The sequence below is a fragment of the Rana temporaria genome, chromosome 12 (assembly GCF_905171775.1).
Source record: "Rana temporaria chromosome 12, aRanTem1.1, whole genome shotgun sequence".
Classification (NCBI taxonomy): domain Eukaryota; kingdom Metazoa; phylum Chordata; class Amphibia; order Anura; family Ranidae; genus Rana; species Rana temporaria.
In genome coordinates this window covers 34460432-34524095 of record NC_053500.1, presented here as the reverse complement: position 1 = coordinate 34524095, position 63664 = coordinate 34460432, and the positions used below count along the sequence as shown (strand labels likewise).

The following is a 63664-nucleotide window of genomic DNA, read 5'->3' as shown; positions in this document are numbered from 1 at the left end:
GACTTTTCTTAGCCATCCTTGGAGGTCACTAGCTACTACTTTCCATATTAGGGACTTTATTCCAGTTGAGGGATTCCTGTTACTGCTAAGCTTTACACTTCAATGGGGGTGCTTTCACCCTGAAGTCTGGGTGCAGAATTAGAGTCCTAATTGTCAAGCTCATGGTTACTGGAGTATCCCTATGCTAACCTCAACCTATCCAAGTTCTACAAAAACGTACAGCCTGTTCTCTGACTCGAGTGATTGGGAAATTTAGGCACCTGGCTGCTGTGTGCCTATCAGGGAATGGAACCTGAGACTACTTTGGTCAGTGCGCTACACATAAATATGGCTTAAGGAGACTCTGGCTAGTAAAGAGGCTATGTTCTGCCACAAAGTAAATCCTAATACCGTATTTATCGGCGTATACGTGCACTTTCGTGGGTGCGCGATATACGCTGATACCCGCTTCCCACCAGGCCCGGATTAACTCCCTTTGCCGCCCCAAGGCCGGGTCCTTCAATGCCACCCCCGCCTACGCAGTACAGGGGGGACATTATCCGCCGGGGGACTTTTTCGGCAGGACATTGAGAAGCAGGGGGGGTGCTGCTGCCGAAAATGACATTGAGAACCGGGGGGGATGTTGCTGACAAAAATGACATTGATCATTGGGGGGTGCTGCTGCCGATAATGACATTGAGAACCATCTCACCTCCTCTTCCCTCTGTTTTCTCTCCTCTCACCATCCGTGACATGACAGGGGGGGACTCCCGAAATAAAAGTGTCCTCTCCTCTCAGCTGCAGTGCCGCCCCTGCACCCACTGCCGCCCCGAGGCCTGGCCGTGTTAGCCTTGTCTGGAATCCGGCCCTGCTTCCCGCGCCGTGTTTGAATGCCTGCGCCGACATATACCGAGCGCAGTACACTCGGATACATTCGGCCAGGCTCGGCTTTGCTCGTAGTCACGCTCTGTGACGTTTATGCGTGAGAAGCCGAGCCTGGCCGAATATACCCGAGTGTACTGCGCTCGGTATACGTCGGCGGAGGCTTCAAACTGAGCGCGGGAAGCGGGGATTCGACATGAAGACAGCGCGAGAGAAGACGGGAGGACACCACCGATGCTGCAGACAGACCGGACGAGGCCGCTGATGGACGCCGGGCAAGACACCAAAACTATAAGTAGTAAAATGTAATAATTTTTTTTTACAGGATTTTTAGGGTCAAAATTAGGGGTGCGCGCTATACGCCAGAGCGCGCAATACCCCGATAAATACGGTAAATATAGTTTTATTTCAGAAATGCTGCCTGTATGGGCATCCCTAGGTTCTCAGATACTGTAACATTTCACACTCACAAAGATTGTTTGGCTGTACTTCTCCCCCGTTGATCACAAGAGTGCAGTTAGTTTTGCATCCTGGTTTCAGCAGAGAGCGGGCTGAAATCTGCTGTCTGCTAACATCACAAAGTCCGTCCAGACTCAGGCTTCGACACAACCATGGAGTCGGGATCCACCCACATGCCTGGACCAGCACTGACTCAGCCCCTCCCGCCCCGTCCACAGCCCAGCGCTCCAGTAAGCGAGGAGGGGGCAGAGCAGAGAGCTGCTGATTGACAGTCAGCAGCTCTCTGCTCACGGAGCTGTGAGAACCGAGTAATCTGCGGTGTTCGACCGCTCAGTTCCCAGTTTTAAAGGCTCCGGGGGACTGATGCAGCAGGGTTTGACAAATTTGCTTGGAATCTAGGAGCCAGCTAAAAAAGTTAGGAGCCAGAAAACGCGCCCCGTCCTGACGAGCTTGCGCGCAGAAGCGAACACATACGTGAGCAGCGCCCGCATATGTAAACGGTGTTCAAACCACACATGTGAGGTATCGCCGTGATCGTTAGAGCGAGAGCAATAATTCTAGCCCTAGACCTCCTCTGTAACTCAAAACATGCAACCTGTAGATTTTTTTAAACGTTGCTTATGAAGATTTTAAAGGGTAAAAGTTTGTCGGCATTCCACGAGCGGACGCAATTTTGAAGCGTGACGTGTTGGGTATGAATTTAATCGGCGTAACATTATCTTTCATAATATAAAAAAAAAATGGGGATAACTTTACTGTTGTCTTATTTTTTAATTAAAAAAAGTGTATTTTTTTCCCAAAAAAGTGCGCTTGTAAGACCAGCTGGACAAATACGGCGTGACAGAAAGTATTACAACGATCGCCATTTTATTCTCTAGGGTGTTAGGATAAAAAATATATATGTTTGGGGGTTCTAATTAGAGGGAAAAAGATGGCAGTGAAAATAGTGAAAAATAACATTAGAATTGCTGTTTAACTTGTAATGCTTAACTTGTAATACCAACGGCCACCACCAGATTGCGCCAGCTTACACAACTGGTGGTAATAACTTGTAATACCAACGGCTCACCACCAGATGGCGCCAGCTCACACAAAAAACACAACATTTTTTTTTTTTTGCCCCCCTTCCAAGCCAAGTCGCCAGGACCCTATTTCTAGTCGCCATGGCGACCTGGCGACCGGTATTTGTCGAGCCCTGTGATGCAGCATCGAACTGATGCTGCATCCACCTAGGTAAGTATGAATCTAAAAAAAAACAAAAAAAACACATACTTCTCTTTTAAATACTACAACAATTCCATGTAAATATGTCAAGCTGAGATTTTATTTGGTCCATCAACCGCGAAGCTGAACATTCCATTTAACACAAAAACACATCCTTTATCCTAACTCAGTTCTGTGGGTTAAGATAGGGTGGGGAGCAGAGGAAGATATTTCGGGATCCCTGAATATTAGAAAAGGCCTGCAGATTATTTCCTGCATCCATCCAAAGTTGGGTTATCCCTTCTTGGTGGATTTATACTTTTTTCACCTCTTATTATTCCACGTGGCATCTTCTGCTTCTCGAAGGAATTCCCAGTCTCTGATTTCTTGATGCGCCTTGGACTTCTATGCCTTCTACAGGAAAAACCTGCCATTACCTCTGTATCCCCTTCCACTAACTTATTTTTATTACTTCATATACCGTATGTATCGGCGTATACCGCGCACTTTTTTGCCCTGAAAATCAGGGCAAAATCGTGGGAGCGCGGTATACGCCGATACCCGCTTTCCCGCGCCGAGTTTGAATACTGCGCCGACATATACCGAGCGCAGTACACTCGTGTATTGTCGGGCAGTCTCGGGTCCTCTCGCGCTGACGTCCTGGACGTACAGGACGTCAGCGCGAGAGTTGCCGAGCCTGCCGACGATACACGAGTGTACTGCGCTCTGTATATGTCGGCGCAGTATTCAAACTCGGCGCGGGAAACGAGCGGGGAGGACACGAGGACGCCACAGAAGGACGCCGGACCCGACGAAGAGGACACCCGAAGCCGCAGACGGACGCCGGACCCGACGAGACCGCCGATGGACGCCGCGCAAGACACCAAAACTGTAAGTACAAAAAAACTTTTTTCCACAGGAATTCGGGGCAACTTTAGGGGTGCGCGCTATACGCGGGAGCACGCTATACCCCGATAAATACGGTAGCCACTTCCTATAACTCCTCCCACTGCTTCCTACCTATAAATCCTCTTCCTATCCCGCCATAGCTCTCAGTGGTCTCCTAGTATGGCGATTCCATTCAGTGCTTCAATATATGCTTTAGGTCTCTTGATGTCTTCTCCATGTCTGATGATAATTGTACGCAGTCTACGTCATAGCATTTCTCCACAGCTTTTCTCATTTCTTCAAATAACAACTCTAGATCTCCTCCCGATACTTCATATCACACGTCTATAGCTTCTTGTATTAAATCCTATAGCCTCTCCTCGCAGTCCTCCAACTCATCTGTGAATACGCATAAATGTCCGCCGCGTGCCTTCCGTTTCAGCTTTGATGTTCCCAGGTAGGGGGCGAAGGGTTACTCTCAACCACACTGCTGTACGAGGGCGGGCTGACCATACTGGGAGGGTACAGGTAAGGCTTGGCAGTCACCTGTAGGATAAAACAATGTGGAATATAGTTATACAAGTTTCTCAGTGGGGTGGATTCAGGTACGATTTGCGCCCTCTTACGGAGGCGCAGCGTACCGTTTTAACGCTGCGCCTCCGTAATTTACCTGCGCTACGCTTCATTCATGAAGCAGTTGCTACGTAATTTGTGCGGGCGCTCCTTAAAAATGGCCGGCGTAAGCGCGCGTAATTTAAATGATCCCATAGGGGGCGTGGATCATTTAAATTAGGCGCGTTCCCGCGCCGAACGCAGTGCGCATGCTCCGTCGCAAGGACGTCATTTGCTTTAACGTGAACGTAAATGGCGTCCAGCGCCATTCACGATTCACATACGCAAACAACGTAATTTTCAAACATCGCGACGCGGGAACGACGGGTATACTTAGCATTGGCTGCCCCCGCTAATAGCAGGAGCAGCCTTACGCGGATCCCGACGAACGCAAACAACGTAAAATGCGTACGTAGGGCGCGCGTACGGTTGTGAATCGGCGTTAGTATGCAATTTGCATACTCTACGCTGACCACTACGGGAACGCCACCTAGCGGCCATCGTAAGAATGCAGCCTACGATACGACGGCATAAGAGCCTTATGCCAGTCATATCTTAGGCTGCAGTCGGCGTAACGAGCTTTCTGAATACAGATAAGTCGTTACGCCGTCGCAACTAAGCAATTGCGCTGCGTAACTATGGTTACGCAGACGCAATTGCTTACTGAATCCACCCCAGTGTCTTCTAAATGTTAGATAAACTGGGCCGGATTCAGATAGGAGATACGATGGCGTGTCTCCTGATACGCCGTCGTATCTCTGAGTGCGGTCGGTCGTATCTATGCGCCTGATTCAGAGAAACAGTTACGCATAAATATCCCTAAGATCCGACAGGTGTAAGTGTCTTACACCATCGTATCTTAGGCTGCATTTTCAGGCTGGCCGCTAGGTGGCGCTTCCGTATGTTTACGTGAGGAATATGCTAATTAGGTAGATACGGCGATTCAGAAACGTATGTTCAGGCAACGTAGCTAATGTTAAGTATGGCCGTAGTTCCCGCGCCGAGTTTTGAAATTTTACGTCGTTTGCGTAAGTCGTTCGCGAATAGGGCTGTACGTCATTTACGTTCACGTCAAATCCAATACGTCCTTGCGGCGTACTTTAGAGCAATGCACACTGGGATATTTTACGGATGGCGCATGCACCTTTAAAAAAAAAACTTAAAAACCGCAGGGTCAAGTAAAATTTAAATACAACACGCCCCCAACATCCCCATTTGAATTAGGCGGCCTTACGCCGCAACACATACGTTACGCCGCCGTAACTAAGGGCGCAAGTTCTTTCTGAATACAGAACTTGTGCCCAAAGTTACAGCGGCGTAACGTATCTCCGATACGTTACGCCGGAAGAAAGATATGCTCATCTTTCTGAATCCGGCCCACTGTTTCTAAATATCTCTGGAGAAACCAAAATGTAGCAAGTCAAAGGTGTCTACAACTCTCCTACACTTATGAGTTTTCCAGGATTGGGCTTTGCTGTCTCTGGGGTCACTGACAGTACTGCTACAGGTGAAAGCTGGTATTGCAGCATATACAGTGCATCAGGAAAGTGTTCACAACACTTGACTTTCCACATTTTGTTATGTTACAGCAGGGGTCTCCATACTTTTCAAGCAAAGGGCCAGTTTACGGTCTTTCAGACTTTAGGGGGGCCGGATTCTGACCAGTCATGGTAGAAAATGCCCAAGGGCCGAGCATCAGTGAGAATAAACATGGCCCCAGTGTTGGTGGGCAGTAGGAGGAATAGTGCTCCATCATTGCTATTAGTCTAAGAAATGTTGTCCCATTGTTGGTGCCATTGGGAGGAATAGTGGCTCATATCGTTGGGAGCAATACTGCCCCAAGGGCCGGATGAAGGCTAGCAAAGGGCTGCATCCAGCCCTCGGGTCGCAGTTTGGAGACCCCTGTGCTACAGCCTTATTCCAAAATGGATTAAATTCATTATTTTCCTTAAAATTCTACAAACAATACCCCATAATGACAACTAGGTTTGTCCCGATACCGATACTAGTATCGGTATCGGGACCGATTCCGAGTATTTGCGGGAGTACTCGTACTCCCGCAAATACCCCCGCTACCGAAATAGAATACTCCCCCGCCGCCGCATCCCCGCTTGGATAATACGGGCGGGGAACATTACAGCATTCATTTGAATAGCTGTAGTCTTTCCCGCCCCGCCGCGTATAGACACTCCCCCTTGCTCGGGTGAACTGTCCAATCCCGAGCAAGGGGGAGTGTCTATACGCAGCGCGGCGCGAATCATTACAGCTATTCAAAGCTGTAATGTTCCCCGCCCGTATTAACCAGTCGGCGGCAGCGGGGATGCGGCGCGATGCAGGTAAGGGGGACATGGCTGCATATGGGGAGACATTGCTGCATATGGGGAGACATTGCTGCATATGGGGGACATGGCTGGATATGGGGGAGACATTGCTGCATATGGGGAGACATTGCTGCATATGGGGGACATGGCTGGATATGGGGAGACATTGCTGCATATGGGGGACATGGCTGGATATGGGGGGAGACATGGCTGCATATGGGGGACATGGCTGGATATGGGGAGACATTGCTGCATATGGGGGACATGGCTGGATATGGGGGAGACATGGCTGCATGGGGGGGGGACATGGTTGGATATGGGGAGACATGGCTGCATATGGGGACACATTGCTGCATATGGGGGACATGGCTGGATATGGGGGGGACATGCCTGCATATGGGGGGGACATGGCTGGATATGGAGGGAGACATGGCTGGATATGGGGGGACATGGCTGCATATGGGGGGACATGGCTGCATGTGGGGGGATATGGCTGCATCTGTGGGGGGACATGGCTGCATATGTGGGGGGACATGGCTGCATTTGGGGACACATTTAAAAAAAAGTATCGGTATCGGCGAGTACTTGAAAAAAAGTATCGGTACTCCTACTCAGTCCTAAAAAAGTGGTATCGGGACAAGCCTAATGACAACGCAAAAAAAGTTTGTTTAAAATATTTTCCGTGTTTATAAGTATTCACAGCGTTTGCTCAATACTTTGGTGAAGCACCTTTGGCACCAATTACAGCCTCAAGTTTTTTTGAGATCGATGCTACAAGCTTGGCACACCGATTTTTGGGCATATTGTCCCATTCTTCTTTGCAGGACCTCTCAAGCTCCATCAGGCTAGCTGGGGAGAGTCAGTGCACAGCAATTTTCAGATCTCTCCCGGGAGGTTGAATCAGATTCAAGTCTGAGCTCTGGCTGGGCCACTCAAGGACATTCACAGAGTTGCCTTGGCTGTGTGCTTAGGGTCGTTGTCCTGTTGGAAGATGAACCCTCGCCCCAGTCTGGGGTCCAGAGCACTCTGAAGCAGGTTTTCATTAAGGATGTCTCTGTACATTGCTGCATTCATCTTTCCCTCAATCCTGACTAGTCTCCCAGTTCCTGCCGCTAAAAAAACATCCCCACAGCATGATGCTGCCACCACCATGCTTCACTGTAGGGATGGTATTAACCAAGTGATGAGCGTTGCCTGGTTTCCTCCAGACATGACGCTTGTCATTTGGGCCAAAGAGTCTTTGTTTCATCAGACCAGAGGATATTGTTTCTCATGGTCTGAGAATCCTTCTGGTGGCTTTTGGCAAACTCCAGGTGGGCTGTCATTAGACATGTGCACAGCAAAAAATGTTGTTTATTTCTGTTTATGGCTGGGTTCACACTACTACACTACTTTCATCCTACTTTGCTCTGCTACATTGGTCCTACATTTATCCTACATTGGTCCTACATCCATCCTACTTTCATGAACAGGATACTACTTTGGTCCGACTTCAATGATATTCAATGGGCCTGAAGTAGGATCAATGTAGGACCAAAAGTAGTACAGGGAGCATTTTCAAAGTCAGACCGACTTGTGTAGGACGCTACAAGACGCTCTCATAGGGAAACATTGAACACAGAGCAAAGTAGGATGAAAGTAGTGTAGTAGTGTGAACCCAGCCTATTTCTGTTTCGTTTCTGTTCGTTTATCGTGATTCGTAACGAGTCGTAATTTCGTAAGACGTTAGTTATCGTATTCGTACTCTTTAGTATTTTCGTAACACTTTATTTTCCGTTTCCGTTTTTTTCTGTTAGTTTATTTTTCGTTGAATCGAGATTAGTATTTTCGTTATATTTTGTATTCTGCCGCGTTCGTATTTTTAAAATGATTTTATTCGTTCCTTCGTTTTTACGTTGGTTTAATTTTCGTTGTTTTGCTATTCGTATTTACATTATATTTTCCATCATGCCGTGTTCGTATTTTCGTAAGAAATATATTTTCGTTGCTTTATGATCATTCGTATTTTCGTGACTAATTTCCTTTGATTGTAAAAACGTACTTTTGTAGATTTTATTGCATTCGTAATTCTGTTAGAATACATTTTACGTTTATTCGACACACTACTCGTCGTCATTTTGTAATTCGTACTTTACTGTGATTGACTTGACTGTCTTAGTTAGCACACACACCCTGTCTAGAATGAAGTCTGACGTAGAAGAAAAATAAAATATGTCAGATATTACAAATACCAATCTAGAAATTAGATGCACTGAAGTCTAACACAGAAAAAGACACAAGGGGCCAGATTCACGTACAATTGCGCCGGGGAAACGTAAGCCATTTAAGTTACACCGCTGTAAGTTTTCAGGTTTAGTGCTCGATCCACAAAGCACTTACCTGGAAACTTGCGGCGGTGTATCGTAAATGCGTCCGGCGCAAGGCGGGCCAAATAAAATGGGGCGAGTACCATTTAAATTAGGCGCGCTCCCGCGCCGGACGTACTGCGCATGCTCCCGTCGCAAATTTCCCGACGTGCTTTGCGCGAAATTACGACGCGCCGACGTTTTGTGAATCGCGACATGAAAAAAGATTTACGCCGGGAAAAATAAAAGATTTAAAAAAAATTCAAAAGCGACGCGGGAAAGACGGGCATACTTTAACACGGTGGAGTACTTTTACACCATGTTAAAGATGCCCTATCTTTGCGACGGAAATCTAACACTCGCGACGACGTAACGACGGGAAAAAGCTTCGTGGATCGCCGTAACTCCTAATTTGCATACCTGACGCTGGTTTACGACGCAAACTCCCCCCAGCGGCGGCCGCGGTACTGCATCCTAAGATCCGACAGTGTAAAACTGTTACACCTGTCGGATCTTAGGGATATCTATGCGTAACTGATTCTATGAATCAGTCGCATAGATAGAAACAGGGATACGACGGCGTATCAGGAGAAACGCCGTCGTATCCCTTTTGTGAATCTGGCCCACGGAGCCAGGAGGTAATGAGAAAGAAGCTCATTGGGGGAAGGAACAACAAACCTCTTCAGAGGAAAGGGACAGCGCTCAGTGGCTATTGGTCAATGTCCAGAAATATTTCAGTACTAACGAAAGCTAATTTACATTATTTCGTATTTTCGTTGTTTTCATTTCCGTTTTCCGAAGATTCGTAATTTATTTTTCGTTAGTTTTGATTTTCGTTTTTTATTCTTTGTTCGGCATTTCGGTTGTTTTCTTTTCGGTCTCCGAATATTAGTAACTTTGCATTTTCGTTCATTTTGTTTTTCGTAATTTTTTTTTTTTTTGGGGTTCGGTATTTTCGTTGTTTCTATGTTTTCGTTTCTTTCTTCTTTCGTATCTTCGTTGTTTTCCATATTCGTTATTTTGAAAATATCGTTATTCGTTATTAATTGCGCTAAACCGTTCGTTCATTCGTATGTTAACAAATCAACTAAAATAACGCAAATTTACGGAAATCGTATTCGTAACGAAAAAAATTGCACATGTCTAGCTGTCATGTGCCTTTTACTGAGGAGTGGCTTCTGTCTGGCAACTCTACCATACAGAACTGATTGGTGGAGAGCTGCAGAGATGGTTGTTTTTCTGGAAGGTTCCTCTCTCCACAGAGAAACACTGAAGCTCTGTCAGAGTGACCATCGGGTTCTTGGTCACCTCCCTGACTAAGGCCCATCTCCCCTGATCGCTTAGGCCCCGTACACACGAGAGGATCTATCCGCTGGAATTTATCCGCGGATCAGTTTCAGCGGATAGATCCGCTGGTGTGTACGACCCAGCGGATATTTATCCGCGGATTTTTTTCGGGCCGATGGATTTCCAGCAGATAAAAATTTCTTAGCATGCTAAGAAATCTATCCGCTGGAATCCAGTCCAGCGGATCGATCCGCTGGTCTGTACAGACTCACCGGATCAATCCGTCCGATTCCCTCCCTCGCATGCGTCGTAATGATGCGACGCATGCGTGGAAGTCCTTATATTACAGCGTCGCGCACGTCGCCACGTCATCATCGCGTCGACGGCGCGACACGTCACCGCGGAGGGAATTCCGCGCGGATTTTGATCTGATGGTTAGTACAACCATCAGATCAAAATCCGCCAGAGGAGAGTTTTTCTGTACCCTTCCCCAGATCCGTGCCTCGATACAATCCTGTCTCAGAGGTCTATAGACAATTCCTTGGACTTCATGGCTTGGTTTGTAAAATGCACGCTTAATTGTGGGACCTTAGACAGGTGTGTGCCTTTCCAAATCACGTCCAATCAACTGACCATACCACATGTGGACTCCAATCAAGTTGTAGATAAAGCCCAGGTTCACACTGGGTACGATTTGGTACGATTTGAGATGCGATTTCACATGTCAAATCGCATCTCAAATCGGCAGCATTTGCCGGCAATTGTCGGCAATGGCACTGTCCTAATCGGTGCGACGCCGCATCTGCGGCGCTGCACCGATTTCAAATAGTAGTTCCTGTACTACTTTTTGCGATTTCGGGCCGCGATTTACATTGAACCCTGCACAGATGTCTCTTAAATTGCGTCCGAAATCGCGGCGAAATCGCAATTTTACCGCGATTTTGAATTTGCAGCAGTGTGAACCTAGCCAAATCTCAAGGATGATCAGTGGAAACAGGATGTACCTGATGGGTTATTGTTTGTAGAATTTTTAAGAAAATAATTAATTTAATCCATTTTGGAATAAGGCTGTAATATAAAAAAATGTGGAAAAAGTGAAGCGCTGTGAATACTTTCCAGATGCACTGTAATTTCATATATATATGTCTCGTCCTTCAGAGATGGTAAAGAATGACACTTTTCAGCACAAACCTGTTCTGTGAATTATGTTCCTGTTTAGATTTCCAGCTGAGCCAAAAGCTCAGACCATTGTGATATGATCTGATCATGCTTGCCATCCAACACTTTCACCAGCATAGCCACTGATAACATCTAAGTTACAGACGGCATTGAAAAGGAATGTTTACCGGCTATCATACAGTAGGTTACTGCATTTGCTTGTCTGCCCAACTAAGTGGATTTCCACCAGGCCGGACTGGCCTACCGGGAAAATTCCCGGTAGGCCGCCTGCTGTCAGTCAAATTAATGAGCGGCGGGCCGCGGCCACCATCGCGGCCACACTTTGCAATTATTCAGGGGTGGACGCCTGCCCTATGCCTAGCTGCAGTCACTGCAGTGTCATGTATAATGTCAGTAAAAAGCACCGGCGGGTTGCGGCTGCCATGCACGCCGCCGCACTTTCCTTCCCATCTAACCCGCTGTGTGGACTGGAGCGATCATGTGCCTGAGGGAGGGGAGGAGCCGAGCAGGAGAACCGAACGTCAGATCTCTTCAACTTACCTCACTGTATGGTGGTGGTGCGCCCATTTCTATAAGAGGAGTCTCCCTTGGTGACAAGGATGGTTCAGATCGAGATCGGAAGCGACAAACATTGTTGCAGATCCCACAAAGGCACAGCACTGAGAACACAATCAGCATACAGATAAACAGGGGCCTGCAAAACAAGAATGTATATATTTCTATATGTAGTTATACAAAAAGTATTTGCCAAAATCCATCCTTTCATTATAACCTAAGAAAGGGCAAACAGTTGTGGAATAGATGGTTCTGAATATCTGATTCAGACTTTATCCCCAAAGGGGCGATCTCATCATCACGGTTTATTAACCACTTCCTTACTGGGCACTTAAACCCCCCCTCCTGCCCGGACCAATTTTCCGATTTCAGCGCTGACGCGCCTTGAATGACAATTGCGCGGTCATACAACACTGTACCCAAATGACATTTTTTTTTTTCACACAGATAGAGCTTTCTTTTGGTCGTATTTAATCACTGCTGGGGTTTTTATTTTTTGCTAAACAAACAAAAAAAACATGGAAATCTTGAAAAAAAAAAAAAAACATGTTTCATAGTTTGTTATAACATTTTGCAAACAGGTAATTTTTCTCCTTCATTGATATGTGCTGATGAGGCAGCACTGGTGGGCACTGATAGGCGGCACTGATGGGGACAGATAAGGTGTCACTGATGGGGACAGATAAGGCAGCACTGACAGGGGCACTGATAAGGCGGCACTGAGGGGGGCACTGATAAGGCGGCACTGATTGGGGCACTGATAAAGCGGCACTGACGGGGGCACTGGTAGGTGACACGGATGAGCACTGGTAGTTGACAGTGATGGGTGGCACTGGTAGGTGACACTGATGGGTGGCACTGTGGGCGCTGATGGGTGGCACTGTTGGGTGGCACTGTGGGCACTGAAAGGCAGCACTGTTGTGCACTGGCAGTTGGTACAGATGAGCAGGGGCTGCTCTCCTTGATCGGGACCGATGTCCCTCTAACAGCCGCCGGTGATCGGCTTTTTTTTCTCCTCACACTATCAGCGTGAGGAGAAAAAATAGCCGATTACCGGCTCTGTTTACATCACATGATCAGCTGTCATTGGCTGACAGCTGATCACGTGGTAAGGGGTCGGGATCAACCCCTTACTCCAATCTGTGATCCAGCGAGTCTCATAGACTCTCATTACTCTCCAGGCCCTGGCTACTACTGGGTGGGGAATGGAGGAAGATCACTCCACCAGGCAAGGCAAGGAGATAAGCAGGTAGGCGGCTGGACTTGAGCCAAGGCAGAAGAACATGTGAGCGGAGCTGAATAGGCATGTACCAGAAACTGAAGAAATATTCCCTCCACCCCGACCAGCATATGATCTTTAGAAAAGGGCACAGATAATGGAAAAAAATACACCCCCCTAAGCTAGTAGGAGCGGCAGTGCGGGTGTGTAATTCTGTTTTTTTTTTTTTTGATTCTGCACTGACTGTCTTTGAAATTGCCCCAACCCCTGTTTAAATCCAATCCGGGGCCAAAACTGGGGACAGACTTGATCCGGGGACAGTGTCCTCAATCCAGGGACTGTCCCCGGAAACCGGGGATGTCTGGTCACCCTAGGTACAGTAAGTGGCACATAATGGGCTACTATGCGATGCATAGTAGTCCATTATGCTTTATCTTTACAGGAAAATAAAGAGGAAGTAAAACCCACCAGGGTTTACTTCCTCTTTAACGTCACACTAAAACTCTCATTATCTTTTTTATTGCCGTTTCCCTGATGGGTATTTGACCTTACATCCTGTCTGGGTGACAGCACCGCCACCGAGACAGGAAGTGATAGGAAATCCCTTCCGGGAGGTCTTGAACAGCAATAAAATCTAACCAAGGTTCTAACCCTTACCCACTCTATGCAAAACTAAAACATAAAAAGTTTTGTTTCAAATTACCTTTTAACACTTTAAAATCATTCTAGACTAAGCTGCACAGCCATCATTATGAAACAACTGAAAACAGCTCAGTGACTTCCTTGTCTCATGTAATAATACTTAGACTGGTTGTATGAGAATGACATAATTGTGTCGCTCTATTACTCCGGCAGAATGCTGTCTGTCAGCACACATATCTTTAATAATTACAGACAAGACAGCACGTGGTCATGTAGAGGCTTTGATGAGTGAGAGAACACTCATGGTTCAAACTGTATTTGATAATGTCTCATTTGGGACAATTATTTTATAAAACATTATAAAGTATAAAATACCTGATACTAAGCAACAGAATTATATAAGGAACGGTAAAAGACAGCGGGGTCCGCTTATTAATTAGGGCCCCCTTCCTTAATCTTAATCCACTGCACCAAAAAAATAAAAAATAGACGGTGGAAAATAAACTTACCTCTCTTTTTTGACATCTCCAACATTGCAATGAGAGCCCAGGGAATGCCAAGTACCGTACATCTTGTAAGATTATAGTACGGTACATCTTCCCATGAGATTTTGGGTACTTAGCATTTTCTGGGATCACATCAGAAGGATGGTGACATTACCCTCGCTTAGGTGTCATGAGCGGAAGGGATAAGTATATTAACTCATTTTATTGGTGCTCACATGGCAGCATACTAACAATAGATCTCTGGCCTTGTCCCTACCTACAGGACCAGTTTAAATCTTTAAGGCCAGTTTTTCAGGTGGACGCATCCCTATGAACTTCTATCAGTTCCTCGGTCCTCTCCAGTCGGCAAAAAAAAAAGTGAATCAGTTTTCTTCCATTTAGGTGGATCGAATCGAAGGGTAGCCGGGTGTACATGGACAGTGGATAGGGTGACCACATTTCTGAACTGCCATTTAGGGACACCACCTAGCGCGCCCTCGGCCCCCGGGCAAGCACTCGTGCCAGCCAAAAAAATATGATTTTTGATACTTTTTTAAAAAAAAATTGGAAAAACAAAAGCAAACAGTGGTCACCAGTTTAGACGGGTGGTATACCAACTTTACAAATATATTTTTTATTGCCCCCACTTGTCAGCTAAGGCCGGGTACACACGGGCAAACATGTACGATGAAACCGGTCCGTCGGACCGTTTTCACCGTACATGTCTGCCCGGGGACTTCTGTACGATGGCTGTACTAACCATCGTACAGAAGTCCGCGCGTAAACAATACGCGGGGCGTGTCCGCGCCGTCGCCGCGACGATGACGCGGCGACGTGGGCGGGCCTGCCTTTTAAATGCTTCCACGCATGCGTCGAAGTCATTCGACGCATGCGAGGGACGGCGGGCGCTCGGACATGTACGGTAGGTCTGTACTGACGACCATACATGTCCGAGCGGGCAGGATTCCAGCGGACGGTTTTAAAACAAGTCCAGGAATATTTGCCCGCTGGGAAAAGGCCCGGCGGGCAAATTTGCTGAAATTCTGCCCGCTCGCACCTACACATGACCGAACCTACAGCATACATGTTTGGTCGTGTGTACGGGGCCTAACAGTGGAGTGCATTCCTTCAACTGTCCATAGAGCAGAGTCGGCTCTGTCCATGTCTGCTCTGCAGAAACAGCAGACACAGATGTGTCATCCACCTTCTCTGCTCCAATCAGCAAAAGATCTTTGAATGGATTACTGATTGGAACAAAATCAGCACTGAATTGCCCTGTGTGAAAGTGGCCTATAAGAGAGAGCCAGAGGATCCTCCTTAGGCCCCGTACACACGACCGAACATGTCTGCTGAAACTGGTCCGCGGACCAGTTTTAGCAGACATGTTCGGTCGTCTGTACACCCGAGCGGACAGGATTCCAGCGTACATTTGCCTGCCGGGCCTTTTTTCCAGCGGTCAAATATTTCCAAACTTGCTTAGAAACAGCCTGCTGGAAACCTGCCCGCTCGGACATGTTCGGTCGTCTGTACAGACCTACCGTACATGTCCGAGCGCCCGCCATCCTTCGCATGCGTCGAATGACTTCGACGCATGCGTGGAAGCATTGACCTTCATGCGTCGCGCACGTCGCCGCGTCATCGTCGCGGCGACGGCGTGGACACGTCACCGCGCTGTCTGTCCGCGCGGATTGTCTCTCATTTCTGTCTGATGGTGTGTACAACCATCAGACAGAAATCTCCGACCCGACATGTCCGATGAAAACGGTCCGGCGGACCGTTTTCAGCGGACTGTCCGGTCGTGTGTACAAGGCCTTGGAGGCTCTCCGCAGAGCGGCAAACTGGTCATCGCAACACACCTTCCTCAGAAATTAAATTGTAAATCCTGGTGATCAGACTTCAGAAGTCAGTCCCTGGCTTCTTTTATGTCTTGGATACTCCAACAATGGGATCTCCCAGCCATAATTCCTTAACCTATCCCTGTCCATCGTGGATCTAGGTGTTCCTGCCCATTTTCTAGCAAAAAAAAAATGTTTTTAACTTGTTAACACAGAGTCCGAAAAAGAGGCTCGGTCCTTAAGTGGTTAAAGTTTTTTCTTGAGAGAGAGCGCGGTTCAAACTAATTAATTTTTAATTGATTTTTCGTTCATTTATCCTTATCTACAACGAGCTGTTCTCATTGTCACTATTATTGATTATTTTTGCCATTTGCGCAGGTTTGAGGGGGGGGGGGGGGTTGTTAAACTCCCATACACACACCTTTATACAGTATAGACTTTAGGTAACCTCTGACCCCATCCTAATACCTTAGGATTAGATCAAATAAGCACAGCTAAATAAAGGAATATGTATAAATCTTTTATAGGTAAGCCTGCACTGTTTAATAATTTAAGGCTGTGTATTCAGACTCTTACATAGGCCCTATCATATCTGGCTCTCATTAAAGTAACCTTAGGAGCACACCTATAGAACCGCCTACCTAATTCCATTGTCAGTGAGGACATCACTTTGACAAATACAGCCGCTGCTGACTTTTAATATCAGGACACTTGCCTGTCCAGGGCGCCCGCCATGTCCTCATCTGAAACCGATCTGTCCCTTGGCTCCCGGGTATAGCCGCCGACATCTTCAGTAAGGGAATCAGGAAGTGAAGCCTTGAGGCTTAACAGCCTGGTTCCATACTGCACATGCGCGAGTCGCGCTGCGTGTCCTCACTGGTCCCTGCTGTCTTCTGGGACCTGTGTGTCTCCCAGAAGACAGCTGGGGGGGTGGAGGAGGGGCCGGACATGGCGTAAATTGCTGTGCAATCTCTATCGCCGGAAGTGGGAGCAAATACCTGCATTATACATGTATCTGCGCCCCCTGAAAGGTGCCAAATGTGACATCGGAGGGGGGGGCGGGGAACCGGACAAGTGGACGTGCCATTTTTGTGTGGAACTTAGCTTTAAAGTGCTGGTAAAGAAAAAACAATAAAAAATAAATAAAAATAACATGTTATACTTATATAGGTGGATTCAAATAGACCGCCGCATCTTTGCGGCGGCGTAGCGTATCGTATTTAGACTACGCCGCTGTAAGTTAGCTAGGCAAGTACTGTATTCACAAAGTACTTGCCTGCTAAGTTACGGCGGCGTAGCGTGAATAGGCCGGCGTAAGCGCGCCGAATTTAAATGAGGATGTGGGGGGCGTGTTTTATGTTGATTAACTGTGACCCAACGTGATTGACGTTTTTTAAGAACGGCGCATGCGCCGTCCGTGTACATATCCCAGTGTGCATTGCGGCAAAGTGCGCCGCAAGGACGTATTGGTTTCAACGTGGATGTAAATTACGTCCAGTCCTATTCACGGATGACTTATGCAAACGACGTAAAATTTTCAAATTTCAACGCGGGAACGACGGCCATACTTAACATTGGCTACGCCACCTAGGGAGCATGTTTATCTTTAGGCGGCGTATCTCTTACGGTAACGGCGTATCTTTACTGCGACGGGCGGACGTACGTTCGTGAATTGGCGTATCTAGTGATTTACATATTCTATGCCGAACACAATGGAAGCGCCACCTAGCGGCCAGCCTAAATATTGCACCCTAAGATACGACGGCGCAGGCTGTCGTATCTTAGATAGGTTTAAGTGTATCTCAGTTTGAGAATACACTTAAACTTAGGTCGGCGCAGATTCCGAGTTAGGTCGGCGTATCTACTGATACGCCGGCCTAACTCTCTGTGAATCCACCTAATAGAATTGCACAGAGCAGCCCCGATCCTCTTCATCTCGGGTCCCCCGCAGGCCCTCCTGGCTTCTCCTATCTTGCTGATACCCCCAATAGGAAGGCGGGCTCGCTTCTGAGATGCGCTGCTGTGTCCATTGACACACTGTCCCACGTCACTGGAGTTGATTACCTGCTTAACGACCGGCTCACGCATATATACGTCTAAACAATGGCTCCCGTGGACAGAAAGACGTTTAACCTCTTGACCACCGCCCCATGTCAAAAAGACGTCCTCCTTTTTAAAGTTGAATATCTCGATAACGGCAGCAGCTGCTGCCACAACCGAGATATTCATCTTTGCAGGGGGCGGTGGTGTACACGATAACGGCGGTCTCCGCGGCGGATTCGCCGCGAGATCGCCGTTATCGGTGGCGGGAGAGGGCCCCTCCCGCCGCTCTCCCGCGCTCTCCGCCGCTTACCGGAGCCGTCGGTAGCGGCGGAGGGGATCCGATGTGTCCGGCAGCTGAGCGGGGACGGGACTGAAGGAGAAATCTCCTTCACCCGTCCTCATAGCTCTGCTGGGCGGAAGTGACGTCAAAACGTCAGTCCCGCCCAGCCTCTTAAAGAAACATTTTTTTTTTTGTCATTTGAAAAAATGACATTTTTTTTTTTTTATTTTTTTTTTTGCATTTAAGTCTAATTATGAGATCTGAGGTCTTTTTGACCCCAGATCTCATATTTAAGAGGACCTGTCATGCTTTTTTCTATTACAAGGGATGTTTACATTCCTTGTAATAGGAATAAAAGTGATCAATTTTTTTTATTTTATTTTTTTCAGTGTAAAAAATTATAAAACTAAATAAAAATAAATAAGAAAACCAAAAAAAAATTTTTTAAAGCGCCCCGTCCCGACGAGCTCGCGCGCAGAAGTAAACGCATACGCGAGTAGCGCCCGCATATGAAAACGGTATTCAAACCACACAAGTGAGGTATCGCCGCGATCGTTAGAGCGAGAGCAATAATTCTAGCCCTAGACCTACTCTGCAACTCAAAAAATGCAACCTGTAGAATTTTTTAAACGTCGCCTATCGAGATTTTTAAGGGTAAAAGTTTGACGCCATGCCACGAGCGGGCGCAATTTTTAAGCGTGACATGTTGGGTATCATTTTACTCGGCGTAACATTATCTTTCACAATATATAAAAAAATTGGGCAAAATGTATTGTTGTCTTATTTTTTAATTCAAAAAAGTGATTTTTATCCAAAAAAAGTGCGCTTGTAAGACCGCTGCGCAAATACGGTGTGACAAAAAGTATTGCAATGACTGCCATTTTATTCCCTAGGATGTCTGCTAAAAAAAAATATATAATGTTTGGGGGTTCTGATAAATTTTCTAGCAAAAAAATTGTGATTTTCACATGAAGGAGAGAAGTGCCAGAATTTACCTGGTGGGCAAGTGGATAAAAACGTCCCCTTTAAGACGCGGCATTGTGGGCGCCCACCGCAAGCTCCGTGAGTCCGACTGCGGCTCCCGCAGACTTGATGTCCACAGGGATACCTGCAATCGTCTCACGGAGAGGAAGAATGGGAAATGCTGATGTAAACAAGCATTTTGCCATTTCTTTCTAGTGACGGGACACTGATCTAAGCTCCCTGTAATCGGGAGTGGTGATCAGTGTCATGTCACACACAGCCCATATCCCCTACAGTTAGAATCACTCCCTAGGTCACACTTAACCCCCTCAGCGCTCCCTAGTGGTTAACCCCTTCACTACCAGTGTAATTTTTACAGTAAGCAGTGCACTTTTATAGCTCTGGTCGCTGTATCAATGACAATGGTCCCAAAATGGCGTCAAAAGTGTCCGATGTGTCCGCCATAGTGTTGCAGTCACGATTAAAATCGCTGATCGCCGCCATTACTAGTAAAAAAAAAAAAATATTAATAAAAATGCTATAAAACTATCCTTTATTTTGTAACTTTTGCACAAACTAATCATCGATAAACGCTTATTGCGTTTTTTTTTTTTACCAAAAATATGTAGAAGAATACTTATCGGCCTAAACTGAGGAAAATTTTTTTTTTTATATATTTTTGGGGGATATTTATTATAGCAAAAAGTAAAAAAAAATTGCTTTTTTTTTTTCAAAATTGTCGCTCTATTTTTGTTTATAGCGCAAAAAAATAAAAACCACAGAGGTGACCAAATACCACCAAAAGAAAGCTCTATTTGTGAGAAAAAAATGACGTAAATCTTGTTTGAGAGCCACGTCGCACGACAGCGCAATTGTCAGTTAAAACGACGCAGTGTCAAATTGCAAAAAGTGGCCTGGTCTTTGGCCAGCTAAATGGTCCGGGGCTGAAGTGGCAATGGCTCCCGCTGCTATCAATCTGCCCAGGGAGGAGGGACAAAGCCAGGAGAGCTGCAGCTCCCATGCACAGCGCTGGATCGTAATGGGGCTCAGTTAAGGGCTTTAAAGTGGATGTAAACCTGAAAAAAAAATGTTTAATTAAGGCTTGCACCTTGTACAGTATAGGATTTCATGTCATCTTTGCCCAGTCTTGCTACGAACAGTTAATCCAGCTCTTATCATTTTTTCAGTAAGATAAAAACTGACACAGAGAAATACAGTAGGAGTCAGTTCTTCCCCCTTGCTGTGAGTGACAGGTGATTTACATATATCATTCAGGAGCCTGAGAGAGATATTCTGTGTACTTCAGATCCCCTCCTCCTTTCTTCTCCAGCTTTCCCAGGATTGGCTGCTCTACACATGCTGAAGTCATGTGGTGACTTTTCTGGGTTTCGACTGGATGTTAGTGATCATAGCAGAAGTTCAGTGTAAGAAATACATAGGAGAAAATGCATGTTGACAAGGGGAGTTTAGAGGAGGGCAGGAAGTCTGACATCACGACTTCACCCACGAGCTCCGGACAACAGACCCACCCACAGATTCTGCATTTTTTGGGGTCTCAAAACAGACAGAGGGGATACATTTGACAGGTAAGGATATATGCAGGAGGTCATGCTACACTGTGCCCAAACAGAATTGTTATCATTTTGTTCCCACAAATAGAGCTTTCTTTTGGTGGTATTTGATCACCTCTGCAGTTTTTATTTTTTGCTAAACAAATGAAAATTTAGATTTTTTTTGTCTTGTGTTTCTGTTATAAAATGTTGTAAATAAGTACGTTTTCTCCTTCACTGACGGACACTGATAAAGCGGCACTGACGGACACTGATAAAGCGGCACCGATGAGGTGGCACCAATGAGGTGGCACTAGGCTGACCACATTTCCAAACTACCATTCAGGGACACCCCCCTTCCCAAAAATCAGCTTGTGCTGTAATGAATCACTGCACAGTCTTTGGACACAAGAGGCGGGATTTATGATTTCTCCAATCACAAGCAGGGGGCGGGGACTGTGCTCCTCCAGGCATCCCCGGCCAGGACAAGTAATGTCAGTGAGTAAAGTGGTGACATGGCAGCCTTTTTTGGGGCCATCAGATCGAACCAGGGGGTGGCTGTCAGTTTTATTCCGGGACACTGTATTGTCCTGGCATAAAGATACCCGGGACAGACCTGCAAAATGCGGGACTGTTCCGGGCAATCCGGGACACGTGGTCACCCTAGGTGGCACTGACAATGGGCACTGATAGGCGGCACTGGTAGGCGGTATTGATGGGTGGCACTGATATGCAGCACTGATGGGCATTGATAGGCAGCACTGATGGGCACTCATGGGTGGCACTGGTGGGCACTGATAGGCGACACTGGGCACTAAAAGGCTGCACTGATGGGTACTTATGAGTGGCACTGCTGGGCACTGATAGGCGGCACTGCTGGGCACTGATACGTGGCACTGATGGGCACTGATATGCATCACTGACAGATGGCACTGATAGGCATCCTTTCTGGCACTGGCAGGCATTTTGGGTGTGCACTGATTGGCAGCTGCCTGGACATTGATTGGCAGCTGCTGGGCACAGATTGGCATTTCTCTGGTGGTCTAGGTGGCATACCTGGTGGTCCAGTGGGGTGGCCATCCCTGGTGGTCCATTCCAGCATCCTGGTGGCCCTGGGCGGGCATCCGAGGGGGGGCTGCGCTCATAAACAATCAGCACAGACCCCCCCATCAGGAGAGCAGCCAATCCACTCTCCTCTACTCACGTCTGTCAGACGCAAGTGAGGAAAAGCCGATCAACGACTCTTCCTGTTTACATTGTGATCAGCCGTGATTGGACACGGCTGATCACCTGCAACCTGGGCTTCCATAACTCCTCAGCAGTGCCACATTCTGATCGCCTCTATGCCACACCACATTGATGCAGCAATTCATGCAAAGGGAGCCCCGCAGGGCCGCTGATAGGCCAGTACAACTGGCCCTGTTGTACCAGGCCCGGCCAGCAGGGGGGCCCGGGCAACCTGAACAGAAAACGAATGACCGAACATACTCTAGGAAGGGGCCAGGGACGGAGACAGGGGTGGGGCTGAAGGAGGGACCAGGGGTGGAGCAAAAGGTGGCCCCGTCAGTTAGGCTGTATAGGGCCCCATGATTTCTATCAGCGGCCCTGGAGCCCCGACCAAGTATTGAGTGTGTACTATACTGTACATTGACATACTTTTAAGTAAGAAAACATTTCTGTATTAAAAATCATTTTTTTTTAAATGGGTCTTATGTAATATTCAAAATTTCTGAGATACTGGCCCAGATTCAAGAAGCAATTGCGCCTGTGTAACCATAGGTTACACGGCGCAATTGCTTACTTGCTCCGGCGTAGCGAATGCTCCTGATTCAGGAACATCGCTACGCCGACTGCAGCCTAAAATCTGCGTGGCATAAGGCTCTTATGCCACGCAGATTTTAGGCTGCATTCTAGCGATGACCGCTAGGGGGCGCTCCCATTGTGATCTGTGTATAGTATGCAAATTGCATACTAACACCGATTCACAACGTTGCGCGAGCCCTGCGTACGCAAATTACGTAGTTTGCGTACGTCGGGTTTCGCGTAACGTTACACATCCTAATAGCAGGCGCAGCCAATGCTATAGGATACCCACGTTCCCGCGTCGCGAGATTTAAAATCTACGTTGTTTGCGTAAGTGATTCGTGAATGGCGCTGGACGCCATTCACGTTCACTTTGAAGCAAATGACGTCCTTGCGACGTCATTTGCCGCAATGCACGTCGGGAAAGTTTCCCGACGGAGCATGCGCTCTACGATCGCGCGGGAATGCGCCTAATTTAAATGATTCCCGCCCCCTACGGGATCATTTAAATTGCGTGCTCTTGTGCCAGGCATTTTGCCGGCGCACCCGCGCAATTTACGGAGCTTCCTCTCCGTGAATCAAGGGCAGCGGAGCAAATTTGCGGGGGCGCAGGGCAAAAACGTTGCCCTGCGCCTCCGTAAATTATGCGCAATTCTACCTGAATCCGGGCCAGTGTCATTTATCGTAATTTCAGTGTTATTTTCCCTCTTCGCTCACTAACGTCACTGGCCTGGGTCTGCAGACTTTCTTTTGCATAAACACCATTGTGCTGGTGGGTAATTAATCCTCCGGAGAATTTTACGCCGTGTCAGATGTTTACCCAGAATTGTGACTTCCCAGCAATAGAGTCAGATCTGGCAGAGACGACAACCACTTCTATTCTTGGAGATCTTGGCTCCTGTTAGCGAGACACGTGTTGCAGAATCTGGGCGGGGTCAGGCGATTTCTTCGGTAAATGCAAATATTTTAGAGGAATCCTGTCCATAGAGACTTATGTACGCTGCCAAATTTAGGCAAGTAAGGACTAAGGACTTTTTTTTACTGAGCTGCAAACTTGTTACTCCTTGCCACTGGCTAAAGTACTGATGTCACAGCATTTAACCACTTAACCCCCGGACCATATTGCTGGTCAAAGACCAGAGCACTTTTTGCGATTCGGCACTGCGTCGCTTTAACTGACAATTGCACTGTCGTGCGACGTGGCTCCCAAACAAAATTGGCGTCCTTTTTTTCCCACAAATAGAGCTTTCTTTTGGTGGTATTTGATCAACTCTGCTTTTTTTTTGTTTTTGCGCTATAAACAAAAATAGAGCGACAATTTTGAAAAAAAAATAATATTTTTTACTTTTTGCTATAATAAATATCCCCCAAAAATATATATAAAAAAACAATTTTTTTCCTCAGTTTAGGCCGATACGTATTCTTCTACATATTTTTCGTAAAAAAAAAATCGCAATAAACGTTTATTGATTGGTTTGCCAAAAGTTATAGGGCCAGATTCTCAAAAAAGCGCCTATCTATAGGCGGGCGTAGCGTATCTCAGATACACTACGCCGCCGTAACTTAGTGAGGCAGGTTCCGTATTCTCAAAGAACTTGCGGCCAAAGTTACGGCAGCGTAGTGTAACTGTGACGGCGTAAGCCCGCGTAATTCAAAGTAGGCTAGTGTGAGCGTGTTTTACGTTAATGTATCGTGACCCGACGACCCAACGTGAACGTATCCCAGTGCGCATGCTCAAAATTACGCCGCAAATAGTCAATGCTTTCGACGTGAACGTAAATTACGTCCAGCCCCATTCACGGACGACTTACGCAAACGACGTAAAACACGACACTGTTGGTACGTTTCCAACGTCCATACCTAACATGACTTACCCCTGCTTTATGAGGGGTAACTTTACGCCGGCGTATGTCTTTCGGCGTATCTAGCTCATTAGCATATTTGACGTGGAAATCTACGGAAGCGCCACCTAGCGGCCAGCGTAAATATGCAACTAAGATACGACGGCGTAAGAGACTTACGCCGCTCATATCTTAGCCGAATTTATGCGTAACTGATTCTAAGAATCAGCCGCATAGATACGACGGCTCTCATTCAGACTTACGACGGCGTACATGGCGCTACGCCGTCGTAAGTCCTTTGAGAATCTGGGCCATAGCGTTTACAAAATAGGGGGTAGTTTTATGGCATTTTTATTAATATTTTTTTTTTACTAGTAATGGTGGTAATCAGCGATTTTTATCAGTACTGCGACATTATGGCGGACACTTCAGACACTTTTGACACATTTTTGGGACCATTGGCATTTTTATAGCGATCAGTGCTATAAAAATGCATTGGATTACTATAAAAATGCCACTGGCAGGGAAGGGGTTAACACTAGGGGGCGGGGAAGGGGTCAAGTATGTTCCCTGGGTGTGTTCTAACTGTAGGGGGGGGTGGCCTCACTAGGGGAAATGACTGATCGCTGTTCATACATTGTATGAACAGACGGTCAGGCATTTCTCCCCCTGACAGGACCGGGAGCTGTGTGTTTACACACACAGCTTCTGGTCCTCGCTCTGTAACAAGCGATCTCGGGTGCCCGGCGGTGATCACGCGCGTCGGGATCAGGGACGAGCGGGGGGCCCCTAGTGGCCACTTCGCGAGGCGACGTAGAGCTACGGGATCTCGCGCAGGGGGAGAAATGCCTGACTATAACTGCGGCGGCTGGTCGGCAAGTAGTTAACATACCAGCCAGGCAGGGCCGGCCCTATGATGGGACCAGGTGGTACCATGGGTACCAGGCAGCACTTTTAGGGGGGCAGCATACTGATGCCCGCCAGCCCGTTCCGCCACCCAAATAAAATTGATGTCCTTTTTTTTCCCACAAATAGAGCTTTCTTTTGGTGATATTTGATCACCTCTGCAGTTTTTTTTTTGTGCTATATATATATATATATATTTTTTTTTTTTTAACTTTTTGCTATAATAAATATCCCCAAAATTTAGAAAAATAAACTATTTTCTTCAATTTAGGCCAATATGTAATCTTCTACATATTTTTGGTACCAAAAAAAAACACAATTAGCGTACATTGATTTGTTTGCGCAAAAGACATTGTGCCCGCCGGCAATTCACAGGTTCCTTTATACTCCTGGATACATGTATAGAGCCATGGCAGGTCCTTTTATACGCCTATATACATCTATAGAGCCATGACAGGCCCTCGTTATACTCCTTTATACATGTATAGAGCCATGGCAGGTCCTCTTTATATTCCTTTACATGTAAAGAGTCTCGACAGGTCCTCTATATACATGTATAGAGCCATGACAGGTCCTATTTATACATCTATAGAGCCATGACAGGCCCTCGTTATACTCCTTTATACATGTATAGAGCCATGTACTCTTTATAGTCCTATATACATTTATAGAGCCATCGCTCCCCGGAGCTGAAGAACGGGGAGAGCCGTGTGTAAACACGGCTTCCCCGTGCTTCACTGTGGCGGCGCATCGATCGAGTGATCCCTTTTATAGGGGAGACTCGATTGATGATGTCAATCCTACAGCCACACCCCCCTACACTAGTAAACACATACACAGTGATCCCTAAATGTTACAGCGCCCCCTGTGTTTAACTCCCAAACTGCAACTGTCATTTTCACAATAAACAATGCAATTTAAATGCATTTTTTGCTGTGAAAATGACAATGGTCCCAAAAATGTGTCAAAATTGTCCGAAGTGTTCGCCATAATGTCGCAGTCATGAAAAAAATCGCTGATCGCCGCCATTACTAGTAAAAAAATAAAAAAAATAAAAATGCAAAAAAACTATCCCCTATTTTGTAAAACGCTATAAATTTTGCGCAAACCAACCAAAAAACGATCATTGCGATTTTTTTACCAAAAATAGGTAGAAGAATACGTATCGGCCTAAACTGAGGGAAAAAAAAATTTTATATATGTTTTTGGGGGATATTTATTACAGCAAAAAGTAAAAAATATTGAATTTTTTTCAAAATTGTCGCTCTATTTTTGTTTATAGCGCAAAAAATAAAAACCGCAGAGGTGATCAAATACCACCAAAAGAAAGCTCTATTTGTGGGGAAAAAAGGACGCCAATTTTGTTTGGGAGCCACGTCGCACGACCGCGCAATTGTCTGTTAAAGCGACGCAGTCCCGAACTGTAAAAACCCCTTGGGTCTTTAGCCAGCATATTGGTCCGGGGCTTAAGTGGTTAATGCCTTCAATAGCAGCAAAGAAAAAAATGTAAATCAGCTGGATAATTGTCCTTAGTTTGTGGCGACCATCAAACCGCTCATATATTATTTTTCATTACCTGAATAAAAATGACTCCTCTGTAAGTGTTGTATTATACTATTTCATTTACTTTTACAATCTACTATTAATTTATACTTTTCTGGAACCATATGTTTTAGGATCTAGTGGGTGTATTGCGTGGTGAGATATGTGCATTGCTATTGTATTTAAAATTAAATTACTTGCATCATCAACACAAAGTTCACATGTTGCCGCCTTTGTTGTATCAACATAACTCACATTTATCAAAAGTCCAAAGATTTAAAGCCACATCAGTAGAATGAAGTAAACCATAAACCAAGACACCTAACAGTGTGTGGGTGGGTGCAGCACTGGAAGATGCAGTAAAACTATTCAGAGGTTTTAATATGGTGAGTGATTCTTCTTTCCCTTTTTGGAGCCTTGTATAAAGTGTTTGGGCTTGTCAATTGTCCATTCAGATGCAACCATTGCATCATGGGAGGAGGTCACATACACCCTCATACCTGGGAGCACTAAGTATTAGACATGTGCACACTGAAATATTTGGTTTTCGGAATTTCGTTTTCGTCCGAAAAATAAAATTATTTAGTTACTTCCAAAATCCATAGTTTTATTTATTTAGTTTTGTAAAAAAAAATGCATTTGTTCGAAAATCCGAATGAAAATACGAATGAATTAAGGTCGAATCTGTCATTGAAGGTTCATGGTGTCTGTCGAATGTTCTAAGAAGATTCGACAAGCAGCTAAACTGTACGACACCGCAATTGTACATTTCCGGTCGAATGCTATAGTAGAATTCTAATGTTGTATGACACTAGTAATAATGATATTTATCAATTATTATTATTACTAGTCAACTGTAACGGTCAGGGGTTAACACCGTTTACGATATTCCATTCCACCAACCCAAGACAGCTTATCCGACACTCCACAATCCAGCAGATACGATCCATATGGATTTTCCCAGAATAACGAGACACAAGCTCTGTTCTCTGGTTCCAAACAGAATGACACTTTAATGGTAAACTTAGCTTTCTTATATACAGTTAGAAAGCATGCTGCAGTAATCAAATGACACACTCCACCTACAATATCACACAATGGGTGCTCAATAAACATTCCTTTAGATAATGACAATCAGATAATCTACATGAACTAATTACTAGTCATTTACCCAGACGTTCTGACTCCGCGATAAGCTATTCTCACCTGATACACATTCCTTTGTAGACGTAATTGACATGCTAATCCACTACAGCTGAAAAGTCAGCCATCTGACCTTTCAGACTGCCAACCCCCAACACATCTATCATCAATAGACTTTCACACAATGAAATATCTTAGGAGCCAGACTCAATTAACACCTCAACAGTATGTATCCCCACATGAATGACCTGTTGGGGTCAGAATTAACCACCTGTAATATTTCAAGATATCCTGCAATACATGAATTATCATTACTGTCCCATCTCATGTAATCCATGATATCAGTTCTCAGTCATCCTATGCCCCTAGTGGACATAGGATGACCCTAGACACAAGAGTCATTGGTGAAGCTGACACAGGAGTACCCCACATCCTTCAAGAGTCTCTGGGTCCCACGGGCCATGCTGTTACATCAACCAACATTAGAATTCTTCTATAGCCTATGGGCAAAGCATTTGACCATAAATGTCCACTTGTGAAGATCGTATGTTTTTAGCTGCTTGGTCGAATCTTCATGTCTCTATAATGTTGAATCTTTTCTCGCTATGTGAAATCTTTTCTCTCTATGTCAAATCTTGTCTCTCTATATCAAATCTTTTCTCTCTATGTCAAATCTTGTCTCTCTATGTCAAATCTTGTCTCTCAATGGCAAATCTTTTATCTCTATGTCGACTCTTCATGTCTCTCTATGTCGAATCTTTACTCTCCATGTCGAATCTTTACTCTCCATGTCAAATCTTTACTGACTAATAGAGTTAAGGTTAGGCACATTCAACTGCAGATTCGATAGACACAGATAGCTATTGTCACCGTCATGTCGAATCTTCTATCTATATCGATCTGTTGACGCAACTACATGAAAATAAAGCATTTTGTATGTCCGATCTTTCGGATTTCGGACTCTGCACATTCGTTATCGTTTGTTAAAACGAAAATCCCTGAAATTCAGACTAAAAAGGAATTCGGACGAAAAGGAATGCACATGACTACTAAGTATTTAGGCCCAGATTCACAAAAGAGATACGACGACGTATCTCCTGATACGCCGTCGTATCTCTGTTTTAGGGTCTTCCTAACTATGCGACTGATTCATAGAATCAGTTACGCATAGTTAGCCCTAAGATCCGACAGGTGTAATTGAATTACACTGTCGGATCTTAGGATGCAATACCTCGGCCGCCGCTGGGGGGAGTTCGCGTCGTAAACCAGCGTTGGGTATGCAAATTAGTAGTTACGGTAATCCTTGACGGTTTTTCGCGTTCGCTACTTTGCTGCTAGTCTAGTTTCCCGTCGCAAAGTTAGTCGTCGTTTTTGCTGCCCTAACTTTACACAGCACACGTATGTGCTGTATAAAGTATGGCCGTCGTTCCCGCGTCGAAATTTGAAAATGTTTTGTTCTTGCGTAAGACGTCCGGGAATACGAAAGTACACTACGCAGGTCGCCGTTTGGAAAAATTACGTCACTTCGCGCAAAGCAAGGCGCGGGATTTCAAAACGGAGCATGCGCAGTAGGTCCGGCGTGGGAGCACGCCTAATTTAAATGGCACTCGCCCCTTTAAATTACGCGGGCTTACGCCGGAGGCCGCCAGCATAAGTTTTCATGCAAGTGCTTTGAGAATCAGGCACTTGCGATGAAAACTTGCGGCGGTGTAACGTATCTACGATACGTTACGCCGCCGCGATTCTACGTGAATCTGGGCCTTAGTGACAGCTGAGACTGCAGAAGAGCTTTGAAAGGCCTACCAGAATTACTGTGTACCTTGTGATGGCTGCAAAATGTGACTATAAGTGGGATGGGGAATGGGCTTTAAAGAGATCCAAATGGGGACTCTTAATGGTGGCATTATGCACACCTTGCTACTGGTGGGCTCGACTAGGCTAGTGTGGCCCAGATTGGACACTCCTAAGAGTATCAATTTTTTGATTGGAATTTCAGAATTCATATCTCAGCTTAGCCAAGTCAAATTACAGAATGAGCCTGAGCAATTAAACTTACTACAAATTGCCTACATGTATTTAGTTCAAAGAGTAGGATGCAATAACAGGATCTCTTCAAGAAGCACCTTGTTCAGCCTGAGATTAAATGTTCCAAGCTTTGCCCTGTGCCAAACTCAATATGTTTGCCCTGCCATTGAAGGGAATGCAACACCAAACTACTATTAACATATCTTCCATATGTGTGTGTAGCACCCTGGAGTTTAGTCAGGGAGCTCCTCACAAATTTAATTGCCAAGAGTAGCTATCTTGGTCGATTGATAGGGATCTATTAATTTCTCCCTAAGTTTGGCCTTGTTGTACTTTTCCTTTCTACCACTAGGTGGCCAGGCCTTTGTTGGTAATAGATTTGAGAAGGACAACTCAAGGTCAGGTTATGGGTATATGGGGTAGCTCAGCCTATGGGCAGGGGTTTTCTTGAATCCCTTGGCCTGCTGGGAGAACCTATATATTTGGATGGATTCGGGAGTCGGGTGATCTGTGCCACTTGGACTGCCATCTGGGTGGACGTGTGTCGTCTGCCCCAGGCTGCTAGGCCAGAGTTTGGGCCTGAGGGCAGCGCAGGGTTGGAACTATGGCTTGCAGTTCAATAATGCCAGTTGTGCCGGCCGGAGAACCTTTCAGTGGTCAGAGGTAGAAGGGAATCAGTCGCCACGAAGGGACCGATCGCCTTTACCAGGGACCACAGTGAGTAACAAAAGCAAGTACCGGAACCATATTCTCACCAAAGGGCACAGTGGAGAATCGGGAAACTTCAGGCGGTGATCAATTCAGGGACCCAACCAGCGGAGGAGACGCTTGTTTAACCAAAAGTGATGGTTCTGCCGGCTGGAGAACCTGTCAGTGGTCAGAGGTACCAGTGATTAACAAAAGTGACCACAGTGAGTAACTAAAGCAAGTACCGGAACCATATTCTCATCGAAGGTGGAGAATCTGGAAACTTCAGGCGATCATCAAGTCAAGGACCCAACCAGCGGAGGAGACGCTTGTTTAACCAAAAGTGATGGTTCTGCCGGCAGGAGAACCTGTCAGCGGTCAGAGGTAGAAGGGAAGCTGTCGCCACAAAGGGACCAATCGCCTTTACCAGGGTGGTACCCACAGTGATTAACAAAAGTGACCACAGTGAGTAACAAAAGCAAGTACCGGAAGCATATTCTCATCGAAGGTGGAGAATCGGGAAACTTCAGGCGATGATCAAGTCAAGGACCCAACCGGTGGAGGAGACGCTTGCAGAGCAGCCTTGTGTGTCAAGCCAAGGAACGAGCCGGTTAGCAGGGGTGAAGCTTGAGAAGTATCTGGAGTGCCAAGCTAGGGGTCCAGCAGAGAAGCGGGGGTGAGGCTTGAGGGGATACCACCACAGACCTTGGAGGAGCTCAAGGAATTTATAGTCAGTGAATCAGAGGGTCTAATGAGAGACCAGGAGCTCAGTATTGAAGTACTACAAGGAGCAGATGTAGTGGAGCTGAAAGAACTGATACGTTTGAGTTAGGAACTGTTACCATAGGAGGCAGCAATCCTGCACGTGCAGAAGTGGCGCCTTGCTCGGGCATTTCCCTGCACGGCTGTTCTCCTATTGAAGTCTCGGAGTCTGCCAATTGAGTTCGCATTTATCTAAGGGTGTCCCGGCCCTAACCCTCTTTCCCCCAAAATATATAAAAATATCAAAAGAAATAAAACCCCTTTTACATCCAAGAAGTGTCTGGCGCCCAATGACTTTCACCATCTTTGCACCCACTATGCCTCACAACCCACCACATATTGAAGGATGTCAGCTATCTTTTGCCTCGGAGGTTCTCATTAGACCTAAAGAGGTAAAAGACCTTGCTACATATGTGTCAGAACTGTTGTCATCTATAATTCAGTGTCCTGACTACCAAACACAGAGGAGCTTTGTGCATAGAGACCTACCCATACCAGCTGTAGTCCAGGTAGGCTTTGTTCTGTGACTCACAACAGGAAGTCCCATCGAAACACCTACACAGGAAACATAAGATGTCATTACCGCTTGTCATACAATTGGCACCAAAATAACACCATGATACCAATCATCATTCACTATTGTGCAAGGAATTGCTCCTAACATTGTTATCAAGCCTTATTTGCTAGCAATGGAATTTTTAGGAGCATAGTTTGCGATAATCAGACAGAGCGAGGGTTATGGTGACTTTACACGCAACAATAAATTATATTAACCACTTAAGACCCGGACCTTTATGCAGGTAAAGGACCTGGCCAGTTTTTGCGATTCGGCACTGCGTCGCTTTAACTGACAATTGCGCGGTCGTGCGACATGGCTCCCAAACAAAATTGACGTCCTTTTTTTCCCACAAATAGAGCTTTCTTTTGGTGGTATTTGATCACCTCTGCGATGTTTATTTTTTGCGCTATAAACAAAAATAGAGCGCTAATTTTGAAAAAAATGCAATATTTTTTTACTTTTTGTTATAATAAATATCCCCAAAAATACATAAAAAATCTTTTTTTTCCCTCAGTTTAGGCCGATACGTATTCTTCTACATATTTTTGGTAAAAAAAAAAAACGCAATGAGCATTTATTGATTGGTTTGCACAAAATTGTGAGTGTTTACAAAATAGGGGATAGTTTTATGGCATTTTTATTAATAATTTTTTAATTTTACTATTAATGGCAGCTATCGGATCGCCGTCTTTTTTAGAAGACCCGTTAGGGGGCTTTGTTGAAATATCAGGGGTCTAAACAGGTGGAATCTTCCCCATATGTGTCGTCGCCATTACTAGTAAAAAAAAGAAGATGATAAAAATACCATAAAACTATCCCCTATTTTGTAGACGCTATTAGGTAGATTCAGTAAGAGTTAGGCCGGCTTATCAGTAGATAAGCCGACCTAACTCAGAATCTACACCGACTTATGTTTAAGCGTATGCTCAAACAGAGATACGCTTAAACATATCTAAGATACGACGGCTTGCGCCGTCCTATCTTAGATTGCAATATTTTGGATGGCCGCTAGGTGGCGCTTCCATTGCGGTCGGCGTAGAATATGTAAATGAGGAGATACGTCGATTCACGTACGCACGCCCGGCCGACGCAGTACTTTTATGCCGTTTACGTAAGAGGCTGCGTAAAGTTAGAGCTAGGCCCTATTGGAATAGTAATGTCAAGTATGGCCGCCGTTCCCGCGGCGAAATTCGAATTTTTTACGTCGTTTGCGTAAGTCGTCCGTGAATCAGGATTTACGTAGTTTACGTCCACGTCAAAATCAATAGGCCCGTGCGGCGTACTTAGCCGCATTGCACACTGGGAAATGTAGGCGCCCGGCGCATGCGCAGTTCTCAAAAGACGTAAAAAACGTAAGGTCAAGCCCCATTAATATACAACACGCCCCCCTCAAACACATTTGAATTAGGCGCCCTTACGCCCGCCGATTTAGGCTACGCCGCCGTAACTTAGCAGGTAAGTACATTGTGAATCATGTACTTGCCTAGCTAACTTACGGCGGCGTAGCTTAAATGCCTTAAGCTACACCGCTGCAAAGTTAGGCATAGGTACTTGAATCTACCTATATAACTTTTGCACAAACCAATCAATATACGCTTATTGTGATTTTTTATGTAGAAGAATACATATCGGCCTAAACTGATGAAGACATTTTTTTTTTTTTAAGGGATATTTATTATAGCAAAAAGTACAAAATATTGTTTTTTTTTCTTCAAAATTGACGCTCTGTTTTTGTTTATAGCGCAAATAAATAACGCAGAGGTGATCAAATACCACCAAAATAAAGCTCTATTTGTGGGGAAAAAAGGATGTCAATTTTGTTTGGATACAACGTCGCACAACCGCGCAATTGTCAGTTAAAGCGACGCAGTGCTGTATCGCAAAAAAAAAAATGGCCTGTTCATTAAGGGGGTAAATCCTTCCTGGGCTGAAGTGGTTAAAGGTCACATTAAAAAGGTGGAAAACTTTCTCACATGATTTATCTTTGTCTCATTTTTTTACAACACAAAAAACTGACATTTTAACAGATGTGTAGACTTTTTATAACCACTGTATATATATATATATAAAATGAGGGAATAAGGAAATGTAAGCTTAGTGTTATAATAGAATGAACTTACTCTGTAACCCGGCATGGCACCTGAAAAGAGAAGACATCATTATAGACACTTTGCCATAAAATGATCATGAAGACAGAGAAAAAAGTATCACATATTTTCCACTTCCCAATCATGACTGCATAAAATATACAATACATTACAAAGGGCTGAGAACAAATATCAGACGTGAACTCATTGTATAGAATAAATAACCGTTTTTTTTGTTTTGTTTTTTATTACTTGTGGAAAGAGCTATTACACTAGCTGCATATGTCCATAGTCAATCTGGTCAATAGTCTACACAATTTTTTGGGAAACAAGTAAACGGTCTGATTAAACACTAATGCCCCGTACACACGATCGGCATTCCGTAAAAAGTTAGCCGGGAATCCCGGGGGGAAAACCGAAAACCTGCTTGGTCACATTCCCCCGTGTACTGACCAGAGATTTTCCCGTCTGGAAAACTGCGGTGAGAGCTTTGGCCGGGAATCCCGGGCGTGTGTATGCTCCACCACAGTGTTTCCCATAGGGAATTGTCGGTCAATTTTTTGTATATAGCGCAAAAAATAAAAAAACGCAGAGGTGATCAAATACCACCAAAATAAATCTCCATTTGTGGGGGAAAAAAGGACATACATTTTTTTTGTATTTCAGCGTCGCACGACCGCGCAATTGTCAGTTAAAGTAACGCAGTGCCGTATCGCAAAAAATGGCCTGGTCATGAAGAAGAGGCAGAGGCGTTGCTAGGGGGGTGTGGTCCGCACCGGGTGACACCCGCTAGAGGGGTGACACCATCCCGTTTTTTTTTTTTTTTTTTAGCTGACATGCCCAGCCTGCCCTGTGCAATCCCAGCCTGCCCTGTACCACCCCAGCCTGCTCTGTGCCACCCCAGCCTGCCCTGTACCACCCCAGCCTGCCCTGCACCACCCCAGCCTGCCCTGTATCACCCAGCCTGCCCTGTACCACCCCAGCCTGCCCTGTACCACCTCAGCCTGCCCTGTACCACCCCAAACAGCCCTATACCACCCCAGCCTGCCCTGTACCCCCCAAACAGCCCTGTACCACCCCAGCCTGCCCTGTACCACCCCAGCCTGCCCTGTACCACCCAGCCTGCCCTGTGCCACCCAGCCTGCCCTGTGCCACCACAGCCTGCCCTGTACCACCCCAAACTTTCCCATGCCACCCCAACTTGCCCTGTACCACCCCAATCTGCCCTATGCCACCATAACTTGCCCTATACCACCCCAACCTGCCCAATGCCACCCTAACTTGCCCTGTACCACCCCAACCTTTCCCATGCCACCAACCATAGTTACGCCACTGAGAGGAGGTAAACCTTCTGGAGCTGGAGTGGGTAATGAATCCTATATCTGTTACTGTATGTTGTTTTTCAATGTACAGTTTTGCATCAGGGGAAAAATGTATATGATGAAATACAGTATCTCACAAAAGTGAGTACACCCCTCACATTTTTGTAAATATTTTATTATTTAATCTTTTCATGTGACAACACTGAAGAAATGACACTTTGCTACAATGTTGTGTAGTGAGTGTACAGCTTGTATAACAGTGTAAATTTGCCGTCCTCTCAAAATATCTTAATACGCAGTCATTAATGTCTAAACCGCTGGCAACAAAAGTGAGTACACCCCTAAAGTGAAAATGTCCAAATTGGGCCCAAAGTGTCAATATTTTGTGTGGCCACCATTATTTTCCAGCACTGCCTTAACGCTCTTGGGCATGGAGTTCACTAGAGCTTCACAGGTTGTCACTGGAGTCCTCTTCCACTCCTCCATGATGACATCACAGAGCTGGTGGATGTTGAGGACTTTGCGCTCCTCCACCTTCCATTTGAGGATGTCCCACAGATGCTCAATAGGGTTTAGGTCTGGAGACATGCTTGGCCAGTCCATCACCTTTACCCTCAGCTTCTTTAGCAAGGCAGTGGTCATCTTGGAGGTGTGTTTGTGGTTATCATGTTAGAATACTGCCCTGCGGCCCAGTCTCTGAAGGGAGGGGTTCATGCTCTGCTTCAGTATGTCACAGTACATGTTGGCATTCATGGTTCCCTCAATGATCTGTAGCTCCCCAGTGCCGGCAGCACTCATGCATCCCCAGACCATGACACTCCCACCACCATGCTTGGCTGTAGGCAAGACACACTTGTCTTTGTACTCCTCACCTGGTTGCCGCCACACACACTTGACATCATCTGAACCAAATACGTTTATCTTGGTCTCATCAGACCACAGGACATGGTTCCAGTAATCCATGTCCTTAGTCTGCTTGTCTTCAGAAAACTGTTTGCGGGCTTTCTTGTGCATCATCTTTAGAAGAGACTTCCTTCTAGGACGACAGCCATGCAGACTAATTTGATGTAGTGTGCAGCGTATGGTCTGATCACTGACAGGCTGACCCCCCACCCCTTCAACCTTTGTCATTTCTTCAGTGTTGTCCAGGGCCGTCTTTAATATGGTTTGGGCCCTGGGCAAACATTTTTTTTTGGGCCCCCCTCCAGCTTATTTTGGGCCTGGCTGGTTCACATGTATGTTTTGGCGGTCCTCATTTGTGCAGGCATAGCAGCCCATTGATTTGAATGGGCTGCCATGCCTTTGTTTCCTGCAGAAAAAAGGTGCATTCAGCATTTAAAAAATACAGCTGCCTTGAAATCCATTCTGCTTTTGCACCATGCTACTTACCTGCAGTTCTTGCACACACAAATGCACTGTGTTTTTAAAAGCGTGACCTAAACGTCTAAAAATGCAGCAAGTTTGACAGTGCGGGAACTGCAGATAAGTCACAGCAGACAGCATAATGGACAGACAGTGCTGTATTTCAGTGCTTGATGGGCATAGGTGTGCCGTGTGTGCAGCCTATTACATGAGGCATGCGCTTTTCTTTGCAGGAAACGCAGGCATGGCGGCCCATTCAAATGAATGGGCTGCTGTGCCTGCGCAAATGTGGGCCGCCAAAACAGATACATGTGAACCAGCCAGGCCCAAAATAAGCCCATCAAGCAGTTAAATACAGACAGTAATGCCATGTGCTCTGAGGCCTTACTCAGCCTGGACTGCAGGTCTGGTCTGTGATTTAAAGAGTTCCTCTATTTTACACATGGCATGGCATGGGGGTCCCATGGTGCTAAAGCAGAATGGACAGACGGTGATGTGACCCCATGCCATGCCATGTGTAAAATAGAGGAACTTTTTAAAACACTGACCAGACCTGCAGTGAATCATCAAATATTATAAAGACTTTGGGCACACTCTACAGAAAACTTCTATTTACAATATAGATTAGCAAACAGTGACATACCTTGAGGAGCAGGACATGAAGAAGTCAGCCTCAGGAAGAGCAGATTGGGGATGTTATAAAATCACATTCTAATTCACTTTTATATACAAGCAGCACCCAGTGGCAGGAAGGGAGAAGTGCACATCTAAAGGAAAGCCAGGGGTGCTGTACATTTTAAAACACTGGGAAGGGAAGCAGTACTGTCACTGGCTGCGTGCCGCTGATGATTTTCAGCCTGATTTGTGGGCAGCACAGGGGCTTAACGGGCAGCAAGGATCAGGAATTATGGGGCCACTTACACAGCTTCAGGCATGGGCCCCCTGGAGCAGAGAACCGTGGGGGGGGGGGGTGCTGCCGCCTGAAATTGAGAAGCAGGGGGGGGGGGGGGGGGGGGCTGCTGCGAATTTAGAAGCGGGGGCCTTTACAAAAAAATAAATAAAGAAAAATATATATAAAAAAAGGGGTGTAGCCATCCGGGGCCCTGGGGAACTCTGGGCCCTTTAATAAAAAGAAAAAAAGGAATAAAAAAATATATAAAATATATATATATTTTTTTTAAAAAGGGGGTTGCCATCTGGGGCCCTGGGGACCTCTGGGCCCTTTAATATATATATTTTTTAATAAAAATAAATTACAAAAAAAAGGGGGTTGCCATCCGGGACCTCTGGGCCCTTTAATAAAAAATAAAAAATATATATAAGAAAGAAACATTTAGAAAAAAAAAGGGGGGGTTGCCATCTGGGGCCCTGGGGACCTCTGGGCCCTTTAATAAAAAAAATATATACACAAAAATAAAAAAATAAACATTTATAAAAAAAATAAAAAAGGGTGTTTGCCACATGGGGCCCTGGGGACCTCTGAGCCCTTTAATAATAAAAAAAAATATATATATATATATATATATATATATATATATATATATATATATATATATATATAAAAATAAAAGAAATATATATAAAAAAATAAAATAAAAAGAAATAAAATAAAAAAAAAAAAAAAAAAGGGGTTGCCATCCGGGGCCCTGGGGACCTCTGGGTCCTTTAATAATAATAATAATATATATATATATATATATATATATATATATATATATATATATATATATATATATATATATATATATATAAATAAAAGAAATATATATAAAAAAATATTTTTTTTATAAAAAAGGGGGGTTGTCATCCGGGGCCCTGGGAAACTACGGGCCCCTGGGGACCCCCAGACCTCTAAAAAAAAAATTGGCCCTTTAATAAAAAATAAAATAAAAATATATTAAAAATATATATTTTTTTATTTAAAAATAAATAAAAAAAGGGGGGTTGCCATCTGGGGCCCTGGGGACCCCTAAAAAAAATTGTCCCTTTAATAAAAAAAACTCTAAAAAAAATTGGCCCTTTAATAAAAAATAAAATAAAAATATATTAAAAAAATATTTTTTTTTAATTTAAAAATAAATAAAAAAAAGGGGGTTGCCATCAAATTTTTTTATTTTTTTTCTTAAAGGCGGTTGCTTTGAGCCCCCAACAGTGACAGGGCCCTGGGCAGCTGCCCAATTTGCCCTGTGGTAAAGACGGCCCTGTACCCATGAAATGGATACAGCGCCCAGAGGCGATTCAGTTCGCATGTGTTGCGCTTTACAAGTCTCTCTCTCTCTCTCTCTCTCTCTCTCTGTAAAATCAGATTGTTCGAATTTACGCCAGCTTCAGGAACATTTCCTCCCTGTAGATTCCTTAAAGCGGATGTCCACACAAAAATGGAACCTCCGCTTTTCGGAACCACCCCCCCCCCCCTCCGGTGTCACATTTGGCACCTTTCAGGGGGGAGGGGGTGCAGATATCTGTATAATATAGGCATTTGCACCCACTTCCGGGCATAGACCCCCACAGGATCTGCGGGGGTCTGCGTCACTTCTCGTCAAATACCTCCCACCGCTGTCTTCTGGGAAACACATAGGTCCCAGAAAATAGCAGGGACCAGTTAGGACGCGCTGCGCGACTCGCGCATGCACAGTAGGGAACCGGGAAGTGAAGCTTCACCGAGGATGGCGGTGGGGGCAACCGAGAGCCGAGTGATTGCTCGGCTTCGGCTGCCGACATCGCGGGCACCCTGGACAGGTAAGTGTCCATTTATTAAAAGTCAGCAGCTGAAGTATTTGTAGCTGCTGGCTTTTAATATTTTGTTTTTTAGGCGGACATCCTATTTAAGAGAGCAATTGTTTTACTGAGGCATGTTATTTCCTATGTATGTGTCATTATATTGTTCAAAGGCTCAACCAAAATTAAATAGGAGCTCCTGTCTCCCCCCCCAAAAAAATACTGTAGCTGCTGACTTTTAATACACATACCTGTTAAGGGATCCAGCGATGTCCGCACCCAATCAGCTTTGGGTGCAGGCACTGGCATTTTAGGTAAGGGAAACCGGCAGTGAAGCTTTCCAGCTTTACAGCCGATTTCCTACTGCACATCCTGCAGTCTTCCATGTCCTTTGTGTGTCCCAGAAGACTGCAAAGGGAACATGGAGGGGCCAAACATTCTCGTAGATCACCATGGCGCTCTGACCTGAAAGTGGGAGCGGGTACCCGTCAAAAACAGGTTCCCAGGTACCTGTTTTTGACAGGTACCCGCTCCCACTTTCAGGTCAGATCGCCACGGCGATCTACGAGGATGTTTGGGTCCTCTGCAGCCTTCTGGGACACACAAAAGGCATGGAAGACTGCAGGACCAATGACAAAACGTGGCGCGACATGCACAGTAGGAAATCGACTGTAAACTCCACCCCCAAAAAGTGCCAAACGTGGCAGTGGAGGTGGGAGGGATGCAAACAAACGGAACTTCCCCTTCTGGGAGAAGTTCTGATTTAAGTTTTTTTTTTTGGATGCTGGCAAGCTGACTAAACCAAGAGTCTCATATTCATCTCAGATACCCCAGGCCTACAAAGCGGTGGGAGATCCCTGTCTCTGACACCTCATGGGAGCTTCCAGTGTTCCTGTGCACCGTTGGATACTTCCACCCATAATATAAAATAATTAAAAATCCTATAGAAAACATGCTAAGCCCAAAGGAAGCTTATTCTTCATTAAAATATGGGAACGGAATTTTGGTTATGGCCAGGGCCGATCCTAGGCAGGGCGTGCGGGTTGCTCCGCACCCAGGTGCTGCAGAGGTAGGGGCGCCAAAGCTCCAAAGTGCTCACCTCCCTCCTCCTTGTCTGTGTCCAGAGGTGGAGTGCATGTAGCGGGTGCTGCGGTTCCCCATCCTGCTTTGCTCTCTCCGCTGGCAACTGACAAGAGAGCATACCTCCTGCTGTCCCCGGAATCCGGGTTGGGCACCACAGCGGAGCCTAGTACCGAAACACGTTCCAGTACTAGGCTCCACTAACTAATTCTGTCCGGTGCGCGTGGAGCAGTCTCCTGTCTCCCCCGCTCCCTCTGTGTGTGTCGGCTCTTTTCCCATAGGCGGTGTGATGAGAGGCTTCTGGGTTGGCTGGAGCTGCTGCCAATCATCCCGTGCACTCCTATAAATGCTCTCCGAGTGCACCCTCCTAGTAACCAAAGATGCCACTTATTCCCCGCCCCCTGTAATGTTCTTTTGCTCCCAGCGCGCCCGAGCTACAGGGATCTATTGGACAGGTACTGATCTATGGGGACACCTGCTGTGGGGGAGCTCTGATGGGGGACACCTGCTGTGGGGGGGCTCTGATGGGGGACACCTGCTGTGGGGGGGGCTCTGATCAGGGACACCTGCTGTGGGGGGCTCTGATGGGGGACACCTGCTGTGGGGGGGCTCTGATGGGGGACACCTACTGTGGGGGGGCTCTGATGGGGGACACCTGCTGTGGGGGGGCTCTGATGGGGGACACCTGCTGTGGGGGGCTCTGATGGGGGACACCTGCTGTGGGGGGCTCTGATGGGGGACACTAATGAAGACTTTAGGGGAGCATCGCTGTGTTTGAGTCGTAGCCATAGAAATATTTGTAAAGGGGAGGAGTTAGTAAGATGACCACGCCCATGTGGGGGGCGCCAGCAACATTTCTGCACCCAGGCGTCTGTGACCTAAGGATCGGCCCTGGTTATGGCCTTTCCAAATTAAAACTATTCCAAATGATAAGGCTAACTCATACCTCTTTAATTTACTCCAAGATGCAAGATACCACCCTACCCACTGGTATAGGACCCCCTCCCAATTGGGTACCATTTTTCCATCCTTACGCCCATGATGCTGAAGAGGCTGAGAACAAACAAGATCTCCTTTGTACATCTGGTGGGAGTGTCTGAAGATCCATCCCTTCTCGAAGGACATTCGATTGCAAATCAAGTAACACGTAGTCATAGAGCTGCCAGAAGCTCCAGTCCCATTTTTATTATATATTTGCTGTTGGAAGGCACAACATTGTTTCCACCCAACATTTATTTAAATTGCCCCCAACAATCATTATAGTCCATTCAATAGACAACATTTATATACATAAATAGTGGCGGTGCGTCTATAGAGGTCGCTGGAGCGCCGCCCCCCTCTGGCTCTCGCACCGCCACTGAAATAACATAGATTAATGCATTGCATGAATCTATGTTATTGTTGCCGGCCGCTGCCGCCGACTATTTAGATGGCCGGACGGCGAGCGCCAGCCACCTGAATAACGGCAGCCGGTTGGCTGTGCGGAAGTACAGCCCTCAGGCTCTCGGAAGCTTATCTAAGGGACGTACGGGTGGTGCGTTCCTTAGATAAGACTGACAAGGGCACAGTGGCGACAAAGGGCACAGTGGCTGCGTTTGATGGCATGGCACAGTGGCTGCGTTTGATGGCATGGCACAGTGGTGACAATTGATGGCACAGTGGCTGCGTTTAATGGCATGGCACAGTGGTGACAATTGATGGCACAGTGGCTGCGTTTGATGGCATGGCACAGTGGTGACAATTGATGGCACAGTGGCTGTGTTTGATGGCATGGCACAGTGACTGCGTTTGATGGCATGGCACAGTGGTGACAATTGATGGCACAGTGGCTGCGTTTGATGGCATGGCACAGTGGTGACAATTGATGGCACAGTGGCTGAATTTGATGGGCCCAGTGGCTGCATTTGATGGGCACAGTGGCTGCATTTGATGGGCACAGTGAGGCTGCAATTGTTTTTTTTTTTTTTTTTTCGTTTGCGCCCCCCCAAAAATGTTGAGCACCAGCCACCACTGTACATAAAAAATTCTATAGGGGGAGTGGCACCCTTTTATAGTGACTGTGGCTGTGGTCAGTATAGTATAGTATTTAAACTAAGGAGCTAATCCCTAAGAGGTATAAAAACAGGTGTTCTACATTTCCAGCATCTATTAAAACCTAATATATTTTAATGACTGTACAAATATGTCGGACTTCCTGTGCTTTATATTTTCCCAGTTCATTGACCTTTTCACAGGATTTCATAAAGTTGTCATCACATAGGCAGTTAGAGATTGAGTATTTTTTTTTTTTAATCAAGAGAAATTTTTATTGAAACAAAAAAGAAGTAAATAAACATCCACTTATACATACAGTATCTGACCCCATTTTTGACCCCATTTTTGTAAATATTATATTATATCTCTTTATGTGACAACACCAGGGCCGTCTTTACCACAGGGCAAATGGGGCAGCTGCCCAGGGCCCTGTCACTGTTGGGGGCCCAAAGCAACCGCCTTTAAAAAAAAAAAAAAAAAACTTTTTTTTTTTTTTTAGGGGTCCGGAGGTCCCCAGGGGCCCGGTGGCCCCCAGGGCCCCAGATGGCAACCCCCGTTTTTTTTATTTATTTTTAAATTAAAAAAAAATATTTTTTTAATATATTTTTATTTTATTTTTTATTAAAGGGCCAATTTTTTTTAGAGTTTTTTTTATTAAAGGGACAATTTTTTTTAGGGGTCCCCAGGGGCCCGGAGGCCCCCAGGGCCCCAGATGGCAACCTCCCTTTTTTTATTTATTTTTAAATAAAAAAATATATTTTTTTAATATATTTTTATTTTATTTTTTATTAAAGGGCCAATTTTTTTTTTAGAGGTCTGGGGGTCCCCAGGGGCCCGTAGTTTCCCAGGGCCCCGGATGACAACCCCCCTTCCGGATGACAACCCCCCTTTTTTATAAAAAAAATATTTTTTTATATATATTTCTTTTATATATATATATATATATATATATATATTATTATTAAAGGACCCAGAGGTCCCCAGGGCCCCGGATGGCAACCCCTTTTTTTTATTTTTTTTTATTTTATTTCTTTTTATTTCTTTTTTATATATATATATATATATATATATATATATATATATATATATATTTTTTATTAAAGGGCTCAGAGGTCCCCAGGGCCCCATGTGGCAAACACCCTTTTTTATTTTTTTTATAAATGTTTATTTTTTTATTTTTGTGTATATATTTTTTTTATTAAAGGGCCCAGAGGTCCCCAGGGCCACAGATGGCAACCCCCCCCCTTTTTTTTGTAAATGTTTCTTTTTTATATATTTTTTTTATTTTTTATTAAAGGGCCCAGAGGTCCCGGATGGCAACCCCCTTTTTTTTGTAATTTATTTTTATTAAAAAAATATATATTAAAGGGCCCAGAGGTCCCCAGGGCCCCAGATGGCAACCCCCTTTTTAAAAAAAATATATATATATTTTATATATTTTTTTATTCCTTTTTTCTTTTTATTAAAGGGCCCAGAGTTCCCCAGGGCCCCGGATGGCTACACCCCTTTTTTTATATATATTTTTCTTTATTTATTTTTTTGTAAAGGCCCCCGCTTCTAAATTCGCAGCAGCCCCCCCCCTGCTTCTCAATTTCAGGCGGCAGCACCCCCCCCCCCCCCCCCCCACGGTTCTCTGCTCCAGGGGGCCCATGCCTGAAGCTGTGTAAGTGGCCCCATAATTCCTGATCCTTGCTGCCCGTTAAGCCCCTGTGCTGCCCACAAATCAGGCTGAAAATCATCAGCGGCACGCAGCCAGTGACAGTACTGCTTCCCTTCCCAGTGTTTTAAAATGTACAGCACCCCTGGCTTTCCTTTAGATGTGCACTTCTCCCTTCCTGCCACTGGGTGCTGCTTGTATATAAAAGTGAATTAGAATGTGATTTTATAACATCCCCAATCTGCTCTTCCTGAGGCTGACTTCTTCATGTCCTGCTCCTCAAGGTATGTCACTGTTTGCTAATCTATATTGTAAATAGAAGTTTTCTGTAGAGTGTGCCCAAAGTCTTTATAATATTTGATGATTCACTGCAGGTCTGGTCAGTGTTTTAAAAAGTTCCTCTATTTTACACATGGCATGGCATGGGGTCACATCACTGTCTGTCCATTCTGCTTTAGCACCATGGGACCCCCATGCCATGCCATGTGTAAAATAGAGGAACTCTTTAAATCACAGACCAGACCTGCAGTCCAGGCTGAGTAAGGCCTCAGAGCACATGGCATTACTGTCTGTATTTAACTGCTTGATGGGCTTATTTTGGGCCTGGCTGGTTCACATGTATCTGTTTTGGCGGCCCACATTTGCGCAGGCACAGCAGCCCATTCATTTGAATGGGCCGACATGCCTGCGTTTCCTGCAAAGAAAAGCGCATGCCTCATGTAATAGGCTGCGCACACGGCACACCTATGCCCATCAAGCACTGAAATACAGCACTGTCTGTCCATTATGCTGTCTGCTGTGACTTATCTGCAGTTCCCGCACTGTCAAACTTGCTGCATTTTTAGACGTTTAGGTCACGCTTTTAAAAACACAGTGCGTTTGTGTGTGCAAGAACTGCAGGTAAGTAGCATGGTGCAAAAGCAGAATGGATTTCAAGGCAGCTGTATTTTTTAAATGCTGAATGCACCTTTTTTCTGCAGGAAACAAAGGCATGGCAGCCCATCAATGGGCTGCTGTACCTGCACAAATGAGGACCGCCAAAACATACATGTGAACCAGCCAGGCCCAAAATAAGCTGGAGGGGGGCCCAAAAAAAATGTTTGCCCAGGGCCCAAACCATATTAAAGACGGCCCTGACGAGCACCACTGACTTCCCAGAATGTATTGTAATCCACAGACTGTATGATCTCCGAGCTGATGTCACACAAAGCCGTTTTCACGATAAATTACTTAGAGCGAAGATAAGTCTGTGTACCGTGCTTGTATAGTTTATTTACCCTTTACATCTTGTAAAGAAGCCGATAAAAGAAATCTACAAGATATAATGTAATAGATACTGTAAATAAGTGTGTGCGTGCGCGTGTGCGCATTTTTACTTCTGGATCTCAGTTGGAATTTTGACATTACTCACAGAAAAATGTCCTTCATATGCATTTGTCGTTGGGATTAGTGTTGCTCACGAATATTCGTATTGCGAATATTCGGCTCGAATATGGCATATTCGAGTATTCGCGATATATTTCGAATTTCGCGGTGAATATTCGCTATTCCGAATATTCAGATTTTTTCAATTTTATTTTTAGAACAGATCACATCCTAGAGATCTCCATCGACGTCTAACTCTAAAAGCATTGCTGGTATGATTAGAGACCTTGGGCCGAGTAGCTGAAGCGTTCATTTTATCTTGCCGAAAAATCGCAATGCGATTATTCGGCAATCGGAATATCGCGCGATTATTTTCTCCGCCCTTCTTTTGCATCAGAGCCAATCAGAGTTCTCCTACCGCAGTTGTCGAAATTCCGCAATCAATTTCGCATTCGCATTTTGCGAAATTTCGATAAAATATCACGAATATTCTGAGCCAATCAGAGTGCTCCTTCTGCATTTGTCGAAATTTCGCAATTATGTTCGCATTCGCAATAGCGAAATTTCGCAATCATTTCATTTCGATAAAATATCACGAATATTCGAATTTAGCGAATATATCTCGAATATTCGACTATATATTCGAGATATATCGCGAAATCGAATATGGCGTATTCTGCTCAACACTAGTTGGGATTGGTACATCGTGCTCTCTAAAGGTGACCATATACTTTACAATCTGATAGTACAATCTCCTTTTATCTGTCCTCAACTATGTAATGCAATGGCCTGCCTGATTTGATGCAAGTGGAATAAATTGTTTAGGTCTGTTCCCATATTACAAACAGTGGCCCGGATTCAGGTAGATTTGCCCCTTTCTTGCGGAGGCGCAGGGCAACGTTTTTGCCCTGCGCCCCCGCAAAATTTACTGCGCTACCCGCGATTCACGGAGCAGTAGCTCGGTAAATTGCGTGTGCGCTGTGTAAACTTGCCCTGCGTAAGGGCGCCTAATGTAAATGATCCCGTAGGGGGCGGGAATCATTTAAATTAGGCGCGCTCCCGCGCCGAGCGTAGAGCGCATGCTCAGTCGGGAAACTTTCCCGACGTGCATTGCGGCAAATGACGTCGCAAGGACGTCATTTGCTTCCGAGTGAACGTGAATGGCATCCAGCGCCATTCACGAATCACTTACGCAAACGACGTGAAATTCAAATTTTGCGACGCGGGAACGACGGGTATACTTTAGCATTGGCTGCCCCTACTATTAGAAGGGGCAGCCTTACGCTAAACACACCTTACGGAAACGACGTAACTTGCGTACGCAGGGCTCGCGCAACATTGTGAATCGGTGTTAGTATGCAATTTGCATACTATACACTGAGCACAATGGGAGCGCCCCCTAGCGGCCATCGCAAGAATGCAGCCTAAGATATGCGTGGCATAAGAGCCTTATGCCACGCAGATTTTAGGCTGCAGTCGGCGTTACGATGTTCCTGAATCAGGAGCATTCGTAACGCCGGCGCAAGTAAGCAATTGCGCTGCGTAACTATGGTTGTACAGAGGTTGCACAATCAGATTGTATAGTTTAGGCCTGTTTTGACCGACTTTGGGCTTGGGTTGATGACATAAGTTTGAGAAAATTCTGAGATCCTACAGCAGGGTTCGACGAAATTGGGGCGCCAGGTTGCAATTGCGACTAGAATTAGCGACCCTGCGCCTGGGAAATGAAGCATAGGCCTGCAGAAGGCCGCGGCCTCAATTACCGGCTGGCATGGCCCGACGCGATTGGGGAGGTGGAGGCGCACGGAGACACAGGATACCCGATTCTGTGTCTCCGTGTGCCCCCGCTACGCGATCGGGTCGGGCTGCGCCAGCCGGTGATTGATGCCACGCCTTTGCGGCCTTCTGCAGACCTGTTGCAAAACTACAAGTCCCATCGTGCCTCTGCCTGTGGGAGTCATGCTTGTAACTGTCAGCCTTGCAATCAGGGCCGTCTTTAATGTTGATTGGACCCTGGGCAAAACATTTCTTGGAGGAGCCCCCCCATGCAATTTTGCAATAAATATCAGCTAGACTTAAAATCAGTTTACAGTATCGGATCAGGCAGTGATTGCGATTGGTTGCCAAAGGTTACAGCATATCATTACCACTTACTGACTGGTTGCTAGAGGTTACAGCACCCATTACGGCTCACTGATTAGTTGCTAGAGGTTACAGCACATGATTACTTCTTGTTTGGTTGCTAGAGATTACTGTACAGTAATACTGCTCACTGATTGGTTGCTAGAGGTTACAGCACATGATTACTTCTTGTTTGGTTGCTAGAGATTACTGTACAGTAATACTGCTCACTGATTGGTTGCTAGACGTTACAGCACATGATTACTTCTTGTTTGGTTGCTAGAGATTACTGTACAGTAATACTGCTCACTGATTAGTTGCTAGAGGTTACAGCACATGATTACTTCTTGTTTGGTTGCTACAGATTACTGTACAGTAACACTGCTCACTGATTGGTTGCTAGAGGTTACAGCTCATCATCTCTTCACTGCAGAGGGGCATGATATATATTATGAACCCTGCTTTTATTTACATATGGATGCCGCCGTCCTCAACCATTTACATGTAAATGTGCTATTTACATATGAATGATCCCGTTATTTACATGTAAACACAGGGGGCCATATTCTTAGAGATCTCCGGCGGCGGAACGTATGTCCTTTACGTTACTCCGCCGCAAGTTTAACTGGCAAGTGCCTGATTCCCAAACCACTTACCTGTAAACTTGCGGCGGCGTAGCGTAAAGTCCACCCGCGCAAGCACTCCTAATTCAAATGATCCTGGTAGGGGGCGTGGATCATTTAAATTAGGCACGCTCCCGCGCCGATCGTAATGCGCATGCTCCGTCGGGTAAATTACCCGACGTGCATTGCGCTAAATGACGTCTCACGGACGTCATTTGTTTTGACGGTAACGTAAATGGCGTCCATCGCCATTCACGGACGACTTACGCAAACGAGGTTACATTTTCAAATTTCGACGCGGGAACGACGGCCATACTTAACATTGAGTACGCCACCTAGGGGGCATCTTTATCTTTACGCCGCGTATCGCTTACGGAAACGACGTAAAATCACTACGACGGGCAAGCGTACGTTAGAGAATCGGCGTGACTAGTCATTTGCATATTCTACGCTGACCGCAAAGGAAACGCCACCTAGCGGTCAGCGTAGATATTGCAGCCTAAGATACGACGGAGTAGGCCGTCGTATCTTAGGCATGTTTAAGTGTATCTCAGTTTGAGAATACACTTAAACATAGGACGGCCTTAGAATCGGACTTACGTCGGCGTATCTGCTGATACGCCGGCGTAAATTCTTTGAGAATATGGCCCAGGGTCTGCAGGTGAGTCATCTGTACACAACAATAGGACAGAACTGGGCAGCATTAGTAGCAACACTTCACACTGAGATATCGGGACACAGCACAGGACTAAAACTTCAAGGGACAAGGGAATTTAAACTGGGATAGTTGGCAATATGAGGCAGCTGCTTTGGGCCCAACAACAATGACAGGGCCCAGGGCAGCTGCCCCTTTTGCCCTGCCTTAAAGACGGCCCTGCTTGCAATGTCTCATGGGACTTGTAGTTTTGCAACAGCTGGAGGGCCAGCAGTTTGAGACAACGGCAATAAAGGGACACATGGAAGAGAAGGCAGGTGTTTTTTGTTGTTGTATGAAAGTGCGGCAACAATGTGTCGCTTTGGCTCCCTGTGTCACAGAGTAATTTGAGCTGTTTACTATACTTTTGTAATGTTTACTATACTTTTGTAATGTTTATTATACTTTTGTAATGTTTACTATATCTTTTTAATATTTACCGTTGCCTCCCTAATGTTGACTATGGCTTCTGAGAGTTCTTTTGTTTGTTTTTATATCCTTTATGTCCAAGTTGGTTATATGTGATGTTCACACCTAGACAACGACCCAGAAAACGAGGGAACTTTGGGCCAGATTCTCAAAAGAGTTACGACGGTGTATCTCAGGAAACTCCGTTGTATCTCTGTTTTTGGCCCCGGGTATCTATGCGTATGATTCCTAGAATCATTTTCGCATAGATACGGCGTAGATCCGACAGGTGTAAGTCACTTACACCGTCGGATCTTAGATGTAATTCGACGCTGGCCGCTAGGTGGCGTTTACGTTCAGTTCTCATTTGACTATGCAAATGAGCCTGATACGCCGATTCCCGAACGAATTTGCGCCGCGTCGTCGTCGTTTTCGTAAGCGTAAGGTTACCCCTGCTATATGAGGGGTAACCTTACGCCAGTCCGCCGTATGCCATGTTAAGTATGGCGTCGGGTCAGCGTTGTCTTTTTCCGTCGGGTACGTCGTTTTACTAAGTCGTCCGCGAATACGACTTTAAGTCAATGACGCTCACGTCGGCGTCATTGACGTTTTCCGTCGTGAGCTGGAGCATGCGCACTGGGCTATTTTTCCGCCCAGCGCATGCGCAGGTCGATCGGCGCGGGGGCGCGCTTAATTTGAATACAAGCCGTCCCCTTTGAATTACGCGGCCATACGCCGGGCCATTTACACTACGCCGCCGCAAATTACGGAGCAAGTGTTTGGAGAATGCGGCACTTGCTCCAGTAAGTTGCGGTGGCGTGGTGTAAATGGCTTACACTACGCCGCCGCCGATTCTATGAGAATCTGGCCCTTTGGCATTATAGTGTATCTAAGTAATAAAATAAATGTTGGTGTATGATTCGAACCTCTGTCTGATTTCTATTGCTGTCTGTTAGCTGGATTCAGGTAGGGCAGCGTAACTTTCAGGCGGCGTAGCGTATCGTATTTACGCTATGCCGCTAAGTCAGAGAGGCAAGTGCTGTATTCACAAAGCACTTGCCTCCTAAGTTACGGCAGCGTAGCGTAAATGGGGCCGGCGTAAGCGCGCCTAATTCAAATGAGGATGAGGGGGGCGTGTTTTATGTAAATGATTGGTGACCCGACGTGATTGACGTTTTTTACGAACGGCGCATGCGCCGTCCGTGTACATATCCCAGTGTGCATTGCTCCAAAGTACGCCGCAAGGACGTATTGGTTTCGACGTGAACGTAAATTACGTCCAGCCCCATTCACGGACGACTTACGCAAACAACGTAAAATGTTCATATTTCGAAGCGGGAACGAGGCCATACTTAACATTGGCTACACCACCTAGGGGGCAGATTTAGCTTTACGCAGCGTATCTCTTACGGAAACGGTGTATCTTTACTGCGACGGGCAAGCGTACGTTCGTGAATCGGCGTATCTATTCATTTTCATATTCTACGCCAAACTTAACGGAAGCGCCTCCTAGGGGCCAGCGGAAATATTGCACCCTAAGATACGATGGCGCAGGCCGTCGTATCTTAGCTAGGTTTAAGTGTATCTCAGTTTGAGCATACACTTAAACTTACGACGGCGCAGATTCCGAGTTAGGTCGGCGTATCTACTGATACGCCGGCCTAACTCTTTCTGAATCTAGCTACAAGTATTTTCGAGTCTCACAGGAGGCCCCCCACCTCTGGCCACATGCGGTATCGGAGAAAGAAAGAAAGTTACCCCTGCCTGAGCCTTTCCGAGTATTATCAAGGCTCTCCGGCGCCCCCCACCCACCTCTGGCCACATGCGGTATCGCATACCATAGAAGTCAATGTGGAACAAATTATTTTCATTTCAATTGACTTCTATGGGGAAACTCGCTTTGATATGCCAGTGCTTTGGATTACAAGCATTCTCCTGGAACGGATTATGCTCGTAATCCAAGGTTCCACTGCAATTGACAACGATATCATCGATTGTATTGCCATTACTGTTGGGTTTACCAGGTTAGACATAAGAAGGGTTGTTGGCAAGGCGACTGCCCATGTATGTTTTCTGTGGTGAATGCCATTGAACTGTACCGTCCCTGACCTGTTTCTATTTGAGTAGAGGGGGAGGTGTTCTGTAGTCATGTCCTAGGATGACAACGCTGCTCCTTCACAGAGGCAGTACAATGAGTGAGCGTTGTCACCCAAGGACAGGAAGGGTGTTACTGGCAGGATCACCAGGTTAAAAAATAAAGCAGAAAAAAAAGCCTGAAGAAGTTTCATCCTGTAAAAGTAACAGTTGCTTCCTATCAGGAATTACTCCCGTTTTCTGCTCTAATTCCCACAGATTGTTACCACTGTGTATTGCTAAATGATACAATCTGATTGTACAATTTCTTTAGCTTTACCAATAACTATGCAATGTGAGTGCCTACTGAGCCAATCCATCCAGCCTGGATCCAGTCTTATAGGTTCTCCCGCTACATAGTTGTCAATAGATCTACAATCAGATTGTAACGTGTGTGGTCAGCTTGGCAAGGAAGTCATACGGTAGGGTTGTCTGTTCTTACCGAGGCTGTGACAGGGAGCAGGCAGCCGGCCAGGACCTTGGCATAGATTTTCTGGTGAAATGTACACAGTGTCATGACTGTCCTTGTCCTCCACTCAGTGCTTGTACACAATCCAACAGTTTATTCCACTGTTACCCACTGCGAAGGATTATTCTGCTGTCAGTGCTGGTACACACAATCCAGCTGTGTATTCCGCTGTCAGGGATGGCACACACACTTTGCCAGTGTATCCAGTGTCAGTTCTGGCACACACAATATCGTGGTATATTTTGCTGTCAGTGCTGGCACACGCGCTTTGCCCCGATCTGCTGTCAGTGCTGGTACACACACTATGCCAGTGTATTCTGCTGTCAGTGCTGGTACACACGCTTTGAAAGTTTACTCCACTGTCAGTGCTGGCACACACACTATGATGCTGTCAGTGGTGGTACACATTATCTCAGGGTACTCCGCTGTCAGTGGTGCTACCAGTTATCTCGGGTATTCTGCTGTCAGTGCTGGTACAAGTTATCTCAGGGTATTCCGCTGTCAGTGCTGGTACACGTTATCTCAGGGTACTCCGCTGTCAGTGCTGGTACACGTTATCTCAGAGTTTTCCGATGTCAGTGCTGGTACACGTTATCTCAGGGTATTCCGCTGTCAGTGCTGGTACAAGTTATCTCAGGGTATTCTGCTGTCAGTGCTGGTACACGTTATCTCAGGGTATTCCGCTGTCAGTGCTGGTACAAGTTATCTCAGGGTATTCTGCTGTCAGTGCTGGTACACGTTATCTCAGGGTATTCCGCTGTCAGTGGTGGTACCAGTTATCTCAGGGTATTTCGCTGTCAGTGGTGGTACACGTTATCTCAGGGTACTCCGCTGTCAGTGGTGGTACTGGTTACCTCAGGGTATTCCGCTGTCAGTGGTGGTACACGTTATCTCAGGGTACTCCGCTGTCAGTGCTGGTACACGTTATCTCAGGGTACTCCGCTGTCAGTGCTGGTACACGTTATCTCAGGGTATTCCGCTGTCAGTGCTGGTACACGTTATCTCAGGGTACTCCGCTGTCAGTGCTGGTACACGTTATCTCAGGGTAATCCGCTGTCAGTGCTGGTACACGTTATCTCAGGGTACTCCGCTGTCAGTGCTGGTACACGTTATCTCAGGGTAATCCGCTGTCAGTGCTGGTACACGTTATCTCAGGGTACTCCGCTGTCAGTGCTGGTACCAGTTATCTCAGGGTACTCCGCTGTCAGTGCTGGTACACGTTATCTCAGGGTATTCCGCTGTCAGTGGTGGCACAAACACGATGGTAGTATATTCCTCTGTCAGTGGTGGCACACACACTGTGTCAGGGTATTCCGCTGTCAATGCTGGCACAAACACAATGGTAGTATATTCGCTGTCAGTGCTGGTACACACGCTGCTATCACTTCTTTTCTTCTCAGTGTGACTTTTTCCTGTCTTGCTCATATCCTCTGTTGTCTGTGTGCTGTGTCTATGCCTCTTCCTCTCTCCTCCTCCACCCTCCTCCTTCTCCTCCTCCTCCTCTTCTCAACTTCTTCCAGACTCCCTCATTAGTCACCAATTCACCCTCATTGCCCTTCTGTGTTCTTTTCCTGGTTCACACCTCCACCCCCAGCCTCACCTCCCATCCCCAGCCTCACCTCCTCCTCCTCCTCCTCCTCCTCCTCCTCCTCCCTCTCTTTGTCATCGGACTTCTTGGCTACCTATACAGCCTTTATCCCGGGTTACTCCACCTCCTGCTCTTCCCTCTTTGTCCTCCACACAGAGTTGCCCAGGAGACTTTGTTCAGCGCCTGGAGCATCCTATCTGAACACATGGCGTAATCTTCCACCGTCCAAAGGATCTGTATTCCAAGGGATCTGCTAAACGTAAAGCACATCTCCGCCTTTCTGAACGATGTGTAAGGCAGAGTAACGATAATAAAGGTGACAAACGCAATACAGTACAACAAATGAGCGAACAGTCTGGACTGGCATTGGGGAAATCATAGAGAATTCTGGGATTTGTCACCAGAGGGATCACCAACAGGAGACAGGAGGGATGTCCTGATTCCCAATACAGATCATTAGCTATCACTAGAGGGACCAGTAAGAGGAGGAAGGGATGTCCTGATTCCCTACATAGATAGTTATCACTAGAGGGATCACCAGCAGAAGTAAGGAGGTCCTGATTCCCTACATAGATAGTTAGTTATCACTGGAGGGATCACCAGCAGAAGGAAGGAGGTCCTGATTCCGATATAGATCTTTAGTTATCACTAGAAGGATCACCAGCAGGAGGAAGGAGGTCCTGATTCCCAATATAGATCTTTAGTTATCACTAGAGGGATCACCAGTAGGAGGAAGGAGGTCCTGATTCCGCATATAGATCCTTCAATGTCACTAGAGGGATCACCAGCAGTAGGAAGGCGGTCCTGATTCCGATATAGATCATTCAATGTCACTAGAGGGATGTCCTGATTCCCTACATAGATAGTTATCACTAGAGGGATCACCAGCAGTAGGAAGGCGGTCCTGATTCCGATATAGATCTTTAGTTATCACTAGAGGGATCACCAGCAGAAAGAAGGAGGTCCTGATTCCACATATAGATCATTCAATGTCACTAGAGGGATCACCAGCAGGAGGAAGGCGGTCCTGATTCCGATATAGATCTTTAGTTATCACTAGAGGGATCGCCAGCAGTAGGTAGGCGGTCCTGATTCCGATATAGATCTTTAGTTATCACTAGAGGGATCACCAGCAGAAAGAAGGAGGTCCTGATTCCACATATAGATCATTCAATGTCACTAGAGGGATCACCAGCAGGAGGAAGGCGGTCCTGATTCCGATATAGATCTTTAGTTCTCACTAGAGGGATCACCAGCAGAAAGAAGGAGGTCCTGATTCCGCATATAGATCATTCAATGTCACTAGAGGGATCACCAGCAGGAGGAAGAAGGTCTTGATTCACAATATAGATCTTTAGTTATCACTAGAGGGATCACCAGCAGTAGGAAGGCGGTCCTGATTCTGATATAGATCTTTAGTTATCACTAGAGGGATCACCAGCAGTAGGAAGGAGGTCCTGATTCCGTATATCGATCTTTAGTTATCACAAGAGGGATCACCAGCAGGAGGAAGGCGGTCCTGATTCCGATATAGATCTTTAGTTATCACTAGAGGGATCACCAGCAGGAGGAAGGAGGTCCTGATTCCATATATCGATCTTTAGTTATCACTAGAGGGATCACCAGCAGTAGGAAGGAGGTCCTGATTCCGATATAGATCTTTAGTTATCACTAGAGGGATCACCAGCAGGAGGAAGGCGGTCCTGATTCCGATATAGATCTTTAGTTATCACTAGAGGGATCACCAGCAGTAGGAAGGAGGTCCTGATTCCGCATATAGATCATTCAATGTCACTAGAGGGATGTCCTGATTCCCTACATAGATAGTTATCACTAGAGGGATCACCAGCAGGAGGAAGGCGGTCCTGATTCCGATATAGATCTTTAGTTATCACTAGAGGGATCACCAGCAGAAAGAAGGAGGTCCTGATTCCGCATATAGATCATTCAATGTCACTAGAGGGATCACCAGCAGGAGGAAGAAGGTCTTGATTCACAATATAGATCTTTAGTTATCACTAGAGGGATCACCAGCAGTAGGAAGGCGGTCCTGATTCCGATATAGATCTTTAGTTATCACTAGAGGGATCACCAGCAGTAGGAAGGAGGTCCTGATTCCGTATATCGATCTTTAGTTATCACTAGAGGGATCACCAGCAGAAGGAAGGCGGTCCTGATTCCGATATAGATCTTTAGTTATCACTAGAGGGATCACCAGCAGGAGGAAGGAGGTCCTGATTCCATATATCGATCTTTAGTTATCACTAGAGGGATCACCAGCAGTAGGAAGGAGGTCCTGATTCCGATATAGATCTTTAGTTATCACTAGAGGGATCACCAGCAGGAGGAAGGCGGTCCTGATTCCGATATAGATCTTTAGTTATCACTAGAGGGATCACCAGCAGTAGGAAGGAGGTCCTGATTCCGCATATAGATCATTCAATGTCACTAGAGGGATGTCCTGATTCCCTACATAGATAGTTATCACTAGAGGGATCACCAGCAGGAGGAAGGCGGTCCTGATTCCGATATAGATCTTTAGTTATCACTAGAGGGATCATCAGCAGAACGAAGGAGGTCCTGATTCCGCATATAGATCATTCAATGTCACTAGAGGGATCACCAGCAGGAGGAAGGCGGTCCTGATTCCGATATAGATCTTTAGTTATCACTAGAGGGATCACCAGCAGAAAGAAGGAGGTCCTGATTCCGCATATAGATCATTCAATGTCACTAGAGGGATCACCAGCAGGAGGAAGAAGGTCTTGATTCACAATATAGATCTTTAGTTATCACTAGAGGGATCACCAGCAGTAGGAAGGCGGTCCTGATTCCGATATAGATCTTTAGTTATCACTAGAGGGATCACCAGCAGTAGGAAGGAGGTCCTGATTCCGTATATCGATCTTTAGTTATCACTAGAGGGATCACCAGCAGAAGGAAGGCGGTCCTGATTCCGATATAGATCTTTAGTTATCACTAGAGGGATCACCAGCAGGAGGAAGGCAGTCCTGATTCCGATATAGATCTTTAGTTATCACTAGAGGGATCATCAGCAGAACGAAGGAGGTCCTGATTCCGCATATAGATCATTCAATGTCACTAGAGGGATCACCAGCAGGAGGAAGGCGGTCCTGATTCCGATATAGATCTTTAGTTATCACTAGAGGGATCACCAGCAGGAGGAAGGCGGTCCTGATTCCGATATAGATCTTTAGTTATCACTAGAGGGATCACGAGCAGTAGGTAGGCGGTCCTGATTCCGATATAGATCTTTAGTTATCACTAGAGGGATCACCAGCAGAAAGAAGGAGGTCCTGATTCCGCATATAGATCATTCAATGTCACTAGAGGGATCACCAACAGGAGGAAGGCGGTCCTGATTCCGATATAGATCTTTAGTTATCACTAGAGGGATCACCAGCAGAAAGAAGGAGGTCCTGATTCTGATATAGATCTTTAGTTATTACTAGAGGGATCATCAGCAGTAGGAAGGAGGTCCTCCTGATTCCTGATATAGATCATTCAATGTCACTAGAGGGATCACCAGCAGTAGGAAGGCGGTCCTGATTCCGATATAGATCTTTAGTTATCACTAGAGGGATCACCAGCAGGAGGAAGGCGGTCCTGATTCCGATATAGATCTTTAGTTATCACTAGAGGGATCACCAGCAGGAGGAAGGAGGTCCTGATTCCCAATATAGATCTTTAGTTATCACTAGAGGGATCACCAACAGGAGGAAGGAGGTCCTGATTCCCAATATAGATCTTTAGTTATCACTAGAGGGATCACCAGCAGGAGGAAGGAGGTCCTGATTCCCAATATAGATCTTTAGTTATCACTAGAGGGATCACCAGTAGGACGAAGGAGGTCCTATTTCTGATTTAGATTGTTCGTTATCACTAGAGGGATCGCCAGCAGTAGGAAAGAGGTCCTGATTCCCAATATAGATCTTTAGTTATCACTAGAGGGATCACCAGCAGGATGAAGGCGGTCCTGATTCCGATATAGATCTTTAGTTATCACTAGAGGGATCACCAGCAAACGGAAGGAGGACCTGATTCCGATATAGATCTTTAGTTATCACTAGAGGGATCACCAGCAGAAAGAAGGAGGTCCTGATTCCGCATATAGATCATTCAATGTCACTAGAGGGATCACCAGCAGTAGGAAGGCGGTCCTGATTCCGATATAGATCTTTAGTTATCACTAGAGGGATCACCAGCAGAAGGAAGGAGGTCCTGATTCCCGATATAGATCATTCAATGTCACTAGAGGGATCACCAGCAGTAGGAAGGCGGTCCTGATTCCGATATAGATCTTTAGTTATCACTAGAGGGATCACCAGCAGTAGAAAGTTGGTCCTGATTCCGATATAGATCTTTAGTTATCACTAGATGGATCACCAACAGGAGGAAGGAGGTCCTGATTCACGAAATAGATCTTTAGTTATCACTAGAAGGATCACCAACAGGAGGAAGGAGGTCCTGATTCCCGATATAGATCATTCAATGTCACTAGAGGGATCACCAGCAGTAGGAAGGCGGTCCTGATTCCGATATAGATCATTAGTTATCACTAGAGGGATCACCAGCAGGAGGAAGAAGGTCCTGATTCCCAATAAAGATCTTTAGTTATCACTAGAGGGATCACCAGTAAGAGGAAGAAAGTCCTGATTCCCTAAATAGATAGTAAGTTATCACTAGAGGGATTACCAGCAGAAGGGAGGAGGTCCTGATTCCGCATATAGATCATTCAATGTCACTAGAGGGATCACCAGCAGGAGGAAGGCGGCCCTGATTCCGATATAGATCTTTAGTTATCACTAGAGGGATCACCAGTAGGAGGAAGGAGGTCCTGATTCCGATATACTGTAGATCGTTCGTTATCACTAGAGGGATCACCAGCAGGAGGAAGGAGGTCCTGATTCCGTATATCGATCTTTAGTTATCACTAGAGGGATCACCAGCAGGAGGAAGGCAGTCCTGATTCCGTATATCGATCTTTAGTTATCACTAGAGGGATCACCAGCAGGAGGAAGGCAGTCCTGATTCCGATTTAGATCTTTAGTTATCACTAGAGGGATCACCAGCAAACGGAAGGAGGACCTGATTTCTCTATATAGATCTTTAGTTATCCCTATAGGGATCTCTTTGTATTATAGTGCAGTGCTCAGTACAATATTAATACGTATATATGTCTCAAAAGTGCTACTCATCCAAGTGTACGCAAATCCAAATATTTTTTTGTGCAATGAAAAAAAGTAGCATCTGCCAATCATAATCACAGTGCTTATGTGTTTAAAAAAATGCTTCTATATTAGACACTCAGTTCATGAAATCACAGTCCAAACACAGTCACAGTCATAGGTGTGCGCAGCCTATTGCATTAGGGTGTGCACCCCAAAGCTCCAACACATATGCATTCAACATATTTACCGGCCTCTTCCCCACTCTCCATCCTGAAACAATGGGAGAAAGGGGGAGCATGGGAGCACATGAGGACCCGGGCAACAGAAGGAAGAGGAACAGGGAAAGGAGGGGTGGTGGGGGTGGCATTTATTAGTACCAATCCCCTATATTTTCCTCCTGTGGCAGCTGAATGTTGACAAAAGGGAGAGGAGGAGAAGCTTACTTTCAGCTGCTGCAGGAGGAAAATACAGATCAGTTCCATTAAATTCCACCCCTGCCGCCTCTCCTGTCCAGGTTCTGAGGACCGGCAAGGAAGAATTGTGGTTTACCTGTCACATGCCCAGGGCCGCCATCAGGGGGGTACAGGCAGTACATCTGTAAGGGGCCCGGATGGCAACCCACAGGGGCCCGGAGGCCCAAAGGGCCCCATATGGAAACTCCCCTTTTTTAAATTTATTTTTTATTAAAAAAAATATATATATTTTTTTAATATATTTTTTATTAAAGGGCCAATTTTTTTTTTATTAATAATATATTATTATTATTAAAGGGTCCAGAGGTCCCCAGGGCCCCGGATGGCAACCCCCCTTTTTTTATAAAAAAATACATTTTTTTATATTATTTTATTTCTTTTTTATATATATATATTTTTTTTTTATTAAAGGGCTCAGAGGTCCCCAGGGCCCCATGTGGCAAACCCCCTTTTTTTATTTGTTATAAATGCTTATTTTTTTATTTTTGTTTATATATATTTATTTTTTATGTTTTTATTAAAGGGCACAAAGGTCCCCAGGGCCCTGGATAGCAACCCCCCCTTTTTTTTTTTTTATTAATGTTTATTTTTTTTTATATATTTTTTTTATTAAAGGGCCCCAAGGTTTTTTTTTTTTTTTTTTTTATTATTATTATTAAAGGGCCCAGAGGTCCCGGATGGCAACCCCCCTTTTTTGTATTTTTTTTTTATAAAAAAATAATAATAATTTGTATATATATATATATATATATATATATATATATATATATTTTTATTAACCAGTTAACAACCGCCCTATAGACGAAATACATCTACAAGGCGGTTGCAAATCCTCTGGGGCGCGCACACGGGAATACTCTGCAATACCCCCATACACTGCAATACCCCCATACTCTGCAATACCCCATACTCTGCAATACCCCCATACTCTGCAATACCCCCATACTCTGCAATACCCCCATACTCTGCAATACCCCAAAATACTCTGCAATACCCCACAATACTCTGCAACGTCGCCTATGGGGATTTGTATGTAGCGAAGTTTGGCGCCATTCCACGAGCGTGTGCAATTTTGAAGGGTAACATGTTGGGTATCTATTTACTCAGCGTAACTTCATCTTTCACATTTATGCAAAAAAATGAAGAAAAAATACTAAATTTGCTAAATTTTATAACAGAATTAAAGAAAAATTCATTTTTTTTTACAGAATTTTCAGTCTTTTTTCTCTTATAGCGCAAAAAATAAAAAACCCAACAGTGATTAAATACCACCAAAAGAAAGCTCTATTTGTGTGGAAGAAAAGGACGAAAATTTAATTTGAGTACAATGTTGTATGACTGAGTAATTGTCATTCAAATTGTGAGAGCACCGAAAGCTGAAAATTGGTCTGGTTATTAAGTGGTTAAAGGGCCCTACTTTATATATATTTTTCTTTTTTTCTTCTTTTTTTTGTAAAGGCCAATTCTCAATTTTCAGGCGGCAGTACCCCCCCCCCCCCCCCCCGGTTCTCTGCTCCAGGGGGCCCATGCCTGAAGCTGTGTGAAGCTGTGTAGGGGGCCCCATAATTCCTGATGGCTGCCCTGCACCTGCCCACCATTGACAGGTTGCCAACTGCAGGATTTGGGTGTGCCCAGGCACACCTGGCACACCCCTTGCGCACGCCTATGGTCACAGTGCCTTAATTCCAAACTATAAAAAAGTACCGTATGCAATCTTCCCAATCCTTCAGTGTCTCTCACTGACATGGCAAGTGAGGGGGTGGGAGTCAAACATCTGCTCATTAGTGCTGCCATTTTTCTACACCCCAACTCCTATGTTTTCATGGATAGTTGAGTCGCTTAGCCTTGTTTCTAGGTCATGGCTTTTTGGCTGCAATTCGTCCATGATGACCACATCTGGCCAGAATTCTCTAGACGGTAGATGGGTGTATCTGGGTCCCACTGGTTTCCATCAGTTCTGTGCTGATGGGACTGCTGCACATCTTCCGGTGTGGAAGGGAAGTAAGCGTGATGTGTCTTTCATCTGCTGCATTAAAATCTTTGTAACGGCTGAAGGTTTTTTACCTTCATGTATGAAGGTAATAAATATTCAGTGTGCATGATTCCCCCCCCCCCCCCAATACTCACCTGAGCCAGATCTTCCATCAGCAAAGGGACTCCCCCTTCTCATTGGCTATGAGAGATGTTGGGGTGGGGCCGAGCTGGTGCTCTGTGTGTGAATGGACATGCAGAGCTGAGGCTCGGGAGCGTGCCTGCTTAAGTGCTCCCATTGCAAGCTGCTTGCTCTGGGGGCTCTTGACAGGAGAAAGAGCCAGGAGCACCAGCGGGGGACCCAAGTTGAAGTGGATTGGGGCTGCTCTGTGCAAAACTACTGCACAGAGCAGATAAGTATAACATGTTTGTTATTTTTCAAAAACATTTTTTACTTTTTAATATCACACTAAGATTTCTTGGTCAACCAGTGCAGCTACGGTCCTCGACATTGCCCGTTCCTTTGTGCTACTTCAAAAGAGCTTGAACAGCACATCTGGAAATCCAAGAATGACCTGCAGTATATCTACCTTGTGTCTTGTTACTATGCTCAGTCTTGCCACGGTGTATGACCTGTGACATGAAACTGTCCTCTAAAACCTCACATTAGCAGCAGAGTTTGGCTGTTCCTCACCCAGTTTAAGCCTCTTATACAGCTGTTCCTGCTTTAGTTAACAAATATGTTTCAACCTACATATGAAATTGATGATCATTTGCACCTGCTTGGTATAATAGGTTAATCATACACCTGACTCTAATCCTTAAAAAAAAAAAAAAAAACTGACTTTGTGCAAGTGTACAAAGTGTGCAAGTGTAATGCCGCGTACACACCATCACTTTATGTGATGAAAAAAAACGTCACTTTCTGTGAAGTAAAATATGACGTTTTTGAAACTTCAATTTTCAAAGACGAAGTTGCCTACACACCATCGTTTTCTCACAATGATCTTGCAAAGTGAGGTTACGTTCCACCACGTTTTACCATTGAAGCTTCTGGGCATGCGCGGATGAAAAAACGTCTTAGAAAACAACGTTTTTTGCTACACACGGTCAATTTCTGTGAAGTAAGAAGTGCACTTTTGAAAAACGACACATAAAATTGAAGCATGCTTCAATTTTTTTTGGTCGTTTTTTACAAGACATAAAACGACGTTTTCCCCCACACACAGTCAATTAAAGTGACGTTTTTAAAAACGTCATTTTTTTTCATCACATAAAGTGATGGTGTGTACGCGGCATAAGGATTGATGCTGGTTCAACCACTTCCGGACCACCCGCGGTCATTATACAGTGGCTCTTTGAAGTGGAATATCGTTATGGCAGCAGCTAGCTGCATAACCCCGGTATCCACTTCTTCAGCGGGTGGTTCCCTTTCAGATAAAAGAAGCAAACGCGCAGAAGCAAACGCATACGTGAGTAGCGCCCGCCTATGAAAGCGGTGTTCAAACCACACATGTGAGGTATCACCGCGATCGTTAGAGTGAGAGCAATAATTCTAGCCCTAGACTTCCTCTGTAACTCAAAACATGCAACCTGTAGAATTTTTTAAATGTCGCCTACGGAGATTTTTAAAGGTAAAAGTTTGTAGCCATTCCACGAGCGGGCGCAATTTTGAAGCGTTACATTTTGGGTAACAATTTACTCGGCGTAACATCATCTTTCACAATACATAAAAAAAAAATGGCCTAACTTTACTATTTTATTATTTTTGGATTTAAAAAGTGTATTTTTTTCCCCAAAAATTTGTTTGTAAGACCGCTGCACAACTTTACTATTGTAAAATTTTTAATTAAAAAAAGTGTATTTTTCTCCAAAAAAGTGCGCTTGTAAGACCGCTGCGCAAATATGGTGTGACAGAAAGTATTGCAATGACCGTCATTTTATTCTCTAGGGTGTTAGAAAAAAATATATAATGTTTGGGGGTAATTTTCTAGCAAAAAAAAAAAAATGTTTTAACTTGTAAACAACTAGCCAGATTCAGGTAGAGTTACGCCGGCATATCAGTAGATACGCCGTCGTAACTCCAAATCTGCGCCGTCGTATATTTAAGCGTATCCTCAAATTGAGATACGCTTAAATGTTGCTAAGATACGACCGCCTGCGCCGTCGTATCTTAGCTGTCTATTTACGCTGGCCGCTAGGGGCGTGTACTCTGATTTACGCCTAGAATGCGTAAATCAACGAGATACGCCTATTCACGAACGTACGCTTGCCCATCGCAGTACAGATACGCCGTTTACGTAAGGCGTTTTCAGGCGTAAAGATAAACCACCAAAAAGACGGCGCAGCCAATGTTAAGTATGGACGTCGAA

At 45.5% G+C, this 63664-nt stretch overlaps 1 protein-coding gene across 2 annotated transcripts; it reads right to left on the bottom strand.

Annotated features, from left to right (window-relative positions):
• Positions 1 to 3462: 3462 nt before the first annotated feature.
• On the bottom strand, positions 3463 to 53622 carry TMEM92 (transmembrane protein 92). 2 transcript variants are annotated; one of them, XM_040329752.1, is made up of 6 exons: positions 52923 to 53617; positions 52042 to 52589; positions 34116 to 34135; positions 31926 to 31991; positions 11696 to 11849; positions 3463 to 3957 (listed from the first exon to the last, which is right to left on the bottom strand). In XM_040329752.1, exons 2-6 carry the CDS (start codon positions 52114 to 52116, stop codon positions 3850 to 3852), a joined length of 423 nt encoding a protein of 140 aa, XP_040185686.1. In that variant the 5' UTR covers positions 52117 to 52589; positions 52923 to 53617; the 3' UTR covers positions 3463 to 3849. The 2 variants fall into 2 exon arrangements, with proteins under 2 accessions (XP_040185686.1, XP_040185687.1); XM_040329753.1 differs by having other exon boundaries at positions 31932 to 31991; positions 52042 to 53622.
• Positions 53623 to 63664: the final 10042 nt, after the last annotated feature.

What these genes read in the sequence shown, in the direction of transcription:
- TMEM92 (XM_040329752.1), bottom strand. Translation starts at nt 52,116, where the DNA reads ATGACACTGTGTACATTTCACCAGAAAATCTATGCCAAGGTCCTGGCC. An exon ending in GTGCCATGCCGGGTTACAGA is followed by an intron (nt 31,992 to 34,115) that starts GTAAGTTCATTC and finishes TTTCCTGTGTAG; the next exon opens with GTGTTTCGATGGGACTTCCT. An exon ending in CTGGACTACAGCTGGTATGG is followed by an intron (nt 11,850 to 31,925) that starts GTAGGTCTCTAT and finishes CTTGTTTTGCAG; the next exon opens with GCCCCTGTTTATCTGTATGC.